This window comes from Salvelinus fontinalis, chromosome 19, assembly GCF_029448725.1.
Source record: "Salvelinus fontinalis isolate EN_2023a chromosome 19, ASM2944872v1, whole genome shotgun sequence".
NCBI lineage: Eukaryota > Metazoa > Chordata > Actinopteri > Salmoniformes > Salmonidae > Salvelinus > Salvelinus fontinalis.
This window is the reverse complement of record NC_074683.1, coordinates 34,621,346-34,674,422: the sequence shown is the minus strand read 5'-3', so window position 1 is coordinate 34,674,422 and position 53,077 is coordinate 34,621,346. Positions and strand designations below refer to the sequence as shown.

Sequence of the window (53,077 nt, the reverse complement as noted above, 5' to 3'; positions counted from 1 at the left end):
TGCCGACAAACTGGAGAAGCTGGACACAGAAATATTGATTGGCCTATATTTTTGAAAGAAAAGTATTGTTTGCACTTCAAAGACGACAGCAATATTACTTTAATGGAAGAATAAGGGATAAGTGAAAGTGTGTTGTCTGTCTGCCTCAATTCAATGTATTCCTAATATCGAGGTGCGCAGCCTATTGGGACCGTCCCAGCCGTTACTGAACACGCCTCCCCCAACCTCTGATAGGATCGGCGTTGCAAATCATCCCAATAACCCGTCAACTAATGCAGCCTATTCCATTTCAAAGACGTTCAAAGAGTCACATACGTAGCTAATACACCGACCTAACGCGAAAAGCTAACAAACGGAGGAGTGTATGTTTGTTTTAGAGCCGTGGACTATTCAAAAGCTTGGAGCCGAGGCGAAGTTTGAAGGCTGCAGGAGGAATTCCTGGTGAGTAAAGTGTTTCGTTTATTTAGTAACCGCAAATACACATGGGATCAATAAGCGACAATACGAATGGCTATGCCGTGGCATATAATGCGAATGGAGCCCCCCCACCAAGAAGGCTTTGGATACATTTACATGATTTTTTATTTGAGAAAGAAAATGCATAGTACAACAGGAATAGAAAAGCCGAGTGCAATATGATACTATATGTAGTGCGTACTGTTGTTGTGTTGAGTTTCTGTAGTAATGCGCTTCTTGTTGACCCACTTTGACCCCCATCCTCCTGTGTCAGGAGTCAGGAGTCAGGACCAGAACATGATAACCAGAATAGAGAGAAAAAATATGATCCAATGACTATATGAATAATACTTCCTATATGGGTGGAGAAAATGTAGCCTGTCATTTGAGTAAAATGAGACGTTTTATTTGATTATAATGTGAAATATATTTGAAAATCTGTTTTTTTGTGTTTGATATTAACAAATGATACTCCCTGAACAAAACAGGACTGTTTGATTCTCCACAAAATAATTATTAGGCTACAGATTACTAGTTACTGTTATTATTACACGATAATGACCTAATTTCTACATTTTGCACATGTTATATTCCTAAATCAAGAGGTTGGTTTATTCAAGGAGTAGAAACTATGAGCTCCATTTGGAACAGAACACACCCCTGTCAGAATGTACTAAATACATACCGCCCTCTGTGTGCAGTGCTATGCCATGCATACAGCTTCAATCTCACACGTTTGGTCAGTATTACAGGGTCCTGATCCACTGTGGAAAGGAACCCAATATTGCAATGGATGTTAATTAATGTAGACTAACATGTGCATGGAGGCTCCCATACCCTTGTCTTGTCCGTGTACAGTGTTTTCCCTACACCCAGACAGATGCATCCATGGAGACCAGAGGTTTTGGGTTGTACGTAACACCGTCAGTGGTGGAGAGAAGGGGGCTTTGTTCACGGGGGGTTGCTGCTGTTGCTATGTGGATTTTAGTGCATCTGTTTGGGAGTGGTTTCTCTCGTGCTCCATATTCTGCAGTCAGAGGTTACTCCCCCCTGGTCACCCCTGCTCAGCCCTGCTTCCTCCTCCTCCCTCCTCCTTCCTCCTGCTAGGTTGCTCCCCTCTGTGTGCTCATACTGTGGTGGTAGTCCTGTCAGTTTGGCTCAGATCACTTTGCTGTGCATCCCTGTACCCATTTATGCCATGTATGAGTGCCACTAAAATCTGGTGGTCAGAGAAAAATGTATGTTGATGACAAGAGGGTCTCTCCTCAGCCTGATCACTAGAAATATACTTTGATTTCGGACATTTGAAAATGTCCAGAGAATGTCCTGCTCAGCGTCTCAACAAAAAAAGGAAAACGATTGACCAGCACTGGGCACGAGCTCGTGCTGCTCGGAGCCGAAGCTGGCTGCTCAGCCCACTGTGCCGCTGCAGTTCACAAAGATCTAGCAAGCCGTGAGAATACTTGATGGTAATAGCGAGTTGTTTTTTATAATACTTTTTGAAAGCCCTTCCCCAAACCATAGCCCTAACCTTAACCACTCGGAATTCATGTCTAAACTGTTAACCTTTTGAGTTGTTTCTGTTTTAACCCTGTCACCACATGGAATTAACCCTGTAAAAAAGCAGAATTAATGTGTCAAAAATAGACATTTATCCAAAATACGCAGATTTTACAAGGGAAACTATGAGATGTTGTTGTCCTGCTATAGTAGCATAGACCACTTTATCACCCAGTATGGTATTTTCCCTGAGCTTTCATCTGTGTCAACGGTTAGATAAGGACACCGATACATGGAAGGAAAAAAAATGGAAAAAGCCCTTCTCGACAATCTGTGCAACTAGTTGAAATCTCTAGCACATCATCACCGACGACGACCATACTTATGAACTGATATGTGATCAGAATAGAGGAGTATATGAACTGATATGTGATCAGAATAGAGGAGTATATGAACTGATATGTGATCAGAATAAGAGGAGTATATGAACTGATATTTGATCAGAATAGAGGAGTATACGAACTGATATGTGATCAGAATAAGAGGAGTATATGAACTGATATGTGATCAGAATAGAGGAGTATATGAACTGATATGTGATCAGAATAAGAGGAGTATATGAACTGATATTTGATCAGAATAGAGGAGTATACGAACTGATATGTGATCAGAATAGAGGAGTGTATGAACTGATATGTGATCAGAATAAGAGGATAAGTGTGTTTAATTCAGTGTGAAGAACCATCTGTAGTCTGGCTCATATTGATAACCGTGTGGCTTGTGAGTTGGGGCTCTGCATGCTTTTGTTTGGGAGGCCATCAGCAAAACTACAGAGGATGACTCATTTGTTTTTGAGATGAAAGGTCCTACAGTAAACTGAGGATGCATACCCAAAAAGCACCCTATTCCTGTATCTACACTATTCCTGTATCTACATTATTCATTTGTCCACACTATTCCTCCTCATTAGCTTGGACACAGTCCATTATGTGGTGTTCTGATGGAAAGTCCTCCCGGTCACCAATTGTGACATCACCAGTCAACGTGGCGCTGCGTCTGGGCAGAGACAGATGTGCCACCTGGGGGTATGTAGTTGTAGGTGGCGGTGTGAAGGACCAGGAATGGGGGACGGTGAGACACCCCCGGGTGTAATTTGAGACGTGGTTAATAACGACAAGGATGTGGAGACAAGATGCAGGCTGTCTGGTCGTTATCCTCGGTGGCTCCTGGCAGGGGATGGGGGTTGTTACCTGGCTGGAAGATGCAGGGTGTCTGGTCGTTATCCTCGGTGGCTCCTGGCAGGGGATGGGGGATGGGGGTTGTTACCTGGCTGGAAGATGCAGGGTGTCTGGTCGTTATCCTCGGTGGCTCCTGGCAGGGGATGGGGGTTGTTACCTGGCTGGAAGATGCAGGCATGGTGCTGGTGAAGGATGGTAATGGGCTGCTGTAGGAACCCTCACTCAGTCATGTCCTGGGACAGACAGGTCTGCTGCTGAGCCTCCCTGCCAGGTTGATGGATGGCTTGTGTAACGTGCCTGATGGTCTTTCGTCCGTCCCTTTTTGCTTTCAAACACATGATAAACGAGGCCTGTTAAAGTATACTGTAAGTGCTTTCAACTCTGTGTTGGTCTTGCTAGAATGCTGTGTTGACTGTTTTCTCAGTGATAAATTGGTTCTCCCTGCCGTTTACAGTATCTGAGTAAGCTGCAGTAATTTATCCCCAGTAACAAGATGCTTTTGGAGAATAACAGGAGAATGGTGATAGTGCGCTCTCTCTCTCTCGCACGCACGGACAGGGAGTTGTTGTGGAATATGCCACCCTGTTTCCTGGTGTAGACCTGGATGGCAGACCAGAGCATGTCTGGTAGTTAATCAGCAGACAGATAAAGAAATTGCAGTTTCCCATTTTTACTAACAGACATCGGGCCTTTAGTATAGCCTTTGACAGACATATAGTCTATAGTATTGAATATGGTGTTTACTTCTAAAGGGAATGCTCCTTTTTAAATATTTCACACATCCTTTCATGAAGTTAATGTCCAACTTTTATATAAGGGTCAAGCTCTATCTTTTCCTGTTGCAGGCTTCTTTCTCTGCTCTCTCTCTCTCTTCTCTCCCTCGCCCTCTTCCTCTCTCTGTCTCTCTCTCTGCTCTCTTCTCTCTCTTTTGCTCTCTCTCTCTCTTTCACTCTCTCTCTTTCACTCTCTCTCTTTCCTTCTTTCCGCTCTCTCCTTCTTGCTCTCTCCTTCTCTTTGTGCTCTCCTTCTCTCTGTGCTCTCCTTCTCTCTCTCTCTCTCTCTCTCTCTCTCTCTCTCTCTCTCTCTCTCTCTCTCTCTCTCTCTCTTTCTCTCTCTGTCTCGCTCTCTCTGCTCTCTCCTTCTCCCTCTGCTCTCTCCTTCTCTCTCTCTCTCTCTCTCTCTCTCTCTCTCTCTCTCTCTCTCTCTCTCTCTCTCTCTCTCTCTCTCTCTCTCTCTGTCTTGCTCTCTCCTCTCTTGCTTTCACTCTCTCTTCTCGCTCTCTCTCTCTGCTCTCTCTCTCTCTGCTCTCTCCTTCTCTTGCTCTCTCTGTCTGCTTTCTCCTCCTCCCTCTCTTGAATTTGAATTCAGATTGCTTAATTGGCATGAAATACAATTTGTAGATTGCCAAAGCAGTATAGTGGTACACTATTTCAGTAAATAAAGTACAATGCAATAAGTATAATGAAATCCAGTTAATTTCAGTAGTAGTAATAATAGTACATATAATCATGTATACAGGATATAACACTACTGCTGTTGTATTCTGTAATCTTTGCTCGATAAATGTAATTAAAGAAAATACGATTATAAAAAGAAATAATGGCTAATAAATAAACAACAACATGGATGATGGTTCCACTATGTATTACTGTCAGTTATATACAATGTAAATATAAATAAACAACAACATGATGATGGTTACACTAGTAAGTTAAATACAATGTAAATACTTAATGGAATTACTGGACATGGGATGTCCCTCAGGCTATGGCAATCAAATACATATATACAAGGGCTCCCGAGTGGTTCAGCGGTCTAAGGCACTGCATTTCAGTGCACGAGGCATCACTACAATCCCTGGTTCAAATCCAGGCTCTATCACATCTGGCTGTGATTGGGAGTCCCATAGGGTGGTGTACATTTTGCCCAGCGTCGTCTGGGTTTGTAATATTTGCGGTTCCTCCCTCACCCAGAATAATTCCGAGCTTTTTGTCATTAGTAACAGGACAGAAGTTGGGAATTGATTGAGATATTTCTTGAAAAAAGATGATCATATTGAGGAGTATTTATCACAGTAGAGGGAACGGTCTTTCTGTGTCTCCCTTTTTCTATAGACACACACACACACACACACACACACACACACACACACACACACACACACACACACACACACACACACACACACACACACACACACACACACACACACACACACACACACACACACACACACACACACACACACACACATATTTGGTCAGGATAGGTCTCTCTCTCTCCTCCTCTCTCTGCTCTCTCTTTCTCTCTTTCAATTCCTTTCAAGGGGCTTTATTGGCATGGGAAACATGTTTACATTGCCAAAGGAAGTGAAATAGACAAATGTGAATAAACAATAAAAAGTAAATATTACACTCACACAAGTTCCAAAAGAATATAGAAATTTCAAATTTCATATTATGTCTATATACAGTGTTGTAGCGATATACAAATAGTTAAAGTACAAAAGGGAAAATAAATAAACATAAATATGGATTGTATATACAATGGTGTTTGTTCTTCACTGGTTGCCCTTTTCTTGTGGCAACAGGTCACAAATCTTCCTGCTGTGATGGCACACTGTGGTATTTCACCGAATAGATATGTGAGTTTATCAAAATTGGGTTTGTTTCCAAATTCTTTGTGGATCTGTGAAATTTGAGTGAAATGTATGTCTCTAATATGGTCATACATTTGGCAGGAGGTTAGGAGGTGCAGCTCAGTTTCCACCTCATTTTATGGGCAGTGTGCATATAGCCTGTCTTCTCTTGAGAGCCAGGTCAGCATACGGTGACTTTTCTCAATAGCAAGGCTATGCTCACTGAGTCTGTACATAGTCAAAGCTTTTCTTAAGTTTGGGTCAGTCACAGTGGTCAGGTATTCTGCAACTGTGAACTCTCTGTTTGGAGCCACATAGCGTTCTAGTTTGCTCTGTTTTTTTGTTAATTCTTTCCAATGTGTCAAGTAATTATCTTTTTGTTTTCTCATGATTTGGTTGGGTCTAATTGTGTTGCTGTCCTGGGGCTCTGTGGGGTATGTTTGTGTTCTCTCTTTCTCTGGACTGAAAGACAGCATACAGAAATACTCCACAAGGAGACTCAGGAACTTCTCAGCTGCCCTCACACAGTCCTCGCAAATCAAAGTTGCACACTTGTCATCGCCATGATGTTCAATTGGGTCACAGCTCATAGCGAAGGTTAGTGGTGGGCGAGATCTGAGTTCCGAGTTATGATAGTGATGTTTAAACCAGTACAAACCAGTATTAACCCTTCAGCCAGCCCCGTGGGCAGAGAGAGAGAGAGGCTTCTGTCTCCATTACCTCAGAGGCTGGGCGTGTAATGTAGGGTACTCCCTACTCTCCAGTCGGAGTGTCACTGAGGAGAGGCTGTCAACAGGATCATGGTCAGAGATGAGATGGCCTGCTCCATAGCTATGTCTGGGTTTTCCTCCAGGGCATCTGTAATACTCAGATCATTCTCAAATTAGTCCAATCAGGTTTAAGATGTCTCTTTTGATAATTCTCAATCAAATTATGCATACGGTTACTGTATTTTTGAGGACAGTACTTTAATTGTAATCTGTAGCCTACGCGTGTTAAACAACGATTACTGTAGATTATGTTGTTCCCTCTAGCTGTTGTATGTTCCTGTAGTCTGACATACTGATAATGCTGCTCTCTGGGAATTATTCAGCAAAGTTTGTGGAAGTTTAACATTTTTACATTTTACATTTTAGTCATTTAGCAGACGCTCTTATCCAGAGCGACTTACAGTAGAGTGCATATATTTTATTACATTTTTACATACTGAGACAAGGATATCCCTACCGGCCAAACCCTCCCTAACCCGGACGACGCTATGCCAATTGTGCGGCGCCCCACGGACCTCCCGGTTGCGGCCGGCTGCGACAGAGCCTGGGCTCGAACCCAGCCCAGCCTGGGCGCGAACCCAGAGACTCTGGTGGCGCAGCTAGCACTGCGATGCAGTGCCCTAGACCACTGCGCCACCCGGGAGAACCGCATGGATGACTTTTACTACCAGATGTTTCTGTTCGGTCACTACTCCGATGCTCCGCACTGCCAGGGCAGAAACCCTTCTAACCTCTAGTGGAATCATAAGGGCATGGGTGTTCATAAGAAACCCAATGGTCCAAACCTCATGTCTGTTATCATAATCCGTTCAAAAGTTCTTGGAGTTTTTATCCTTGTGAATGGCCAGAATTAGGGTGACTAAATCAATGGAGGACAGTGAAAAAAAGTGTCTTGAAATCAGAAAAACTGCATCGTGTCAGCTACATTCTTAGGAAAAAAAGGCGCTATCTAGAAGCTAAAAGGGTTCTTTGGCTGTCCTCATAAGAGAACCCTTTGAAGAACCCTTTTGGTTCCAGGTAGAACCCATTTGAGTTCCATTTAGAACCCTTTCCACAGAGGGTTCTACATGGAACCCAAAAGAGTTCTACCGGGAACCAAAAAGGGTTGTACCTGGAACCACAAAGAGGCCTCCTATGGGGACAGCCGAATAATCCTTTTTTCTAATAGTGTCGGCTTGATTCTGGGCTACTAGCTACCTGACAGGCTGACTTTCCTGTCAAACTCATCTTTCTTCAGGACATAAAACAATGTAGAGGGATGGCGATTTTGAGACATGTTCATATTTTCGATTTCGCACAAAAACACATGTGCCTGTATGAAATGTCAACAGAGCACTGAGCGAATACCAAGCTTTTTTATTTTCAAAGACTTTAACGTTTAATTCAGGTCGTCTCATTCTAATTTTGTTTTTTGCGACCCGCGGAACAACTTTGAAGACGACCACCACAAAACGTATTCAAGGCTCGAACCACCCATGTTATAATGTAGGATAAAATATGAAATCTGACTTTTTGGATTTAATGTTAATGATATGTGAGAGAAAAACCCCACTGGATGATTCAGAACATAATCAGAACATAATCATATTTGTCTTGGTGAAATGTATTTTATAACATAAGGAAGGGAAATGTCCTTACCAAAGCACGTTCTCACCTACACTGGGCAGCGTGGGTGGACACCCTTTAATTAAGCAATAATACCCGAGGGGGTGTGGTATATAGGCCAATTTACCACGGCTAGGGGCTGTTCTCAAAGCACAATGCAATGCAGAGTGCCTGGACACAGCCCTTAGCCACTTAGCCATGGTATATTGGCCATATATCACAAACCCCTGAGGTGCCTTATTACTATTATAAACTGGTTACCAATGTAATTAGAGCAGTAAAAATAAATGTTTAGTCATACGCCTTATATACCAGGGCTGTCAGCCAATCAGCATTCAGGGCTTGAAACACCCAGTTTAAAATTAAGGATTAACTAAAAACGAACTAAGTTTACTTTTTTTGTCTGTGGATTAATCATCGGAGAAGAGAAACATGATTTTGTATGACTCGGGTAAAAATTCTACAAATAACCACATCAAATCAAATTGTATTTGTCACATACACATGGTTAGCAGATGTTAATGCGAGTGTAGCGAAATGCTTGTGCTTCTAGTTCCGAATACAAAAAGGAACCAGATACAAAGAGGTCCATATGTATCTCAGGTAAAATAACAACCCATTGTTCATCTTCCAGGAGCAACTAGCTAGCAACATGAATGTTTCATGTGTTTTGACCTGCCCCGAAATTAATGTAATTGATTCAGAGTTCATTTTGGTATTTTAACCTGCGTAGTCATGATCGCGATGGCGGACGCACGCGTGTGGCCAGTGTAGTCAGTATATTAATTAATAGAAAACCACTGGCTGTCACGCCCTGACCTTAGAGAGCCTTTTTATTTCTCTATTTGGTTAGGTCAGGGTGTGATTAGGGTGGGCATTCTAGTTTTTCTATTTCTTTGTTGGCCGGGTATGGTTCCCAATCAGAGGTTCCCAATCTATCGTTGTCTCTGATTGGGGATCATACTTAGGCAGCCTTTTTTCCACCTTTAGTTTGGGGGATCTTGTTTGTGTGTAGTTGCGTTCTGCACTGCATGTAGCTTCACGTTCGGTTGAAGTTTATTGTTTTGTTTAGTGTTCATCAAATAAAATGATGCAGGCTTACCACGCTGCACCTTGGTCTGATTCTTCTGTCAACGAGCGTGACACTGGCAGGGTTTTCCTAGGATTTTCCATGGCTGCAGAGGGGTGTGTCCTTGTAGAATCCAGTTCAGTTTCAGATTTGGATTCTAATTACCACCCCTTGGCATCTTTCCGTTTGGTTTCGTGAAAACAGATGCATTTGATTTGTCCACACCGCATCCCTCACGCCACTGTGTGCCTGGAAGAGGCTTCCATCTGCTGTCTCTTTTTGTCCTTGTATATTGGGGTTAGGATGCTTGATTACCATAATCTGCTGTATAAACCCGAGTGGCGTATCCTAAATATTCAACTGATATGAATGTTCTGTGTTTTGATATCTGGGTGGTTTCATGCTGTGTATTTTCTCATCACAGAGTGTAGCGATGTTCATTTGCATTGCAGTGAAGTATGAAGAACCGCTGATTAACCTCCATTTTAGTATGCAGGCAAGTTGGTCACCCTGCTCAACCCTTTGAATGGAGCAGAGCGTAAAGGGGCACGGTTCTTCTATCTACAACCAGAGATACAAGCGCGTCTCTTGAGATATGTCGTTTGATGATATTTCTTTTGAAGTTCAGCACTTTTATGCCATGAATGTGATTGGATGGTGTCTTATGCATAACTCATGCTTTGTAGTAGTACTAGGAGTATTCATGTTTTTTTTCTTCTGCAAAGTTACACATTTTTCTGGCATGCAAAGGGAAAGCAAGCAATACAACTCAGTCAAATAAATGAGAGGATCATTCATTTCCTTTCTATGAAGCCATTTCCTGTTTTACATTCTGTTTATTGAATTCCTAAGCTTGGTTATACTACAATAATCACAGTTGTTCTTCCTGTGAGTAAAATAATAATTCCCTTCCATGACCTGAGCATTTCCAATAGTAAAATGTAACATTCAACGTTTTTTTGTTGTCTCTAAGACCTAAGCCCATCTTCAATTGAACGCTCGAAACTAAGATTTTCTGACTGTCAATCGATCAATCCAATTTTCCTCAGGTTACATGGTCATTTTCTTCCAAACGAAGCGGTCAGTCATTCTGACTTTGAAGTCAGGCCTTTACAGAACATATTGTTTAAAACTGAAGCACTGTGTCTAATCGTGTGCTTTTTTTTTTGACAGACTCTGTTGTTGGGAAGAAAGGAGAAAAATGTGGTCTCATATTTACTGAGAGAAATGAGTTCTCTGGGAGCTCAGATCGTCACAAGGCGAGCAGACCTGTAAGATCTCCTGTAACTTCAGTGTCACTTCCACGGGCTGCTAGGGAGTAAATCGGAGAACTAGAGATTTGTTGAGTTCTGGTTGGAAAGATCAAATCAAATTGTATTAGTCACATCCCCCAAATACAACAGGTGTAGATCTTACAGTGAAATGCTTACTTACGAGCCCCTAACCAACAGTGCAGTTTCAAAAAAAATACGGATAAGAATAAGAGATAAAAGTAACAAGTAGTTAAAGAGCAGCAGTAAAAAATAACAGTATATTCAGGGGAGGGGGGGGGGGGGGGGGGTCAACTGTCTTTTATCGACAGTTGACGGGTTGTTTATATGGGTCTTGTCGTCTGTCTCGTTACTGCAGGCCCAGCCTCAGCACTGTTGGCCTCAAATGTTCAATCAATCTCAAACAAAATCATAACCAGTCCAGTTGTATAGCTGTTCAGCTTGCTGAAACTGAAAAGCTGTACTGTACATTTATCCATCCACCTGGGGAACACCAAAGAGGAGCTTTCCTAATTAAACCTTTAAAGTCACCAGTCCAATCCCTGCACATGATGATGTGAAATGATTTTGTCACTGAGCAGGGAGGTTTGTCCCATCCTGTGTACTGTACCTCTATTAAAACAAAAGGGATAAATCCCAATTAGCTCCTATGTTGACTTTCAACTGGACCCATGGCTTCATGTTGTCATCAAGTTCACAGGGACCAGGTCCTCCCCTGCAGACACTCTCTCTGACACCGAACCTTCTACAGCTGTTACGGGGTACATTACCCCCCCCTCAGCCCCTCTGTTTCCCATCAAACCCCAGTCACAGTCACATGTGAGATATTTAAAAGTATTCTGTTTCACCCTCTTTTGATGTTATGATCAATGTTCACATTCCTATAGAACTTTGATTAATACTGCTCATATTTGCTTTGAAATTAAAGTATATTTTTTGAATGATCATAATATATTTACTGTTTTCATATTCATAGGTTATGTGCAGGTCGTAAACATGATTCAATACTAAAGGACACCCATATTTTCTTTTTAGTTGGTCTCAACACAGAATGACATGTTTTGCCCTGAAGAAATTCAGGCAAATTTACAAGCATTGTTTGAGAAAAAAAAGCTACAGCTACAGGCCAGAAAACACAGAATGTCGGGATAAAGGTCATTATTTAGACATTTGGGAAAGGACCCTGTGATTAAGAGGGTTGCTCGCCTGGTATTTGTTGTGTGATGTCACGACAGCATTTGAGTTAATGTGATTTATGTAGGCCTAAATGCTTCAATGCATACTGATCATATTTTAATGGGACGAAGTTAAAAGTCAATTAAGCTTTGATCGCATTGCACTTGGAGCATTCTTTTATTTTCCAGAAGGCCCTAAAACATTAACTCCACAGTTGAAAGTTCCCTGCTCCTTTAAATGGAGTGGTGTCTTGCAATTGAATGGAACAGTTTATTAAGTACACCCATGTAGTACCGGTTCGGACACCCCTTTGCATCCAGAACTGCCTGAATTCTTCGGGGCATGGAAACGTTGCTCAATTGGTATCAAGGGACCTAACGTGTGCCAGGAAAACATTCCTCCCACCATTAAACCACTGCCTCCAGCCTATACTGTTGACACCAGGCAGGATGGGGCCATGGGCTCATGCTGCTTATGCCAAACCCTGACAACAGGAACTGGGATTCGTCTGACCAGGCAATGTTTTTTCTCTCCTCAATTGTCCAGTGTTGGTGATTGTGTGCCCACTGGAGCTGATTCTTCTTGTTTTTAGCTGATAGGAGTGGAGCCTGGTGTGGTTGTCTGCTGCAATAGCCCATCCGACAAGGACTGACGAGTTGTGCGTTCTGAGATGCCGTACGGCCCACCACTGTTGTACTGCGCTGTTATTTGCCTGTTGTAGCCCGCCTGTTAACTTGCGCGATTATTGCCATTCTCCTTCGACCTCTCATTCTGCGAGCTGTTTTCGCCCACAGGACTGCCGCTGACTGGATGTTTTTTGTCTGCCGCACCATTCTCTGTAAACCCTAGACACTGTTGTGTGTGAAAAGCCCAGGAGGTCAGCCGTTTCTGAGATACTGGAACCGGCGCGCCCGTCACCCACGATCATACCATACTCAAAGTCGCTTAGGTCACTCGTTTTGCCCAGGCTAACGTTCAATCAAACAGTAACTGAATGCCTCGATGCCTGTCTGCCTGCTTTATATAGCAAGCCACGTGTCTAAAGTAGCGAACCATTTTCGTGAACAGGGTGGTGTACCTAATAAACTGTATACACCAACATAAACAGGCATTGACTATAATGACCATATTCCCAAACTGTTGAGTCATACAATCCTAGTTAAGTCTTCATTTGATCATGTGTCTCTTTTCTGGCACTCTTTTAATACAGTCCGAGACAGTTTCACCCTACTGTGGTAAATCTGCATATCTCATAGCTTGTGTCTATCATCATGTGACTTATGTCTGGTTTAAAAGGAGAACCTAGGCAGATCCCATGTCATGGTAAGGTCAAGGCAGGGGACATTCCGCTGCTTTATTATTGTAGAGTTGACACCCTTTATTCCTGGCCATGGCATTTGTAGTCTGTAGCCAGCAGCCTGTTCCCTCCATGAGTACCAGCTACATGGCTAATCCTCTGGGTCTTCGTATGCGCCAAGCGGTCGAGATGGGGATTAGAAAGTTATACAACTGACTTGGAGCACTTCAAAAGAAAACTGCTGAATTAGGGTTGTGCTGGTCGCATGTAGGATTTCAATTAGCCAGCCAGTGATTCTGATCCGATCTGACTCCCAGTCTGCGTCCCAAATGGCACACTATTCCCTATATCAGGGGTGTCAAACTCATTCCATGGAGGGCCTTGTGTCTGCAGGTTTTTGGTTTTTCCTTTCAATAAAGCCCTAGACAACCAGGTGTGGGGAGTTCCTAACTAATTAGTGATGTTAATTCATCAATCAAGTACAAGGGAGGAACGAAAACCCTCAGACACTCGGCCCTCCGTGGAATGAGTTTGACACCTGTGCCCTATATAGTGTCCTACTTTTGACCAGAGCTCTATAAGCCCTGGTCAAAAGTAGTGCGTTGTATACATGTTATTTGTCACATACACGTGTTTAGCAGATGTTATTGCGGGTGTATCGATATGCTTGTGTTTCTAGCTCCAACAGTGCAGTAATATCTAACAATTCACAACAATACACAAAAATCTCAAGTAATGGAATGGAATTAAGAATATATAAATATTTGGACGAGCGAAGTCAGAGTGGCATAGACTAAGATACAGTAGAATAGGATAGAATACAGTATATATGAGACAAGTAATGCAAAATATGTAAACGTTATAGGGAATACTGGGTGCCATGTGGAATGCAACTTCGGGGTTTGTGGGAAGGCTACCAAGGGGCCGGGGCATCGTTGGCTGCTGCCATATGGCAAATGACAAGAGGGATGGTCGTTGGTGAAGCATTGTTCTGGCTCTTTTGGATCAATGGGGGTTTGTCTCGACTGAGGTTGTCAGCCCTGCGTTTAATCAGCTTTACTTTGTTACTCTGAAACGCTCTGAGAGAATAGCATAATTGGATTTGTTAAGGGACAAAAGGTCTTCATACTGCATAGATTTGTTGAGCTTTTTTTCAGCAGAGCAGGCAAGTTCAGGCAAACCCCTCCTACTGTAGCATATACTGGGGCTTATTATGCGATAATAATAACGTTTATCATATTTTATTCCCTTCTGATCCCTGGGTCCAACGCGGTTGAAATGTGCACAACTGTAAAAGGCACACAGCACAGGAAGAAAAGCTTGCAGTATCTACCTTACCACTATCCCTCCCTCCCTCCCTCCCTCCCTCCCTCCCTCCCTCCCTCCCTCCCTCCCTCCCTTCTCCATTCTCTCCCTCCCGCCCTCCCTCCCTACCTTCTCCATTCGTCCCTCCCTTACTGAATCTGATCAGACCAGTTCTCGGAGTCACAAGGCTCCTGGTGATTTGCCTTTCTGCTGCTCAGTCAGAAGGGTGGAACAACAGTTCACAGGTCGTTGCTCAGCCCAGGAGATGGTGTTGCGGTCCACAAATTGCCTTACAATGCTGGCAGCAGTACAGAGAGGGACTCTGCTGCTCTCACCCACAAGAAGGCTCAGGCGCTGAACCTAAACGTTTTGGGTTGGGGTTTTGATTTTTATATCTAAAGTAATATTAACGTGAGGTCTGACTTTGGCAACTGATCTGAAAGGAGAATGGGATGGGATGACATTGTGTCCAGTTGTACGGAGGCAAGGCGAATGTCATTCTGTTTCTTACAGTATGTGGATCTACAACTAGAGAATACATTTCACTACGGTTGTGTGATGAATGGGGTTTGTTTGTTTATGCGTGGTGTTAATGTTTCCCTCCTCCAATATCCACAACCACCTGGAGTTATTCACCACTCCCCTTGGGCCATGAGGGGCACTGAGAGGGATCTTACAAGGATGAAGGGCTGCTTTGGTTCATTGCTTCCCTATTGACCTCTCACGTCAGGCTAATTAAGCGTAAGCACTCCTAGACACACACATTTTCCTATGCATTTGCATTTAAAGCCACAATCCTGAGTCTGTGATCTGTTGCCCCGACCAGCCACTTGTTTTGGTGAAAAACTAAAAGGGAGAGGCTTGGGGAAATGCAACCACTCTAAAATGTGTTAAAGGCTGGAGTGTGATGCTTTGCCCTTTAACCTGTCACCTCAGAGTGAGATTCATCCTGGCCGTGTGGTGGAATGGATAAAGAGAGAGTGAAAAATACTACACAGGTAAATAAATGAGATGAGACCTAAGAAATGAGACCGTCAGTTCCTCTTCTTCTTCTCCAACAGTGAAAACCTCTACGGCTGTGCCATCTGCCAACCAACAGTGTATCAGCCCTGCCGTCAGACCTGTTAAACTAAAGGGACCATTCCAACCTTATACAAACAAGTGACCACAGCTTCCATTTGCACCGCGTGCCAGCAGGTAGCAGGTATGACGGTTTTCATGACAAGTGTAGCTTATGGCAGATGACCTGGCAGAGGTTAAGAGAGGGTGGTGCCAGTGAAGTTCCACTCCAAGACTTTCCTGACTGAAAGGTTGCCCTTCTCAACCACCCATTCATTATTATGACTTATTAAAATGTTTCTCATATTTTTTAAATATTTTTTTAATGCTCTCTGTCTGTCCAAGGATCGATGCTTATCTCAGATAGCATGTTAAGATTAGAGGTCGACCGATTAATCGGAATGGCCGATTAATTAGAGCCGATTTCAAGTTTTCATAACAATCGGTAATCTGCATTTTTGGACACCGATTATGGCCGATTACATTGCACTCCATGAGGAGCCTGCATGGCAGGCTGACTACCTGTTATGCGAGTGCAGCAAGGAGCCACGGTAAGGTGCTAGCTAGCATTAAACTTATCTTATAAAAAACAATCAATCTTAACATAACCACTAGTTAACTACACATGGTTGATGATATTACTAGTTAATCTAGCTTGTCCTGCGTTGCATATAATCAATGGAGTGCCTGTTAATTTATCATCGAATCACAGCCTACTTCGCCAAATGGGTGATGATTTAACAAGCGCATTTGCCAAAAAAGCACTGTCGTTGCACCAATGTACCTAACCATAAACATCAATGCCTTTTTTTAAATCAATACACATGTATATATTTTTAAACCTGCATATTTAGTTAATATTGCCTGCTAACATGAATTTCTTTTAACTACGGAAATTGTGTCACTTCTCTTGCGTTCAGTGCAAGCAGAGTCAGGGTATATGCAGCAGTTTGGGCCGCCTGGCTCGTTGCGAACTGTGTGAAGACCATTTCTTCTTAACAAAGACCGTAATTAATTTGCAAGATTGTACATAATTATGGCATAACATTGAAGGTTGTGCAATGTAACAGGAATATTTAGACTTAGGGATGCCACCCGTTAGATAAAATACGTAACGGTTCCGTATTTCACTGAAAGAATAAACGTTTTGTTTTCAAAATGATAGTTTACGGATTTGACCATATTAATAACCTACGGCTCGTATTTCTGTAGGTTATTATATTATAATTAAGTCTATGATTTGATATTTGATAGAGCAGTCTGACTGAGCGATGGTAGGCAGCAGCAGGCTCGTAAGCATTCATTCAAACAGCACTTTCCTGCATTTGCCAGCAGCTCTTCGCTGTGTTTCAAGCATTAAGCTGTTTATGACTTCAAGCCTATCAAATCCAGAGATTATGCTGGCAATACTATAGTGCCTATAAGAACATCTAATAGTCAAAGGTATATGAAACACAAATGGTATAGAGAGAAATAGTCCTATAATTCCTATAATAACTACAACCTAAAACTGTCACGTTCCTGACCTATTTATGTTAGTTTTTGTGTGTTAGTTGGTCAGGACGTGAGGTTGGGTGGGCATTCTATGTTATCTGTTTCTATGTTGGTTTCGGTTTGCCTGGTATGGCTCTTGATTAGAGGCAGGTGGTTTGCGTTTGCCTCTAATTAAGAGTCATATTTAGGTAGGGCATTCTCACTGTTTGTTTGTGGGTGATTGTCTCCTGTGTCCGTATGTTATGTTCGTACCACATAGGACTGTAGCATTTGTTTGTTTCGTTTTCGTTTCGATGTCGTCTGTTACCTGTACGTAAGTTTATGTTTAGTTATGTAAGTTTATGTTCAGGTCTCGTCAACGTCGTTTTGTTATTTTGTAGTTTGGAAAGTGTTTTGTTTCGTTTCGTGTTTTGCCATCATCGTAATTTATAATAAAGATGGCTTATTTCCCAAAGCCTGCGTTTTGGTCTTCAGATCCCTCTCTCCTCACCTCGTCCGAGGATGAGGAGAGCGTCACCCGTTACAGAATCACCCACCAAGCTAAGACCAAGCGGCAAAGGAAAACGAAACGGAGTAAGGGACAGGAGAGAAAGGAGCAATGGACATGGGACGATGTTTTGAATGGAAAGGGTTGCTACACTTGGGAGGAGATCCTGGCTGGGAGGGATCGCCTCCCATGGGAACAGGTGGAGGCATTGAGGAGAGCAGAGGCTACCTGGGAGAGGAACCGGAGCTATGAGGGAACGCGTCTGGCACGGAAGCCGAAAAAGCCCGTAAGTAATTCCCAAAAATTTCTTGGGGGGGGGCTAGGAGATAGTGGGCCAAGGGCAGGTAGGAGACCTGCGCCCACTTCCCAGGCTTACCGTGGAGAGCGGGAGTACGGGCAGGCGCCGTGTTACGCAGTAGAGCGCACGGTGTCTCCTGTACGAGTGCATAGCCCGGTGCGGGTTATTCCACCTCCCCGCACTGGGAGGGCTAGATTGGGTATTGAGCCAGGTGTCATGAGGCCGGCTCAACGCGTCTGGTCTCCAGTGCGTCTCCTCGGGCCGGCATACATGGCACCGGCCTTACGCATGGTTTCTCCGGTTCGCCTACATAGGCCGGTGCGGGTTATTCCACCTCCCCGCACTGGTCGGGCAACCGGGAGCATTCAACCAGGTAAGGTTGGGCAAGCTCAATGCTCAAGAGTGCCAGTACGCCTCCACGGTCCGGTATTTCCGGCACCACCTCCCCGCCCCAGCCTAGTACCTACAGTGTATACACTACGCACTAGGCTACCAGTGCGTATCCTGAGCCCTGTTCCTCCTCCACGCACTCTCCCTGTAGTGCGGGTATCTAGCCCGGTGCCTCCAGTTCCGGCCCCACGCACTAAGCTACCAGTGCGTCTCCAGAGCCCTGTACAAACTGTATCTTCTCCCCCTACTAATCCTGATGTGCTTGTCCTCAGCCCGGCGTCACCAGTGCCGGTACCACGCATCAGGGATAGAGTAGGCTTTGAGAATACAGTGTGCCCTGTCCCTGCTCCCCGCACTAGTAGGAAGGTGCTTGTCATTAGCACGGTGCCTCCAGTTCTGGCACCACGCACCAGGTCTACAGTGCGCTATATCCGGCCAGAGCCATCCGTCTCCCCAGCGCCATCTGAGCCATCCGTCTCCCCAGCGCCATCTGAGCCATCCGTCTCCCCAGCGCCATCTGAGCCATCCGTCTCCCCAGCGCCATCTGAGCCAACCGTCTCCCCAGCGCCATCTGAGCCATCCGTCTCCCCAGCGCCGTCTGAGCCATCCGTCTGCCAGGAGCCTGCAAAGCCGCCCGTCTGCCATGAGCCTGCAAAGCCGCCCGTCTGCCATGAGCCTACAGAGCCGTCAGCCAGACAGGAGCCGCTAGAGCCATCAGCCAGACAGGAGCCGCTAGAGCCGTCAGCCAGACAGGATCTGCCAGAGCCGCCAACCAGACAGGATCTGCCAGAGCCGCCAACCAGACAGGATCTGCCAGAGCCGCCAACCAGACAGGATCTGCCAGAGCCGCCAACCAGACAGGATCTGCCAGAGCCGCCAACCAGACAGGATCTGCCAGAGCCGCCAACCAGACAGGATCTGCCAGAGCCGCCGGCGAGCCATGAGCAGCCAGAGCCGTCAGAGCGCCATGAGCAGCCAGAGCCGTCAGAGCGCCATGAGCGTCGAGAGCCGTCAGCCTGCCATGAGCGTCGAGAGCCGTCAGCCTGCCATGAGCGTCGAGAGCCGTCAGCCTGCCATGAGCGTCGAGAGCCGTCAGCCTGCCATGAGCGTCGAGAGCCGTCAGCCTGCCATGAGCGTCGAGAGCCGTCAGCCAGCCATGAGCGTCGAGATTCGTCAGTCAGCCATGAGCTGTCCTTCAGCCTGAAAAGGCTGGATACCCAGAACTGCCCATCAGTCCAGAGCTGTCTCTCTGTCCGGAGCTGCCTTTCAGTCCGGAGTTGCCCCTCTATCCTAATCTCCCTCTCTATCTTCATCTATCTCTATATTCTTATCTATCCCTCTTTCTTGATTTATCTCTCTGTCCCGGTGTTGTCCCTATTAGATATGTTGTTAAGGGAATTTTGTGGGGGAAGTAAGAGGGTGGACATTCTTGAAGGGAGGGGGCTAGGATGGATTATGGTGGGGTGGGGAACCGCGCCCGGAGCCTGAGCCACCACCGTGGTTAGATGCCCACCCAGACCCTCCCCTAGACTTTGTGCTGGTGCGTCCGGAGTTCGCACCTTGTGGGGGGGGTACTGTCACGTTCCTGACCTATTTATGTTAGTTTTTGTGTGTTAGTTGGTCAGGACGTGAGGTTGGGTGGGCATTCTATGTTATCTGTTTCTATGTTGGTTTCGGTTTGCCTGGTATGGCTCTTGATTAGAGGCAGGTGGTTTGCGTTTGCCTCTAATTAAGAGTCATATTTAGGTAGGGCATTCTCACTGTTTGTTTGTGGGTGATTGTCTCCTGTGTCCGTATGTTATGTTCGTACCACATAGGACTGTAGCATTTGTTTGTTTCGTTTTCGTTTCGATGTCGTCTGTTACCTGTACGTAAGTTTATGTTTAGTTATGTAAGTTTATGTTCAGGTCTCGTCAACGTCGTTTTGTTATTTTGTAGTTTTGCAAGTGTTTGTTTCGTTTCGTGTTGCCATCTTTATCGTTGTTTAATAAAGATGGCTTATTTCCCTGAGCCTGCGTTTTGGTCTGAAGATCCTTCTCTCCTCACCTCTTCCGAGGATGAGGAGAGCGTCATCCGTTACAAAAACGTCTTACCTGGGAATATTGAAGACTCATGTTAAAAGGAACCACCAGCTTTCCTATGTTCTCATGTTCTGAGCAAGGAACTTAAACGTTAGCTCTTTTACATGGCAAATATTGCACTTTTACTTTCTTCTCCAACACTTTGTTTTGCATTATTTAAACCAAATTGAAGATGTTTCATTATTTATTTGAGACTAAATTGATTTTATTGATGTATATTAAGTTAAAATAAAAGTGGTAATTCAGTATTGTTGTAATTGTCATTATTACAAATATATATATAAAAATTGGCCGATTAATCGATATCGGCTTTTTTGGTCCTCCAATAATCGGTGTCGGTATCGGCGTTGAAAAATCATAATAGTTCGACCTCTAGTTAAGATTATTAATTAATTAATCGAAGAGGAAGCTCTTTTAAAGAAATTCCTAGTGCTGATCTCAAAACAGACGAAGACCGACATCAAATGCCATTTGAAATCTATTTTCAAGAATCATGTCAAAGGGTAAATACAAACACCCATAGTTTGTGGGAAGCTTTTAGCTAGTGGTCATTTTTATCTCAATTTGTTGGCAATTCCTTTGTAATTCCGTTATCCATTTGACCTCTGTAGATAAACTATGTTGTAGTCGCCCTGTGTCTTTCTCAATCCTTCTCCATTTCTGTTAGAATCTTGTCTATTTGTCTCCTCCAAAGTCCTAGTGGGAGGGGTCTTTATCAGGCCAGGCACCTGCTGACAAGGTCACAGTGTCACCTCCCAACACAGAAACATTAGCATGTAACATGTAAATCTAGACTCCTTGCAGAGAGATGGAGGTAAAGAAGATGTCCACAGGCTTCTGTGTGGAGACCTGTAGGTTGAAACCAGACCCTTGTCCCCACTCCCCATGTCAATGGGATGCCTGTGGGGTTGTGTCCGTTAGCTTTCTCCTCATTCATATAGGAGCTATTCTTTTGTATTCCCCAGAGTCGTAGAGGTTCAGGCAGAGTTTAGTCTATCAGAAACACACATCTGATCTGCCTCATCAGTTCTGTGGCGAGTCAACGGTTTCTCTGGCTTGTTTTAGAACCTCAGCAGTCCTCTAAGGACTTAATGTGCTACTGAGAAAGTGATTCCATCTGGGAAAATAATGGAATTAGGTAATCACTTCACTCCAAATGGGGGAGGTCTGGAATGCTGGTATTTTCTAAATACGTGTTCTAAGACAGACTTTGTGGTAAAGAAACTCCTGACAAAGTAAGCCCTTTGCCCTAGAGCTTATACTGTAAGGTCATGCAAGAATGTGTCTGTTCGCATAAAGTTTAGGTAGGTAAAATGGTTTCAAGTTAGTGTTTACCACATCTCTCGAACTGATTAAGTAAAAGTATTTGAACCTTTGTCAGGCTTCATACGTCTATTGATATTTTTTTGTTATTTAGTGTGTCTACAGTGAATTTACTGTACTGTCAATATGCTTCATGTATGTGTCTGTCTACCTGCTACAGTAGTTGCTAATGTCTACCCTGTTGACAGACCGAAGCAGGAAACAGGAAATGGGTCAGGGTTGCCGCTGGTTGATATGTACACCTCTCTCTTTGGTCTCTCCCTGAATACACTGTGGACCTTCAACCATGATAACATCTCTGGGAGGAAAGTCAATGCAGTCCAGCGTGGCTACAGAGTGCCACAGCCCAGTGTCCAGCGGGGCTACAGAGTGCCACAGCCCAGTGTCCAGCAGGGCTACAGAGTGCCACAGCCCAGTGTCCAGCAGGGCTACAGAGTGCCACAGCCCAGTGTCCAGCGGGGCTACAGAGTGCCACAGCCCAGTGTCCAGCAGGGCTACAGAGTGCCACAGCCCAGTGTCCAGCAGGGCTACAGAGTGCCACAGCCCAGTGTCCAGCGGGGCTACAGAGTGCCACAGCCCAGTGTCCAGCAGGGCTACAGAGTGCCACAGCCCAGTGTCCAGCGGGGCTACAGAGTGCCACAGCCCAGTGTCCAGCAGGGCTACAGAGTGCCACAGCCCAGTGTCCAGCGGGGCTACAGAGTGCCACAGCCCAGTGTCCAGCGGGGCTACAGAGTGCCACAGCCCAGTGTCCAGCGGGGCTACAGAGTGCCACAGCCCAGTGTCCAGCGGGGCTACAGAGTGCCACAGCCCAGTGTCCAGCGGGGCTACAGAGTGCCACAGCCCAGTGTCCAGCGGGGCTACAGAGTGCCACAGCCCAGTGTCCAGCAGGGCTACAGAGTGCCACAGCCCAGTGTCCAGCGGGGCTACAGAGTGCCACAGCCCAGTGTCCAGCGGGGCTACAGAGTGCCACAGCCCAGTGTCCAGCGGGGCTACAGAGTGCCACAGCCCAGTGTCCAGCGGGGCTACAGAGTGCCACAGCCCAGTGTCCAGCAGGGCTACAGAGTGCCACAGCCCAGTGTCCAGCAGGGCTACAGAGTGCCACAGCCCAGTGTCCAGCGGGGCTACAGAGTGCCACAGCCCAGTGTCCAGCAGGGCTACAGAGTGCCACAGCCCAGTGTCCAGCAGGGCTACAGAGTGCAACAGCCCAGTGTCCAGCAGGGCTACAGAGTGCCACAGCCCAGTGTCCAGCAGGGCTACAGAGTGCCACAGCCCAGTGTCCAGCGGGCCAGGAGGCAGTGCGTTACATAGGGCGGTGACTCTGCATAGCCTGTATATGTTGTTTTGTGTTAATTTTTTTGTGACACTTAGCTCAATAAATAGGTGAGTGTTGGTTTTCCTGGCAAAAATTGAAAGTAGAAATTGCATTACACGATGTATGTGTATACAGGAGAGCTGTAATGAACAAGTGTAGTTGAGAGGCACTGATTCTGGTGTTGAATGTAAACAAGTCGTTTTCTAAAGAAACTACTCGACCAACCATCCCTCATGACTTCCCTCTGCAGTTTGCAGTGGAGCGTTGCCAATATTCATGTCGTTCCAGTCGCTAGCTGCAGCAAACTGAAAAGATGAGTGACCCAGGGATGTGTGTGCTTTGGGGACCTTTAACAGAATGTGACTGGCAGAATGGGTGTTGTATGTGGACGATGAGGGCTGCAGTAGATATCTCAGATAGGGGGGAGTGAGGAGTTTTATATATAAGTATCGACCCGTGGGTCTTGCGACAGGTGTACAGAGATGACCAGTTTACAGAGGATTATAGAGTGCAGTGATGTGTCCTTTAATATAAGGAGCGTTGGTGGCAAATCTGATGGCCGAATGGTAAAGAACATCTAGCCGCTCGAGAGCACCCTTACCTGATGGGCTGGTATCGTTTGGGGCTTGACGTACTTTACCTTAACAAATAATCCTACATGGTTCTCTCCAGTCAGGTTAGTGTGCTGCAGAAGGGAAGAGTCCGTGTGATTGTAGAGATTAGTTCAGGCTTGAATGCCACCGTTCAGCAAATGCAGGATTTTTTTTGAATTCCCCTTTTTTCTGATAACTATGACAACCTACAGGTAACTGCCAATATAAAGGAAACACCAACATCAAGTGTCTTAATAGGGTGTTGGGCCACAAGAACAGCTTCAAAGCTCCTTGACATATATTCTACAAGTGTCTGGAACTCTATTGGAGGGATGTGACACCATTCTTCCACAATAAATTCCATAATTTGGTGTTATGTTGATGGTGTTGGAAAACGCTATCTCAGGCGCCGCTCCAGAATCTCCCAGAAGTGTTCAATTGGGTTGAGATCTGGTGACTGACACACACACACACACACACACACACACACACACACACACACACACACACACACACACACACACACACTTTAAACCCCCTATGCTCCTTTGAGACCCCTCTTTCAAAGTCACTGAGATCTCTTCTTCTAGACATGGTAGTCAAAATAATGGATGGAAGCACCTGCTTTCCAAATAATCTGTATCCCTCATTTACTGAAGTGTTTTCTTTATTCTGGCAGTTACCTGTATATAAAGTGTTCTACTATTACATATCAGTTGTCTGAACACACTTGTTCTCGTCGTGATGGCTCTGCCGTCGTGATGGCTCTGCCGTCGTGATGGCTCTGCCGTCGTGATGGCTCTGCCGTCGTGATGGCTCTGCCGTCGTGATGGCTCTGCCGGCGTGATGGCTCTGCCGGCGTGATGGCTCTGCCGTCGTGATGGCTCTGCCGTCGTGATGGCTCTGCCGTCGTGATGGCTCTGCCGGCGTGATGGCTCTGCCGGCGTGATGGCTCTGCCGGCGTGATGGCTCTGTCGTCGTGATGGCTCTGCCTTCGTGATGGCTCTGCCGGCGTGATGGCTCTGTCGTCGTGATGGCTCAGTTGGAACGTTTTGTGCTCTTAGTTATTGCTTAATCTATACAAATCAAATCCATTATTGCGGACTTACATTGAGTATTACGATGGTTTCTGCTTTCCCTTAAGGCTTTATTATATTTCATATTCCAAGTTGGAGCACAACCACAACCTCCGGCCCTATCTTCTCTATCACAGAAACATCCCTACACCAAACGGTTCTGTTGTTTTTATAAATCAGCTACCCTGCCAATAGCTCAGACTAAAGTGAAAATATTTGCTCTGGGTCATTAGTTAAAAAAATAATCTGATTTAACATGATAAGATAAACAAACATATCTTATCTCTCCAACAGCAGTGTGACGTAAAGAAAAGAAAACACTCACAGTACGCTATGAGCCAGAGCCCAGAAAATGAAAGATGTTTTGTTTTGGTATGCTAAAAATCAAAGTGTGTCAATAAGATAAAGATAATTTCCTTAGTCTTTTAGATTTCTTTGGCCCATGTTACTTTAGCTACCTGCCTCAAGGTTCATACACAATACAAATCCTAATCCACAGTAAACTTGGTTTAGCAGCTTTGATATAACAATGTCAAATATTTAAGCTTATAAGTCCAGAGTAAAGGGTTGTGGTTTGTCTGTGTTCTTAGATGGTGCTGCTTGGTTAAATACATTAAAGTGCTTTATCACTCCCCAACCACAGTAGCCTGGTCGCCCTGGGCGACAGAAGCGCTAATGGTTTTCGTACGCCTGTCCTTAATGACATCACCGGTTAACTGAAGAGACAATGGGATGTACAAAAGATGGCTTACAGGAGACTTTAAAGTGTAACGTCTCAAGGAGATGCTGCCATTTGTGAGCAATATTTGATTTGGTTTGGTGAATTCACTGCTCAGTTTGGGTCACCTTTCTTTGAGAGCTAATCCTAAAATTACCCAGTGAGGCTCAGAGGTAAATCTTCTAATAAGAATCAGTTTGACTTATGACTGCGGGTGTCAGGTTTTACTAGATTAAATTTAACTGAATGTGAAGTTTAGAGGAATGTATTTGTTGTTGTTTCTTGTTTGTATTGATCTTAGGAATGAGCCAAATACAATTTCTTACTCAAATATAGTTTCTTAATCAGTTTGCTTTGTACCCTTCTCTGTGTCTTGTACCGCCATACCTAGGACTTGATTCAAGTGTATGTGACAAATGCATAAATGGTATCAATCTTTGTTTAAAGAATAAAAAACAACTTGTCCCCTGACAAGGTTCTCTTCTGTATCCCTGTCAGCTCTCTCTGACAGAATGGCCCAAGGTCGTTCTCAGGGTGAGGAGAACACAATTACACCAGCCAACATTTCCCTCCGGGTTGATGGACGAGCCTTGTCTTGATACATCTATCCAATGGCAGTCACCCTACTGTACGTCACAATGCCTCGGGCTTTGAAGACAGACAGCCACAGGCATTCCATAAGCTTTCCCGAATAACTTTTCCCTCTCATGACAGGTGTATAATAACAAACCAATAATATTGCAGTTAGACTTTTTATTTATTTATGGTTAAAGCAGAGGAAACAGAAAACAACTGGTTATCATTTACAGCATATTTGTGTCACTTCCAGAGAGCTTTAGAGAAGTGATTGCCTCGCAAAGTGACTTGGAAGCAAGTTGATACAATGGGTAACAATAATGTAATCTAATAAGAAATAAATTCAACTATACCGTAAGTAAAGAAAACTAATATAATAAAGATTCTTCTTACGTTCTTTTTAATATCACAAACAACAAACAAAATGACACAATAATAAAACAACACAATAATGAAACAACACAATAATAAAACAACACAATAATGAAACAACACAATAATAAAACAACACAATAATAAAATAACACAATAACAAAACAACACAATAATAAAACAACACAATTATAAAACAACTAAAACACCCCCCCGAAATGACGAAATGACACAAACAGAAAAACTGGAAAGGTATGTAGTTAGAAACATAACGTTTTATAGACATTACTCTTCTTACATGTTGGAATTTTGATTAATTCCTCACCCAACACACCGTCACTCTCCACTTCGACTCTGCTGTTCTGCTGTCCAGGAGGCTGGGCTGCTACCCTCCTGCTCTTTTGAGAAGCCTGGTCTCTTCTCCTGGTCTTCAGGTTCATAGTGATCACAGCACAGACCATACCCAGCAGACCACAGCCCATCAATGAAGACCACATTGTGTAGAAAGTGTAGTCGATGCCAAAGGGGTCTTTCTCCTCATGAATTAAGAAGGTAGTAGTTATCGATACACACACCCCTTCATCTCCCCGTTCAGACATAGTTCCCCCCACTGTCCCCCAGTGACAGGTTAGAGAGGACCAGAGAGATGTGAGGTTGAGATGCATTTATTTGGCCATTCAAATCCTCAGATAGGGTTGCTTTTCTGATTTGTCAAGTAGATTTGACCAGGATGACATCATCCCCTACAGCCGTCTTTCTTCTCAAGCCGGTTAGACTCAGTAGAATTAGTGTTACAGCTGAGAGCAACCTCCTCTCCTTCTGAGAAGAACTGTGTGAGCTGGTCAGACTTTGGGCAGACCACTAGCATATACCTTTTGGATGAGATTCTTCACTTGATTTTGATGCTTCAGACAGGAGTAAACCTCAGAGTGGTTCAGTATCAGGAATGGGATGACCAGCGAGTAATTCCCAGTCTCTCTTCCATCCACCACATGCATCTGCTTTCCGAGGTCAGCGAGGTCACTCGAATGGTTTTGAGATGGCAATGATGTGATGCCTTTTCCCTTCTTGTAGGTGTCCCACCATATCTGTGTCATATTTGAGTCAGTATTAAAGCAAGGTAGTGCAGGCCTCTCTCCCACAAAGCCATGTATATACAGATCCTTAACATACATCAATATCAGGTTACTACTACAGTGATATCCTTCCTCTACAGTGCAGATGTAAATGCCTATGTCCTCCGTGGTAAAGTTGGTAATGCGGAGAAAGGAGTTATTCTCAATGAATTGGATTCTGCCAGTTGGATCCTCCGTGAGAGGCTTCCGGGTTAATGTATCTTGAATTTTCCTGTGTGTACCATTGAACCGTCATGCTGTCACCACCACTTGCACCTTTACATTGCAGGTCTACTGTCCATCCTAAATGGCAGAATATTCCATTACTATTATGCCTGCAAACTGAGAGACTAATACGTTGTTGGTGTGAAATATTGCCAGCTGTCCAGCACTCCACCCTGTACAATCCAGATTGAACAAACTTTTAATTTAGTAATTACTAAGTGAAGAGTTAGATGTGTTCCACAACAGCAGGCTTTCTTCACCATTGGATTTAAAGATCACACAATACCTCTGACGGAGTTTCAAATGAATAAACGTCATCTTCTTCAAGAATACCATTAGTTTCTTGGCCTGCAAGGAAAGTCCTGTCTAGAACAACCAGTGGAATGACTAGCTTTGTGATTGAAGCCATTCTGTTCGAAGATGTTTGTCTACTAGTTGCTTACACCAATGCTCTGGTATCTACTGTCCCTCAAATATATTTCATTTCAATGATGCTAGTGACCTCGTGGTGTTGAAATCCATTATGTGCTCATCTCTTGATACCTTGTCAACCAGAAATGTGCAGTGTTAAATGGTATCAGTTGGAATGTCTTTTAGGGGAACATGTTTGTGTGGGTGTCAGCTGAGAATCTCAATGCTGCTTCTTTCTCATAACTTCCCTGGAAACTCATACGGTGCCTTTAAAGGTATTAATATCCCTTGACTTATTTCACATTTAAAAAATATATATATATATTTATTTATTTCACCTTTATTTAACCAGGTATACTAGTTGAGAACAAGTTCTCATTTACAACTGCGACCTGGCCAAGATAAAGCAAAGCAGTTCGACACATACAACAACACAGAGTTACACATGGCATAAACAAACATACAGTCAATAATACAGTAGAAAAAAAGAAAAAAAAAATCTATATACAGCATTTGCAAATGAGGTAAGATAAGGGAGGTAAGGCAATAAATAGGCCATGGTGGTGAAGTAATTACAATATAGCAATTAAACACTGGAATGGTAGATGTGCAGAAGATGAATGTGCAAGTAGATATACTGGGGTGCAAAGGAGCAAGATAAATAAATAAATACAGAATGGGGATGAGGTAGTTGGATGGGCTGTTTACTGATGGACTATGTACAGGTGCAGTGATCTGTGAGCTGCTCTGACAGATGGTGCTTAAAGCTAGTGAGGGAGATATGAGCCTCCAGCTTCAGTGATTTTTGCAGTTCGTTCCTGTCATTGGCAGCAGAGAACTGGAAGGGAAGCCAATTCCTCCAAAGGAGGAATTGGCTTTGGGGGTGACCAGTGAGATATACCTGCTGGAGCGCGTGCTACGGGTGGGTGCTGCTATGGTGACCAGTGAGCTGAGATAAGGCGGGGCTTTACCTAGCAGAGACTTATAGATGACCTGGAGCCAGTGGGTTTGGTGACGAGTATGAAGCGAGGGCCAGCCAACGAAGCGTACAGGTTGCTGTGGTGGGTAGTATATGGGGCTTTGGTGACAAAACGAATGGCACTGTGATAGACTGCATCCAATTTGTTGAGTAGAGTGCGGAGGCTATTTTATAAATGACATCGCCGAAGTCGAGGATCGGTAGAATGGTCAGTTTTACGAGGGTATGTTTGGCAGCATGAGTGAAGGATACTTTGTTGCAAAATAGGAAGCTGATTCTAGATATTATTTTGGATTGGAGATGCTTAATATGAGTCTGGAAGGAGAGTTTACAGTCTAACCAGACACCTAGGTATTTGTAGTTGTCCACATATTCTAAGTCAGAACCGTCCAGAGTAGTGATGCTGGATGGGTGGGCAGGTGCGGGCAGTGATCGGTTGAAGAGCATGCATTTAGTTTTACTTGCATTTAAGAGCAGTTGGAGGCCACGGAAGGAGAGTTGTATGGCATTGAAGCTTGTCTGGAGGTTAGTTAACACAGTGTCCAAAGAAGGGCCAGAAGTATACAGAATGGTGTCGTCTGCGTAGAGGTGAATCAGAGAATCACCAGCAGCAAGAATGACATCATTGATGTATATAGAGAAGAGAGTCGGCACGAGAATTGAACCCTGTGGCACCCCCATAGAGACTGCCAGAGGTCCGGACAACAGGCCCTCCAATTTGACACACTGAACTCTATCTGGGAAGTAGTTGGTGAACCAGGCGAGGCAATCATTTGAGAAACCATGGCTGTTGAGTCTGCCAATGAGAATGTGGTGATTGACAGAGTTGTTGAGTTACATCCTGAAATCAAAATGGATTACATATTTTTTCACACGCATCTACACACAATACCCCATATTGACAAAGTGAAAACATGTTTTTAGAATTTTTTGCAAATGTATTGAAAATGAAATACAGAATACTTATTTATTTAAGTATTCACTCCCCTGAGTCAATACTTTGTAGAAGCACCTTTGGCTGCGATTTTGGGTGTCTCTAAGAGCTTTCCACATTTGGATTGTACAATATTTCCCCATTATAATTTTTTTTAATTCTTCAATCTCTATCAAGTTGATTGTTGATCTTTGCTAGACAGCCATTTTCCTGTCTTGCCATAGATTTTCAAGACGATTTAAGTCAGAACTGTAACTAGGCCACTCAGGGACATTCAATGTTGTCTTGTTAAGCAACTCCAGTGTATATTTGGCCTGTTTTAGGTTATTGTCCTGCTGAAAGGTGAATTTGTCTTCGAGTGTCTGTTCGAAAGCAGACTGGACCAGATTTTCCTGTAGGATTTTGCCTGTACGGAACCTGTATTCCGTTTATTTTAATTTAAAAAAAAAACTCCCATGCCAATGTCAAGCATACCCAATACATGATGCCGCCTCCACCATGCTTGAAAATATGAATAGTGTTACTCATTGATGTGATGTGTTGTATTTTCCCAAAACCTAATTTTTTTTCATTCAGGACAAAAAGTTCATTTCTTTGCCACATTGTTTGCAGTATTCCTTAAAACCTCTACCGACCCACCCTCCCGGATCCGGGATCCTCCTCATCAGAAACGCTGACTAGCATAGCCTAGCCTGGCGCCACAGGGAATATCATATAATATAATTTCCTGAAATCACAAGTCCAATGCAGCAAATGAAATATAAACATCTTGTGAATCCAGCCAACATGTCCGATTTTTAAAATGGTTTACAGCGAAAACACAATATATATTTATGTTAGCTCACCACAATAGCCATTTTTTCACCGCAAACATAGCTTTCACAAAACCCACAAATAGAGATGAAATTAATCACTAACCTTTGAACAACTTCATCAGATGACAGTCTTATAACATCATGTTATACAATACATTTATGTTTTGTTCGAAAATGTGCATATTTATAGCTACAAATCCTGGTTTTACATTGTGAATATGGCGCCAAAATGCACCAAATTGTCCGGAGAAATTTTGGACAGTCACGTAATCTAACCAAAAAACTCATCATAAACTTCGCTAAAAAATACATGTTGTACAGCAAATGAAAGATACACCTGTTCTTAATGCAACCGCTGTGTTAGATTAAAAAAATAACTTTAGTACAAAGCACAACATGCAATAATCTGAGACAGCACCCAGCCATTCTCCGCCATGTTGGAGCCAACATATTCCACAAAAATACGAAATAACATCATAAATATTCTCTTACCTTTGATGATCTTCCATCAGAATGCAGTGCAAGGAGTCCTAGTTCCACAATAAATCGTTGTTTTGTTTTAGAATGTCCATTTCTTCTGTCGAATTAGCAACTTTGGCTAGCATGGTGGCGCTCAAGTGTCCATCAATGTTTGGGGCATGGAACGAAAAATTCAAAAACTGATAATAAAAGTCGAATAAACTGGTCAAACTCAGTTGAGAATCCATCTTTAGTATGATTTTCTCGTATGTATCCAATAACGTCCAAGACGGAGCATTTCGTCGTGTCTACCTAACGCAATGCAGAAAACAATATGGTGGTCTCTGGTGCGCAGCAAAATACTGCCAATATGGCGGACCTGTCACTCCAAAAGCTCTCATTCGGTCTCACGTCAAGCAAGACACCCCATTCAACATTCTATTGCCTGTTGACATCTAGTGGAAGGTGTATGAAGTGCATACAGATCCATAAATAAAAGGCAATTGAATAGGCAAGGCCTTACACAGAGACCCATTTTCAGAATTTTCTATTTGGAAGTTTGCTGCCACATGAGTTCTGTTTTGCTCACAGATATAATTCAAACAGTTTTAGAAACTTCAGAGTGTTTTCTATCCAATAGTAATAATAATATGCATATTCTATGATCTAGAACAGAGTACGAGGCCGTTTAATTTGGGCACGATTTTTTCCCAAAGTGGAAATGGCGCCCTCTATTTCCAAGAGGTTTTAAGTTCCTTGTTTGCAACAAGTTCCTTGTTGCAAACAGGATGCATGTTTTTTTATTCTGTACAGGCTTCCTTCTTTCCACTCCATAAATTAGGTCAGTATTGTGGAGTAAGAACAATGTTGTTGATCCATCCTCAGTTTTCTCCCATCACAGCCATTACACTCTTTAACTGTTTTAAAATCACCATTGGTCTGTATCTTTGTAGTGACTGGGTGTATTGATACACCATCCAAAGTGTAATTAATAGTTTCACCATGCTCAAAATATTCAATGTATGCTTTTTTTTTTACCCATCTATCAATAGGTGCCCTTCTTTGCAAGGCATTGAAAAACATCCCTGGTCTTTGTGCTTGAATCTGTGCGTCAAATTCCCTACTCGATTGAGGAACCTTACAGATCATTGTATGTGTGGGGTACAGACATGTGGTAGTCATTATGTTAACCAATATTATTGAACACGGATAGAGTCCAAGCAACTTTTTTGCAATTTGTTAAGCACATTTTTACTCCAGAATTTATTTAGGCTTGTCATAACAAAGGGATTATTGAATCAAGACATTTCAGCATTACATTTTTTATTAATTTCTAACATTTTCTATAAACAACATTTTACTTTTACATTATGGGGTATTGTGTGTAGATCAGTGACACAAAATCTCAATTGAATCAATTTTAAATTCAAGCTGTAACACAACAAAATGTGGAAAATTAAAGGGACGTGAACACTTTCTGAAAGCGCTGTCTTCTCACCATCTTTCCTCTGATTAGCTTTCTGCTCTTACTCTACAGAACAAGATGATAAGATAATAAACTGCTAATTTTCCTCGAAATCGAAATCCTTTGAGATGCTGTCAAGTCCTTCTTTTCACACGCATGCATGTGATAGCTGAGAACGTTTTGGGGGGAGAAAAATAGATTAGTGTAATGACCTAATAAATAAACAAAATTTGATATTTGACATGGCGTATTATCATAAATAATCAACACTGCACCCGCTACACACTGGGGCCCCCGAGTGGCGCAGCGGTCTGAGGCACTGCATCTCAGTGATTGAGGCGTCACTACAGACACGCTGGTTCAGCGGTCTGAGGCACTGCATCTCAGTGCTAGAGGCGTCACTACAGACACCCTGGTTCAGCGGTCTGAGGCACTGCATCTCAGTGCTAGAGGCGTCACTACAGACACCCTGGTTCAGCGGTCTGAGGCACTGCATCTCAGTGCTAGAGGCGTCACTACAGACACGCTGGTTCAGCGGTCTGAGGCACTGCATCTCAGTGCTAGAGGCGTCACTACAGACACCCTGGTTCAGCGGTCTGAGGCACTGCATCTCAGTGCTAGAGGCATCACTACAGACACCCTGGTTCAGCGGTCTGAGGCACTGCATCTCAGTGCTAGAGGCGTCACTACAGACACGCTGGTTCAGCGGTCTGAGGCACTGCATCTCAGTGCTAGAGGCGTCACTACAGACACCCTGGTTCAGCGGTCTAAGACACTGCATCTCAGTGCTAGAGGCGTCACTACAGACACCCTGGTTCAGCGGTCTGAGGCACTGCATCTCAGTGCTAGAGGCGTCACTACAGACTCCCTGGTTCAGCGGTCTGAGGCACTGCATCTCAGTGCTAGAGGCGTCACTACAGACTCCCTGGTTCAGCGGTCTGAGGCACTGCATCTCAGTGCTAGAGGCGTCACTACAGACACGCTGGTTCAGCGGTCTGAGGCACTGCATCTCAGTGCTAGAGGCGTCACTACAGACACGCTGGTTCAGCGGTCTGAGGCACTGCATCTCAGTGCTAGAGGCGTCACTACAGACACGCTGGTTCAGCGGTCTTAGGCACTGCATCTCAGTGCTAGAGGCGTCACTACAGACTCCCTGGTTCAGCGGTCTTAGGCACTGCATCTCAGTGCTAGAGGCGTCCCTACAGACACCCTGGTTCGATTCCAGGCAGTTTCACAACCGGCTGTGATTGGGAGTCCCATAGGGTGGTGCACATTTGGCCCAGCATCGTTAGGGTTTGGCCGTTGTCAGCTGTCATTGTAAATAAGAATTTGTTCTTAACCTACTTGCCTAGATAAATTAAATAAAAGGTAAATAAGAATTTTATCTTAATTGACTTGCCTAGTTAAATAAAAGGTTAAATATTTTATTTTATTTTTTAAAAACACTCGGATAAAAGGACTTTCTGTAGAGGGTTGTGTCTTTAATGTGCCCAAGATTTGACTATTCTCAATTGATACCTTGAAATATCGTATTCGAAATATGTTAGGAGTCATCTGTGACATCATTGGCCTGCAAGACATTGTTGCGTGCATCCACTGTTTATTACTCTCCCAACTGTTAATCCATGTCTAGCGCTGTTACTCTTTTCTCCCTGCGCTAAGACTGAGCTCGATCACAATGAAGACTGTATGAGGGCCGATGATGCATCTGGCCTGGTCCCTGGCAGACTGTCATTGATCTAGTGAGGAGATATTTGACTGGGGGGATAATAGATGTAGGTTACGTCCCAACTGGCACCCAATTCCATATGGAGTGCACTACTTTTGACTAAAGACTTACGGGCCCTGGTCAAAAGTAGTGCACTACATAGGAAAAAGGATGCCATTTCGGACGCAGATGTAATGGGGAACACTGCTCTGTTGTTTCTGGTCTGGTGGATGTCCAGTGGCTTTCCTCTGTGTTCTCCAATAGGGCTGGAGACACCCATGGTCACTGTTCCATGGCATGTAGTTGGGATAGGCAGTCAGGATGCCTTAATCAGGCATCCAAAGGGATTGTCTGCATTGTGCAAAATGAAGCATGATTTCATATAGACTAAAACAGGTACTTTAACTAAGATTCGGGTTACATGTGGGCTCTCTTTTCCTCTGCAGGTGTCATCGTGTTGTTGTCCAATCAGAGACCTGCATGTGTGAAGCCGCGGCCAGCAATGGAACCCTGGCCTGCAGTGGCCTGGGTCCTACTGCTGATGGTCCTCGCTGATTGGCTAAAAACGGCCCAATCAAAGGACTTCACAGAACAGGATATCATCTACCTCCATCCCTCAAGTAATAGTTTTTATTATTATATTTTTGGGGACCACTTTTGGCTCGGGAGCCTGCTTTCAGGACTATTTGCTAAAAAAGTAAACAAAAGTACTGGAGAATCTCTTTAAGGGTTATGAAAAAGTTGGTCAGAGTCTATGCTATGCATGAATAGCAGTTAGGGGTATCCAGTGAACTTGTGATCCCCAGCCTAACCAGACAGATCCACAGCTGGCACAGCAACTGTCTACTGCCTCGCCACCCCTCTGCACCCCGCCACACCCTTCTCCACCCCCCACCCCTCTGCACCACCAGGCACATCTCGTTGATCTGAGATGTAGGGTCACGTGACTCCGTGCATAGCTACTGGGCAGTCAGACGCCCCATGTTGTCAGTGCTTTCTGCCCTCTTTAGTCTCATCCACCCATTAGCAACATTTTACACACTGTCTATTAGCATTTATATGTTATTGATGTCTATTTAATATTTCCATGTCGTTCAAAAAGTTATACTTTTGTCTCATCTGTCCATAGAACATTCTTCCAGGAGTCTTGATGATCATCCAGGTGCTTTTTGGGAAACTTGAGTTGAAATGGCCTTGTCAAAGTCCAGACCTAATCCCAATTTGAGATGTTGAGGCAGGACTTAAACAAGCAGTTCATGCTTGAAAACCAACAAATGTCGCTGAGTTAAACCAGTTCTGCATGGAAGAGTGGGCCAAAATTTCTCCACAGCAATGTGAGAGATTGATCAACAACTACAGGAAGCATTTGGTTGCAGTCATTGCAGCTAAAAGTGGCACAACCAGTTATTGAGTGTAAGGGGGCAATTCATTTTCCACACAGGGGCATTGGGTGTTGCATAACATTGTTTATTGAATTAAAAAAATAAGTATATATATATATATTTGTTTGTTATTTGTAAACTCAGGTTCCCTATATCTAATATTAGGTTTTGCTTGAAGATCTGATAACATTCAGTATAAAAAATATGCAAAAGTAGAGAAAATCTGAAAGGGTACAAATTATTTTATTTACAGCACTTTGGCTTTGTCTCTTACCGTGTATGACGTTTATGACTTCCATTATCAACAAATCAAAGACAATTCTAACAGCAAACAACTGTCATGTAGATTAGAATTCTAGTGGCATGAACCAGCAATGTGACAACGATGATCAAAAAGACCCAGCTGAGGGTAACTGATTGATTATTGTCCTTTGGCTGTCCTTATGACTCAAACAGAATGTCCCAGCGTGGCCAGAATGTGGACGCTCACTAATTGGTCCTCAGTGTCAATTAGATCATGTTCCCAAGCCACAACTTTTTCTCTCTCTCTCTCTCTCTCTCTCTCTCTCTCTCTCTCTCTCTCTCTCTCTCTCTCTCTCTCTCTCTCTCTCTCTCTCTCTCTCTCTCTCTCTCTCTCTCTCTCTCTCTCTCTCTCTCTCTCTCTCTCCCTCTCTCTCTCCCTCTCTCCCTCTCCCTCTCCCTCCCTCTCTGTCTCTCTCTCTCTCTCTCTCTCTCTCTCTCTCTCTCTCTCTCTCTCTCTCTCTCTCTCTCTCTCTCTCTCCCTCTCTCTCTCTCACGCTCTCTCTCTCTCTCTCTCTCTCTCTGTCAATCTGTCTCTTTCCCTCTCACTCTCTCTCTCTTTCTCCCCTGGCACTCCCCTCACCCCAGTCAGTGTACAACAACAGGCTGGGTCACTATACTGTAGGCCTCTGAGAAGGACATATGCCAGGTATAAGCCGCTAGATTAAGGTCTGAAACAACCCTAACTCTCCCCAGGGCATGTTAGAGGTCAGCCCTCCCACGTCTCAGAAACAGGCCCCCACATAGCCAGAAAGCAAACTCTTAAGATCTGTGTCTCTTTCATCACAGAGAGACAGAACTCCCGGGATTAGGTTTCAGGGATACTGGAGATATCTGTGTCGGCTCGAGGCCACCCCTCTAGCCCCACTGGGGATTTGATGTGTGTGTGTGTACGCAAGTGAGTTGGGTAGCTGTGTGTGTGCGTGAGTTTACACATGTGAGCATGTGGAAGGGTAATTGTGTGTGTGTGTGTGTGTGTGTGTGTGTGTGTGTGTGTGTGTGTGTGTGTGTGTGTGTGTGTGTGTGTGTGTGTGTGTGTGTGTGTGTGTGTGTGTGTGTGTGTGTGTGTGTGTGTGTGTGTGTGTGTGTGTGTGTGTGTGAGCATGTGGCAGGGTGCGTGTGTGGCAAGGCATTATCATGGTCTAGCTAGCTAGCCATGGCAAGGCAGTATCATGGTCTCGCTAGCTAGACATGGCAAGGCGGTATTGGGGTCTAGCTAGACATGGCAAGGCGGTATTGGGGTCTAGCTAGACATGGCAAGGCAGTATCATGGTCTCGCTAGCTAGACATGGCAAGGCGGTATTGGGGTCTAGCTAGACATGGCAAGGCGGTATTGGGGTCTAGCTAGACATGGCAAGGCAGTATCATGGTCTATCTAGCTAGCCATGGGAAGGCAGTATCATGGTCTCGCTAGACATGGCAAGGCAGTATCATGGTCTCGCTAGCTAGACATGGCAAGGCATTATCATGGTCTCGCTAGCTAGACATGGCAAGGCAGTATCATGGTCTCCCTAGCTAGACATGGCAAGGCAGTATCATGGTCTAGCTAGACATGGCAAGGCAGTATTTGGGTCTAGCTAGACATGGCAAGAAAGTATTGGGGTCTAGCTAGACATGGCAAGGCAGTATTGGGGTCTAGCTAGACATGGCAAGGCAGTATCATGGTCTATCTAGCTAGCCATGGCAAGGCAGTATCATGGTCTAGCTAGACATGGCAAGGCAGTATTGGGGTCTAGCTAGACATGGCAAGGCAGTATCATGGTCTATCTAGCTAGCCATGGCAAGGCAGTATCATGGTCTAGCTAGACATGGCAAGGCAGTATCATGGTCTAGCTAGACATGGCAAGGCAGTATTGGGGTCTAGCTAGCCATGGCAAGGCAGTATCATGGTCTAGCTAGACATGGCAAGGCAGTATTGGGGTCTAGCTAGACATGGCAAGGCAGTATTGGGGTCTAGCTAGACATGGCAAGGCAGTATCATGGTCTAGCTAGACATGGCAAGGCGGTATTGGGGTCTAGCTAGACATGGCAAGGCGGTATTGGGGTCTAGCTAGCTAGACATGGCAAGGCAGTATCATGGTCTCGCTAGCTAGACATGGCAAGGCAGTATCATGGTCTAGCTAGCTAGACATGGCAAGGCAGTATCATGGTCTAGCTAGACATGGCAAGGCAGTATTTGGGTCTAGCTAGACATGGCAAGGCAGTATTGGGGTCTAGCTAGACATGGCAAGGCAGTATCATGGTCTATCTAGCTAGCCATGGCAAGGCAGTATCATGGTCTAGCTAGACATGGCAAGGCAGTATTGGGGTCTAGCTAGACATGGCACGGCAGTATCATGGTCTATCTAGCTAGCCATGGCAAGGCAGTATCATGGTCTAGCTAGCTAGACATGGCAAGGCAGTATTGGGGTCTAGCTAGCCATGGCAAGGCAGTATCATGGTCTATCTAGCTAGCCATGGCAAGGCAGTATCATGGTCTAGCTAGCTAGACATGGCAAGGCAGTATCATGGTCTAGCTAGCTAGACATGGCAAGGCAGTATCATGGTCTATCTAGCTAGCCATGGCAAGGCAGTATCATGGTCTAGCTAGACATGGCAAGGCAGTATCATGGTCTAGCTAGACATGGCAAGGCAGTATTGGGGTCTAGCTAGCCATGGCAAGGCAGTATCATGGTCTAGCTAGACATGGCAAGGCAGTATTGGGGTCTAGCTAGACATGGCAAGGCAGTATTGGGGTCTAGCTAGACATGGCAAGGCAGTATCATGGTCTAGCTAGACATGGCAAGGCGGTATTGGGGTCTAGCTAGACATGGCAAGGCGGTATTGGGGTCTAGCTAGCTAGACATGGCAAGGCAGTATCATGGTCTCGCTAGCTAGACATGGCAAGGCAGTATCATGGTCTAGCTAGCTAGACATGGCAAGGCAGTATCGTGGTCTAGCTAGACATGGCAAGGCAGTATTTGGGTCTAGCTAGACATGGCAAGGCAGTATTGGGGTCTAGCTAGACATGGCAAGGCAGTATCATGGTCTATCTAGCTAGCCATGGCAAGGCAGTATCATGGTCTAGCTAGACATGGCAAGGCAGTATTGGGGTCTACCTAGACATGGCACGGCAGTATCATGGTCTATCTAGCTAGCCATGGCAAGGCAGTATCATGGTCTAGCTAGCTAGACATGGCAAGGCAGTATTGGGGTCTAGCTAGCCATGGCAAGGCAGTATCATGGTCTATCTAGCTAGCCATGGCAAGGCAGTATCATGGTCTAGCTAGCTAGACATGGCAAGGCAGTATCATGGTCTAGCTAGCTAGACATGGCAAGGCAGTATCATGGTCTAGCTAGCCATGGCAAGGCGATATCATGGTCTAGCTAGCCATGGCAAGGCAGTATCATGGTCTAGCTAGACATGGCAAGGCAGTATCATGGTCTAGCTAGCTAGACATGGCAAGGCAGTATCATAGTCTATCTAGCTAGACATGGCAAGGCAGTATCATGGTCTAGCTAGCCATGGCAAGCCGATATTATGGTCTATCTAGCCATGGCAAGGCAGTATCATGGTCTAGCTAGCTAGCCATGGCAAGGCAGTATCATGGTCTATCTAGCCATGGCAAGGCAGTATCATGGTCTAGCTAGCTAGACATGGCAAGGCAGTATCATGGTCCAGCTAGCCATGGCAAGGCGATATCATGGTCTATCTAGCCATGGCAAGGCAGTATCATGGTCTAGCTAGCTAGCCATGGCAAGGCAGTATCATGGTCTAGCTAGCCATGGCAAGGCAGTATCATGGTCTAGCTAGCTAGACATGGCAAGGCAGTATCATGGTCTAGCTAGCCATGGCAAGGCAGTATCATGGTCTAGCTAGCTAGACATGGCAAGGCAGTATCATGGTCTAGCTAGCCATGGCAAGGCAGTATCATGGTCTAGCTAGACATGGCAAGGCTGTATCATGGTCTAGCTAGACATGGCAAGGCAGTATCATGGTCTAGCTAGACATGGCAAGGCAGTATCATGGTCTAGCTAGCCATGGCAAGGCAGTATCATGGTCTAGCTAGCCATGGCAAGGCTGTATCATGGTCTAGCTAGACATGGCAAGGCAGTATCATGGTCTAGCTAGCTAGACATGGCAAGGCAGTATCATGGTCTAGCTAGCCATGGCAAGGCAGTATCATGGTCTAGCTAGCCATGGCAAGGCTGTATCATGGTCTAGCTAGACATGGCAAGGCAGTATCATGGTCTAGCTAGACATGGCAAGGCAGTATCATGGTCTATCTAGCTAGCCATGGCAAGGCAGTATCATGGTCTAGCTAGCCATTGCAAGGCGATATCATGGTCTAGCTAGACATGGCAAGGCATTATCATTGTCTAGCTAGCTAGCCATGGCAAGGCAGTATCATGGTCTAGCTAGACATGGCAAGGCAGTATCATGGTCTAGCTAGCCATGGCAAGGCGATATCATGGTCTAGCTAGCTAGCCATGGCAAGGCAGTATCATGGTCTAGCTAGCTAGCCATGGCAAGGCAGTATCATGGTCTAGCTAGCTAGCCATGGCAAGGCAGTACCATGGTCTAGCTAGCTAGCCATGGCAAGGCAGTATCATGGTCTAGCTAGCTAGCCATGGCAAGGCAGTATCATGGTCTAGCTAGCTAGCCATGGCAAGGCAGTATCATGGTCTATCTAGCTAGCCATGGCAAGGCAGTATCATGGTCTAGCTAGCTAGCTATGGCAAGGCGGTATCATGGTCTAGCTAGCTAGCCATGGCAAGGCAGTATCATGGTCTAGCTAGCCATGGCAAGGCAGTATCATGGTCTAGCTAGCAAGCCATGGCAAGGCAGTATCATGGTCTAGCTAGCCATGGCAAGGCAGTATCATGGTCTAGCTAGCCATGGCAAGGCAGTATCATGGTCTAGCTAGCTAGCCATGGCAAGGTTGTATCATGGTCTAGCTAGACATGGCAAGGCGGTATCATGGTCTAGCTAGACATGGCAAGGCGATATCATGGTCTAGCTAGACATAGCATGGCAGTATCATGGGTTTGCATCCCAAAGGGGACCTTGTTCCCTATGAACTGCACTTCTTTTGAGCAGAGCCCTTTGGGATATATAGTGCACTACATGGGAAATAGGGTGTCATTGAAGATGTAGCCATGGTGATTGGCAACATACTTTGTGTTCTAAATTATGTTTGCCTGCCCTGCAGACCTTCAGCTGTCACTGGGGAAGGGTGTGGAACTGGCCAATTAGATTAATGTAATGGTGCGAAATTGGAAAGACTAACAGCCTCCTCGTCTGTTTGATCACAACAGATGGCCTCCATGAACATTTTCCAACCTCTGGGGACCAAGAATTGAGAAGGGAAGGGAGCAACTAGGCTACATGCTCATAGTCTTAGTGTTTTACTAGATTAGCAGAGTGCATTATGGGTTAAACTGTACTTGACGCTATAGGTCTACATCAGAACAATTGTGTGAGAGAGATAAATGTCTTGGCTGGTGATAACAGCTATAAAGAGAGGTAAATGTCTTGGCTGGTGATAACAGCTATAAAGAGAGGTAAATGTCTTGGCTGGTGATAACAGCTATAAAGAGAGATAAATGTCTTGGCTGGTGATAACAGCTATAAAGAGAGATACATGTCTTGGCTGGTGATAACAGCTATAAAGAGAGGTAAATGTCTTGGCTGGTGATAACAGCTATAAAGAGAGATACATGTCATGGCTGGTGATAACAGCTATAAAGAGAGATACATGTCTTGGCTGATGATAACAGCTATAAAGAGAGGTAAATGTCTTGGCTGGTGATAACAGCTATAAAGAGAGGTAAATGTCTTGGCTGGTGATAACAGCTATAAAGAGAGGTAAATGTCTTGGCTGGTGATAACAGCTATAAAGAGAGATAAATGTCTTGGCTGGTGATAACAGCTATAAAGAGAGATACATGTCTTGGCTGGTGATAACAGCTATAAAGAGAGGTAAATGTCTTGGCTGGTGATAACAGCTATAAAGAGAGATACATGTCATGGCTGGTGATAACAGCTATAAAGAGAGATACATGTCTTGGCTGATGATAACAGCTATAAAGAGAGATAAATGTATTGGCTGGTGATAACAGCTATAAAGAGAGATACATGTCTTGGCTGGTGATAACAGCTATAAAGAGAGGTAAATGTCTTGGCTGGTGATAACAGCTATAAAGAGAGATAAATGTCTTGGCTGGTGATAACAGCTATAAAGAGAGATAAATGTCTTGGCTGGTGATAACAGCTATAAAGAGAGATAAATGTCTTGGCTGGTGATAACAGCTATAAAGAGAGATAAATGTCTTGGCTGGTGATAACAGCTATAAAGAGAGATAAATGTATTGGCTGGTGATAACAGCTATAAAGAGAGATACATGTCTTGGCTGGTGATAACAGCTATAAAGAGAGATAAATGTCTTGGCTGGTGATAACAGCTATAAAGAGAGATAAATGTCTTGGCTGGTGATAACAGCTATAAAGAGAGATAAATGTCTTGGCTGGTGATAACAGCTATAAAGAGAGATAAATGTCTTGGCTGGTGATAACAGCTATAAAGAGAGATAAATGTCTTGGCTGGTGATAACAGCTATACAGAGAGATAAATGTCTTGGCTGGTGATAACAGCTATAAAGAGAGATAAATGTCTTGGCTGGTGATAACAGCTATAAAGAGAGATACATGTATTGGCTGATGAAAACAGCTATAAAGAGAGATAAATGTCTTGGCTGGTGATAACAGCTATAAAGCGAGATAAATGTCTTGGCTGGTGATAACAGCTATAAAGAGAGATAAATGTCTTGGCTGGTGATAACAGCTATAAAGAGAGATAGATTAAACTACAGTATATGTTTGGAAGGACTGAGTTCCCCCAGACAATGGTTTCTCAGAGTCCATATTAGAAGTGTGACTATATTAAACCAATCCAAAATAAGGCCTTCGATGCATTCCAAACTCTTTTATCCATCTTAATTATCCAGATGTTTCAAATTTTTCTGGCCAGATTTCCTAAACTAATGTTATTAACACAGTTTATGGTATGAACTTGTAAATCTTATTCAACGTTTCAGGACCTCTGTATACACTGAGTGTACAAAACATTAGGAACATCTTCCTACTATTGAGTTGCAGCCCCTTTTGCCCTCAGAACAGCCTCAATTCATCGGGTCATGGACTCTACAAGGTGTCAAGTGTTCCACAGGGATGCTGGCCCATGTTGACTCCACAGGGATGCTGGCCCATGTTGACTCCATAGGGATGCTGGCCCATGTTGACTCCAATGCTTCCCACAGTTGTGTCAAGTCTTTTGGGTGGTGAACCATTCTTGATACACACGGGAAACTGCTGAGCGTGAAAAACCCAGCAACGTTGCAGTTCTTGACACACTCAAACTAGTGCGCCTGACACCTACTACCATACCCCGTTCAAAGGCACTTAAATATTTTGTCTTGCCCATTCACCCTCTGAATGGCACAACCCATGTCTCAATTGTCTCAAAGCTTAAAAATCACTATTTAAGCTGTCTCCTCCCCTTCATCGACACTGATTGAGGTGGATTTAACAAGGGACATCAATAAGGGATCACCTGGATTCACCTGGTCAGTCGATCATGTTCCTAATGTTTTGTACACTCAGTGTGTAACTTATTAAACGTTTCAGGACCTCTGTACATATTTTATTCAAGGCGGAATAGGTTGTTGGCGATGTCTGTTAAGGTGATTCGTTATGGCTGTCCCAGTGCCCTGTGCATGACACCTTCTAAGTGTGTGTATGTTTCCGCAGCTACTCCATTCCCAGGCGGGTTCAAGTGCTTCACCTGTGAAGAAGCACCTGACAACTATGAGTGTAATCGCTGGGCGCCAGACCTGTACTGCCCACGAGGTGAGTCAGACCACTAGGACAAACCATTGTTCTTCTCAGCACCGTTGACGATTACATTATGACTTCAAGCTCAGGAAGTAATACTCAATATGTAAATTCTACACTCCCTCTGCTCTCGGATAGGCCTACTCTTATTTTGTATTTAGATTAGGTGTTCTTTCCTTCTCTGAGTGCTTCCAACAAAGTTGTAAATTCCCACTCTGTTGGTTCAATGGAGGCCTCTGTACCTGGGTATTATTGAGTATAATGTCACTCTGCTGTTGTCATGGTTAGCTCATAAATAGCTAACCTCATCAAGAGAGTTAGCGTGGCGCGACCACAATCAGGACAGATTTACAGCACTCTCTTAAGGACTAATAAGTTACTGTGGCCGAGCCCTAGACAAGACACATTCTTTGTATGAATAACAACCTCATAGATTGTTGGATAGAGAGATGCTGTACTTGACCTAAACTTTCTGGAATGCACTGTGTAACGTATGGCAGAGGCTCCAATTCAGATACCTTATGGCAGGGGCGTCAATTCAGATACCGTATGGCAGGGGGGTCAATTCAGATACCGTATGGCAGAGGCTCCAATTCAGATACCTTATGGCAGAGGCTCCAATTCAGATACCTTATGGCAGGGGGGTCAATTCAGATACCGTATGGCAGAGGCTCCAATTCAGATACCTTATGGCAGGGGCGTCAATTCAGATACCGTATGGCAGGGGGGTCAATTCAGATACCGTATGGCAGGGGCGTCAATTCAGATACCGTATGGCAGGGGGGTCAATTCAGATACCGTATGGCAGGGGGGTCAATTCAGATACCGTATGGCAGGGGGGTCAATTCAGATACCTTATGGCAGGAGCGTTAATTCAGATACCTTATGGCAGGCGCGTCAATTCAGATACCTTATGGCAGGCGCGTCAATTCAGATACCTTATGGCAGGCGCGTCAATTCAGATACCGTATGGCAGGCGCGTCAATTCAGATACCGTATGGCAGGCGCGTCAATTCAGATACCTTATGGCAGGCGCGTCAATTCAGATACCTTATGGCAGGCGCGTCAATTCAGATACCTTATGGCAGGCGCGTCAATTCAGATACCTTATGGCAGGGGGGTCAATTCAGATACCTTATGGCAGGAGCGTTAATTCAGATACCTTATGGCAGGAGCGTTAATTCAGATACCTTATGGCAGGCGCGTCAATTCAGATACCTTATGGCAGGCGCGTCAATTCAGATACCGTATGGCAGGAGCGTCAATTCAGATACCTTATGGCAGGCGCTTCATTTCAGATACCGTATGGCAGAGACGTCAAATTCAGATACCGTATGGCAGGGGGGTCAATTCAGATACCGTATGGCAGGGGGGTCAATTCAGATACCGTATGGCAGGGGGGTCAATTCAGATACCTTATGGCAGGAGCGTTAATTCAGATACCTTATGGCAGGAGCGTCAATTCAGATACCTTATGGCAGGCGCGTCAATTCAGATACCGTATGGCAGGCGCGTCAATTCAGATACCTTATGGCAGGCGCTTCATTTCAGATACCGTATGGCAGAGACGTCAAATTCAGATACCGTATGGCAGGCGCGTCAATTCAGATACCGTATGGCAGGAGCGTCAATTCAGATACCGTATGGCAGGGGGGTCAATTCAGATACCTTATGGCAGGCGCTTCATTTCAGATACCGTATGGCAGAGACGTCAAATTCAGATACCGTATGGCAGGGGGGTCAATTCAGATACCGTATGGCAGGGGGGTCAATTCAGATACCGTATGGCAGGGGGGTCAATTCAGATACCTTATGGCAGGAGCGTTAATTCAGATACCTTATGGCAGGCGCGTCAATTCAGATACCGTATGGCAGGCGCGTCAATTCAGATACCGTATGGCAGAGACTTCAAATCAGATACCGTATGGCAGAGGCTTCAAATCAGATACCGTATGGCAGAGACTTCAAATCAGATACCGTATGGCAGAGGCTTCAAATCAGATACCGTATGGCAGAGACTTCATTTCAGATACCGTATGGCAGAGGTCTCAGATGGAGTTAGTCTGTAGTGTTTTTATCCCACAAACTCTGAACAGAAGAAATAACAGTTTCTCTCTCAATTCTTAGTAGCTCGTTAAGCTGAGTTAACTCAGTATCCATCCATGCTAACCAAAAAGTGGTATTGTAGCTACCAGGTGAATATGTCTTATTTACTATCTTTATTATTCTAAACAGAGTCTAGATACTGTTACACGCGGCACAAGATGGACATGGAGGGGAACAGTGTCTCTGTGACAAAGCGTTGTGTGGCTTTGGGAGACTGCCTCTCTACTGGATGCTCTGAAGAAGACCATGAAGGAACCAGGGTAAGGAGTGGGAAGTATTCAATAAGGGGAATAGTGTTGAGAGGTTAGATTCAAGATGGGAAGAGGGGAATAGTTTGGCCTGGTGTTGGGAGGTTAGAATGGAATGATGTGGGGTAGGGGTTTCTCTGGCGTAATTATTCTGGTTGACTTTGGGCATGGCATTTTCTTACTTGGAAAAAAAGAAAAATGTATTATATTAAGCAAACCAGACGGCACCATTTAAAAAAATTTTTTTTTATGGATAGACCGGTGGCACACTCATACATTATTTACAAATGAAGAATGTGCGCTTAGTGAGTGCCAGATCAGAGACAGCAGGGATGACCAGGGATGTTCTCTTGATAAGTGTATGAATTAGACCATTTTCCTGTCCTGCTAAGCATTACAAATGTATCAAGTACTTTTGGGTGTCAAGGAAAATGTATGGAGTAAAAAGTTATTATTTTCTTTATGAATGTAGTAGTAAAGTAAAAATAAAAGTTGTCAAAAATATAAATAGTAAAGTCAAGTACAGATACCCCCAAAACTACTTAAGTAGTACTTTAAAGAATATTTACTTAATATTGGCCAGGGTGTCAGAACCAGAGTCAGACTATGTGAACATGGCCCTTTATGTTACGGCCTGTCCATGTCTCCACCACTTAACGGTGCTTTTGAGTTCATCTGGAGATCCTCCACAGTGCTCACTCCAGTACACTGCCATTCTAATTCCTGGTGAAAGGTGTGTCCTCACAACCTCGGAAGTCTGCATGATTCCCCTGGAGAGAGAGGAGAGACAGAGAGGAGAGGGAGAGCAGAGAGGGAAAGCAGAGAGAGAGAGAGAGAGCAGAGAGAGAGAGCAGAGAGAGAGAGGGAAAACAGAGAGAGAGGGAAAACAGAGAGAGAGCGCAGAGAGAGAGGGAGAGAAGAGAGAGAGAGCAGAGAGAGAAGCCTGCAACAGGAAAAGATAGAGCTTGACCCTTATATAAAAGTTGGACATTAACTTTATGAAAGGATGTGTGAAATATTTTTAAAGGAGCATTCCCTTTAGAAGTAAACGCCGTATTCAATACTATAGACTATATGTCTGTCAAAGGCTATACTAAAGGCTGTATGTCTGTTAGTAAAAATGGAAAACTGCAATTGATTCCACTGGAGGAAGGGGGGAGAGAGAGAGAGAGAGAGAGAGTGTTGAATCTAATGGTGAAACTTTTCTCCTTAGGTTTGCACAGCGTGCTGTGAGGGGAATATCTGTAACCTTCCTCTCCCCTGGAACGTGACGGAGGCTGTGTTCGCCACCACCTCACCCCTCAGCGGCACCACAGGGCTCTCACAGTGCTACACACTAACATCCATCCTGCTCTACTTCACCCTGCTCATCTCCAGCTATGTCTGACCAGTGGAGAGAAACACTGATATATAGCATTTTATTTAACAGTTGAAGGTCTGATATGACTAGATCAGGGGTGTCAAACTCATTCCACGGAGGGCCTAGTCCCTGCAGGTTTTTGGTTTTTCCTTTCAATAAAGCCCTAGACAACCAGGTGTGGGGAGTTCCTAACTAATTAGTGATGTTAATTCATCAATGAAGTACAAGGGAGGAGCGAAAACCTGCAGACACTCGGCCCCCCGTGGAATGAGTTTGACACCTGTGGACTAGATGGACTCAATATACACCCCATGGAGATAGGACTCACTACAGGTTTTGGACAATGTATTTCCCTTTTAATTCAGTAGGAAACCAGTTTTGATTATCTTTCATCGTTATGCAGGGCCTCAATAAAACAAGCACTTAGAGCTCGACACTGCTTCTGAAACAGGCAATATGGCTGTCAATCTTGAAGGACAACCATACTAAATATCACAGTATGACACTGCATCATTCTCCCCCTACTAGTCTTCTGCACAGGGACAGAAGGAGGGGAAACTGTGGCGTGTTAGGACTCGTCAGTAGGCTATAGGCCATTGTAAAAGCTGCAATATTTTCCAGTGATGAGGAAGAGTAACAGACAGACAGCAGCTTCTGTGAGGATTAGTCTGCTTGAAACTTTATTGTGCTTTTATGTTTTTACATTTGTGAGTCAGTTCCCCATGTTGTATGTTTGATACATTATGTACATATACATAGTATTTATTTTTTTAAGGAACATGGTTGTTAGACAGTGAATGTGTATGTGTGAAATGTTAGCATTTAGGTAAAGTGGAACAGATAACATAGGCACTGCTCATGCTTTTATGTGTAGTATGTGGAAAGTCTTTTTAACAACAGAAAGAGAGCCTGGTGCCCATCAAACAAACGTATAACGCTTTGCATGAGGTGGTGTTTCTGTTGTGGAAAAACTATTTCCTCAAACCTTAAAAAGGATTCAAGTTAATTACAGGTCTATTTTGGCTTAACATTTTCCGATGATGAAAAATAAATCTGACTTTCCACACAGTACAGTAAGCTACCCCCATAGCTAAGCACAAGGCTGCTGTACTGCAATTCTAGGACTTAGAACTGATCATTGCAGTTTTAGTGAGAGGCAACAATGCATGACACCATTATTTACTGATACTACATATGCTCTTAACCAGAGCTCCTTACTGTAGTGAGGGTATACATGTTCATACTGGTCCCCCGTGGGAATCGAACCCACAACCTTGGCGTTGCAAGCACCATGCTCTACCAACTGAGCCACACAGGAAACGCACCATGCTCTACCAACTGAGCCACACAGGAAACGCACCATGCTCTACCAACTGAGCCACACAGGATGCTCTTTAGTAGTCTTTTACTCACCCCTGTTTTAATGTTTTCCGTTCTCGTGACACATACCTCTGGTGTTTATACGGTGTTTTGTGACATGTTTGTCATCCATCACTCTTTGTTGGCCGGTGTGGCTGCCTGGCCGGCCGAGAAAAATGCAGAGTTAGCAAATACAGTGTTATTGTTCTCCAGGCTTTTATGATTTGTTTAGGCTGACCGCCCGAGACATAGAGACCGGTAATTTCAAATGGTATTTGAACCAAGGTGTGCACGCCTCCATCTCTACTGTCTGTTCAGTAGCACTACAGGCAAATACTAAGAGGAAAAGAGTGAAGCGTGATTTACAGAGGGCAAACGTTTTTATCTACTGTAGTCTGCTCTGTTCACATTTAATAAATTACATTTCGTTTTTTTATGGCGGGCCTTGTGTTTTCCACTATCATAGCAAGATTTTATCCTGTATTCTAAGCCTTATCCAGAAATGAGAATTGCACCAAATTTGCATTTGTCTGAGGATGGTGCTGGACCATCTGAAATAAACAGAAAAAGGGGCAGCTTTAAATAAAGATTAAAATCCAGGTCATGTGACGATTGCTCAAAACACAGGGCCCTATTTATGGGGTAACAAAGGGGTTCTTTGGGATTTTGCCAATGAGGCCCTTTATCTACTTTCCTAGAGTCAGATGAACTCATGGACACCATTTTATGTCTCTGTGTCAAGTACGAAGGAAGTTAGAGGTAGTTTCGCTGTTAGCATGCTAGCAGATACCCATAGACTTCCAGTCATTGCGCTAAAGCTACTTCACATTGGCTCGCGAAATTACCTCTAACCTTCATACTGGACACAGAGTCATAAAAATTGTATTCATGAGTTCATCTGACTCTGGGTAAGTAGATAAAGAGCCTCATTGCCAAAATCACGAAGTATCCCTTTAAGGGCTAGAACATGTTGTTTCCCTTTAAATCAATCAGGCAATACTAGAGTTTATCTTTAAAATATTTCACAAGGTGTTTTGCATTGTGACCTGAGTTTCAACATATCTTGCCAGATGTTGCCTTACTCTGACTCTAGAGAAGCACCGTACAAGTGCGTTTGCATGAGTTTATCAACATTGATAATGTGGCTGTTGCATGTTATGTTGTGCCAATTGATATTATGTAAATATCCTCTCTGTTTTTTTATATGCAATGTTTTTGTAAATAACTGTATATATAGATGTGAATGACTTTGTAACTTCATATTAAAGATGAAGACATGACCACTTAGTCAGTGGCGTATGAGATAAGTGTTATTTGAGGAACAAAACAATACTACTGTAGTGCTGGAAACCAATTCAACCAATGGTCTGACCAAACTAGGCCTGAATACCCATTCAGAGTCAGACAAGAGAATCAGCATTCAATCACTACGCTTCGTCCTCTCACTACAGTAGGAATTAGTGGGAGATTCCTGTAGGTGAGGATCATTTGATAGATGTCCCATTTTTGCCATGCATCTGCATTCCATTGCTATTCACTTCCGTCCTTTTTCCACAGATTGCAGAATTTCCATCAGTTGCGGCCCAAGCCCCCAGCCCCCAGCCCCAGTGTGGTGCCTATAAATCTGTTTGTTTTTCTACCCGTCCAACTTTCAGTGGTCATAAATATAAAAGTGACGTCTGAGAATAACTCTTCGGAACCGAGCAGGCCCATGTCATCAGTAGAATCGGCAGCGGTTCCTGATAAGCCATCCCTGGAGTGTTGATCTAGGGGCCCCTGTGTGCCTCTGGCAGGCCCCTGATTCCCTGTTCTAATACTTAGGGGTGGCAAAGCAAACAAACAACCCTTCAGTCTGGACAGTGTTTATGTCCCCCTTGGTTGAGGAATAGTCGCTATGCTGATCCTCAGGGCAGGGTAACCCTACTGGTAGTATACAGTGTCTGGTGTATTGCACTCCAAAGGGATGGAATGCAACAGTATAAGCAATAGGCACTAGGTAAAAGCGCATCATTCAAGAGAAGGCATTCAAAAGTAAATATGACAAATTGACGGTTTAACATTGAAAATAAACTGAATTGTGGTGCTTTGTTCCAATTCAGATCCAGATTACTTGAGCAAACAGTCAAAACAAGTGATCAAATACAATACAACAGTAAAATCTGTTGGGACTGGGTGATGTTCTCCATGGTGAGTTAGGTTTGGTCCCAGTGGCCTCAGACTGCTCCCATAGTGAGGCCTTGTTTGGGAACATGACCCCAGTTGGATAGAACTCCAGGGGAGTCAGGGGTTAATATCCTGGGGCCTTTGTCCGCTTCGTACCGCATATGGACTCCGTGGCGAAAATGAAGTCGACTTTGTAGAAAATTCTAAAGGCTTTAGGTTTCACTCTGATGTGGCGTCAGTGGTAGCTGGGGTTCTTAGGTAATGTCCTAATCTGGAAACAGCCGTATATGTATGGCAGTCAGTGGGAGAAAAATATCTTGTTCTCTTTTTTGCCTTCTCTTCTTTCAGGGGCAGCGAAAACAGCAATAGCGTTCTCAGGCTTTAAACCCTGCAGTGTAATTTCCAATCCTTTTTTTTCTCCAAAGGGATTAACCTCTTTCTCTTTTGCCTCAGGATCTGTGTTCATTTAAAGGTGACCGGTGGAGTGGTTGTGTTGCCCAGAGATCTGCTCTCACAGCCTCTCACCGTAGGAAAAGAGAAACCCATGAACATGAGTTAAGAGGAGTCAACAAGAAACCACAGCTATACAGAAGCATGAGAGAGAGAGAGGGAGAGCAGAGAGAGAGAGAGAGAGAGAGAGGGAGAGAAGAGAGAGAGAGCAGAGAGAGAAGCCTGAAACAGGAAAAGATAGAGCTTGACCCTTATATAAAAGTTGTGAATTAGGGCTGTTTCAGGCCTGGTTGTTGAATGACATGTTTTTAGTGATTGTGATTGAGGGCTGTTTCAGGCCTGGTTGTTAAATGACATGTTTTTAGTGATTGTGATTGAGGGCTGTTTCAGGCCTGGTTGTTGAATGACATGTTTTTAGTGATTGTGATTGAGGGCTGTTTCAGGCCTGGTTGTTGAATGACATGTTTTTAGTGATTGTGATTGAGGGCTGTTTCAGGCCTGGTTGTTGAATGACATGTTTTTAGTGATTGTGATTGAATGCTGTTTCAGGCCTGGTTGTTGAATGCCTGGCTGGTGCAGGGTTTCAAGAATGATCCTCATTGTATGAGGGCACGGCTGCATATCCTGTTCAGCTTCTACCTGCTGAGATTTTAATTACCCTTAGAGGACTCTCAGGGAAGAGGGATCTGCAATGGAAACACATCAAGTCCTCTCTCACTGCAGGGGAAAAACCCAACAACACAGCACAGTACAGGGCTCTCTGGATTCCTGTGCCATTTAGCAGACGCTGTGCATTGAAACAAGTGGTTGCCGGTGGCAATGGTATTCTTGTAATGGCAATAATGGTCACCTGACATAAGTAGGCTACAGTACAAACATGGTTACCTGACATAGCTTTTAAGTGGAGTAAAACAAGGCTGTCCTTTGTCTCCATATCTAAACTCAGCAAAAAAAGAAACGTCCCTTTTTCAGGACACTGTCGTTCAAAGATCATTCATGAAAATCGAAATAACTTCACAGATCTTCATTGTAAAGGGTTTAAACACTGTTTCCCATGCTTGTTCAATGAACTATAAACAATTAATGAACATGCACCTGTGGAATGGTCGTTAAGACACTAACAGCTTACAGACGGTAGGCAATTATGGTCACAGTTATGAAAACTTAGGACACTAAAGAAGCCTTTCTACTGACTCTGAAAAACACTAAAAGAAAGATGCCCAGGGTCCCTGGTCATCTGTGTGAACGTGCCTTGCTGCAAGGTGGCATGAGGACTGCAGATGTGGCCAGGGCAATAAATTGTCATGTCCGTACTGTGAGACGCCTAAGACAGTGCTACAGGGAGACAGGACGGACAGCTGAATGTCCTCGCAGTGGCAGACCACGTGTAACAACACCTGCACAGGATCGGTACATCCGAACATCACACCTGCGGGACAGGTACAGGATGGCAACAACAACTGCCTGAGTTACACCAGGAACGCACAATTCCTCCATCAGTGCTCAGACTGTCCGCAGTAGGCTGAGAGAGGCTGGACTGAGAGCTTGTAGGCCTGTTGTAAGGCAGGTCCTCACCAGACATCACCGGCAACAACATCGCCTATGGGCACGAACCCACCGT

General features: G+C 44.4%; 2 protein-coding genes across 2 annotated transcripts; both read left to right on the top strand.

The window, feature by feature from the left end:
- The first annotated feature begins 215 nt into the window (after window positions 1-215).
- On the top strand, window positions 216-50,130 carry LOC129816660 (ly6/PLAUR domain-containing protein 6-like). Its single transcript, XM_055871412.1, has 5 exons — window positions 216-441; window positions 34,662-34,835; window positions 43,687-43,785; window positions 46,006-46,136; window positions 47,338-50,130. The coding sequence occupies exons 2-5, from the start codon at window positions 34,718-34,720 to the stop codon at window positions 47,509-47,511; spliced, it is 522 nt and encodes a 173-aa protein (XP_055727387.1). The 5' UTR covers window positions 216-441; window positions 34,662-34,717; the 3' UTR covers window positions 47,512-50,130.
- LOC129816179 (uncharacterized) lies at window positions 21,692-22,765 on the top strand. Its single transcript, XM_055870417.1, has one exon. The coding sequence runs from the start codon at window positions 21,692-21,694 to the stop codon at window positions 22,763-22,765; it is 1,074 nt and encodes a 357-aa protein (XP_055726392.1).
- Window positions 50,131-53,077: the final 2,947 nt, after the last annotated feature.

Coding starts and splice junctions, on each gene's coding strand:
- LOC129816660 (XM_055871412.1), top strand. CDS start 34,718: ATGGAACCCTGGCCTGCAGTGGCCTGGGTCCTACTGCTGATGGTCCTC. Junction 34,836..43,686: donor CATCTACCTCCATCCCTCAA/GTAATAGTTTTT, acceptor ATGTTTCCGCAG/CTACTCCATTCCCAGGCGGG. Junction 46,137..47,337: donor AAGACCATGAAGGAACCAGG/GTAAGGAGTGGG, acceptor TTTTCTCCTTAG/GTTTGCACAGCGTGCTGTGA.
- LOC129816179 (XM_055870417.1), top strand. CDS start 21,692: ATGTACACCTCTCTCTTTGGTCTCTCCCTGAATACACTGTGGACCTTC.